The following is a 72,089-nucleotide window of genomic DNA, read 5'->3' as shown; positions in this document are numbered from 1 at the left end:
GTAGCAAGATGAGAGATGTATCAACACAAACTTGACCATTACTTCAAGAGTAGATTTATCAGCAAAAACTATGACCATTAGAAAAACAGTCTTTGAACAATTAAATTTAAAGGAAGAAATCAAAATTACCGGTGATGGAGTAATTGTATTCATGAGAAGCGATAAGGAAGCAATCAAACTAAAGCATTATCTGACAAAAATCCTCAACCACAGGTGGATATTTTCGTCGACTTCCAGATCCTATTCAGCATCAAAACTTAAGCAATCAAACTAAAGAGATTTGTATATAGTGAAGTAAAGGAAATTAAATGTTTCAAGATTTAGGGTTTTCATAAGTGAGATCGTGACTGAGAAATAAAAAAGGAGATATCACTTACAATAAAAACAATGATATTAGCAACCACCAAGAAAAAAGGATCAACCGTGGAGTCTAATCAAGTTTTGTTATGTTGTTGCTCTTTGATCCTCCCTCCCTTTCATTCACAGTCAACATCGTCGTCTTGCTCCGAAGAAATCATCAGGAAAACTTCAACAATAAAATTAAAATTACAGAGCACGATGAATGCAAAACTTTCCATTAACTTTAAAGCTTATTGACCTTTTGCGACACCAATATCGGTTTAGATGACACAAATTTTGCGACACCAATTTCGGTTTAGATAACACAAATTAGAAGCATAAGCTTAGCAAAAAGTAGAAATCAAGAGAAACCCACTACTCGAAATTACCTCAAAAGTAATAGATTCAGCAATTTGATGATGAATTTTGATGTGGGTAATTAAGACGAGATAGTTGTGGATAGCTCGTGAATATTGTTATTTAAAACTCAATCCCTCATTTTTCTAAGGATTCAAAGTTCAAACGTGACTTGATTTCACAGGAATCGGTCGAATAATATTATTTTATTATTGACTAATTGTATAGTCAGCTTAAACATTTGTACGTCTTAAAATTATATTAATATTTTATTAGTTGATGACTAAGATTATATTATTGTTATATTGATGCTTTGTTGTACTCTTAGCTTAAACGGTTGAACGTCTTAAAAAAAAATAATATTATTATATTGAAACTATTTTTAGAAATAGTTAGATTTCCTTTATAATGTATTATATATATATATATATATATATATATATATATATATATATATATATATATATATATATATATATATATATATATATATAGAGGTTTAGGTTCTATAGAAAACAAAAAACCCTAAAAATCAAAAAAATGCCTAAAAAAAATGCTTAGAGATCACAATACTTTTTTTTGAATTTTTTTTATGAAAAAATCGCAACTTTTAGTATAAAATCGCTGAATTTTTTTTTTTTGAAAAAAAAACCAATTTTTTTTATTAAAAAAAATTGATTTTTTTCAGCGATTTTATACTAAAAGCTGCGATTTTTCTATAAAAAAATTAAAAAAAATTTGTATCTAAATATTTTTTTTATGCATTTTTATGATTTTTAGGGTTTTTTTGTTTTCCAAATAACCCTTCCCTATATATATATATATATATATATATATATATATATATATATATATATATATATATATATATATAGGGAAGAGTTATTTCGAAAACAAAAAAACCCTAAAAGTTATTTGGAAAACAAATAACTCTTCCAAATAACTCTTCCCTATATATAGGGAAGCGTTATTTGGAAAACAAAAAAACCCTAAAAGTTCAATAGAGAACCATAATTATTGGTTCATCAAGGAACCAAATATTTTTTTCAATTTCTAGAGCTTATTCTTTATCGAAAAAAATATCTAAATTCATATATTAACATTGTGAATGTGAAAAATATTTTTCAGATTCACCGTGTGAATCCAGATTCACATTGTGAATTTTCAAATATTCACATTGTGAATTTGACGTAAAAAAAAAAAATTCAAATTTGATATCATTGGAAAAAGGATAAAAAGTTATGAATTTCTGTATTTTTAGTTTTTTTTTTATAAAAAGTAAGTTCTAAAAGTTGAAAAAAAGATTGGTTCATTGGTTAATTATGGTTCTCTATTGAACCTCACCCTATATATATATATATATATATATATATATATATATATATATATATATGTTATGAATTAAGCGTAATTTATGTAACTATAAATCAAACCAAACTAGTAAACTTTGATAAGAACTTTAATTGAGAAGAAAGAATACTTAGAGAGAATATGAAAGTTATATCTCTTATAACTTTTGGTGTATCTCATTCTTTACAATGGAGGGGTATTTATACTACAAATTTTACTAACATATAATTGTAACTAGTTAGAAATGTTGACAAATTTACCATGCACCAATTATTATGTCATCCACCAATTATTTACAACACCACCAATTATTTACAACACTCCCCCTTGGATGACATCATTTTAGCGTTCAACTTTGACGTACTGCCTCATTAAAAACCTTGCTAAAGAAAACCCAGTGGGAAAAAACTTTAGCGAAGGGAAAAAGAGTGCAGTGTATAGTTGACTCCCCCTTATTTAGACATCTGTCACATTATATTCTATGCACATGTCGCATTCCGATGTCATGGACATGTTTCCTGAAGATTGCAGTAGGAAGTGCCTTCTTAAAAAGGCCTGCTGCATTGTTACTGGATTGAACATATTTGATTTCAACTTGATGGTTCTTTATAAGCTCTGGAGTGTACTCAAAAAACTTTGGAGGTATATGTTTTGTCCTGTCGCTCTTGATATATCCCTCTTTCATTTGAGTGACAAATGCTGAGTTATCTTCATAAATTAAAGTTGGACATATATCCTTTTCAAGTCCACATGAAGTTAAAACTAGTTGTGTCATCGATCTTAACCATGTACATTCTCTACTAGCTTCATTTAGTGCAATTACTTCAGCATGATTTGAGGATGTGGCAACAAGTGTTTGCTTTTGAGAACGCCAGGAAATTGCAGTACCTCCATTCATGAATACATATCCAGTTTGAGATCTAGCTTTATGAGGATCAGACAAATAACCTGCATGTGCATAACCAATCAAGCCTTGTTTTGAAGTGTTAGGGTAAAATAACCCTAAATCACTAGTTCCTCGAAGGTATCGAAAAATATGTTTGATTCCATTCCAATGTCTTTTTGTTGGGGCTGAACTAAATCTTGCTAGCAAGTTTACAGCGAAAGAAATGTCAGGTCTAGTACAATTGGTAAGATACATAAGAGCTCCAATTGCATTTAGATATGGTACTTCTAAACCAAGGACTTCTTCATTTTCTTCGCATGGACGAAATGGATCCTTGTCAATATTTAATGATCTAACAACCATTGGAGTGCTTAAAGGATTTGCATTTTCCATATTGAAATGTTTCAAGACTCTTTCTGTGTAATTTGATTGATGCACAAGTATTCCGTTAGCCATATGCTCAATCTGTAAACCAAGACAATATTTGGTTTTTCCAAGATCTTTCATTTCAAATTCTTTCTTTAAAAGTTCAATCACTTCAAGGATTTCTTTATTCGTTCCAATGATGTTTAGATCATCAACATAGACTGTTATGATCACATATCCAGATGTTGTTTTCTTAATAAATACACATGGACAAATAGTGTTATTTTTATAACCTTTACTTGTCAAATAATCGCTTAAACGATTGTACCACATGCGCCCAAATTGCTTTAACCCATACAAAGATCTTTGTCATTTTATAGAATACATTTCTTTGGGTTTTGCACTTAACGCTTCAGGCATTTTAAATCCTTCAGGGATTTTCATATAGATATCACTATCAAGTGATCCATACAAGTAAGCTGTAACAACATCCATAAGACGCATCTCTAAATTTTTAGATACTGCCAAGCTGATTAAATATCTGAAAGTGGTTGCATCCATTACCGGTGAATAAGTTTCTTCATAATCAATTCCAGGTCTTTGAGAGAAACCTTGAGCAACAAGCCTGGCCTTGTATCTTACAATTTCGTCTTTCTCATTTCTTTTTCGTACGAAGATCCATCTATATCCTAATGGTTTCACAACTTCAGGTGTGAGGATAATGTTCCCAAAAACCTTTCTCTTGTTAAGAGAATTTAATTCAACTTGCATAGCTTCCTTCCATTTAGCCCAATCATTTCTTCTTTGACATTCAATGACAGATTGTGGTTCGGGATCATCATTCATAATATCACATGCAACTGAATAAGAAAATATTGCACCTATATTGTCAGTTTCATTTTGGTCACATATTCTATTTGTCTGACCATAATTTAATGCATCATCCTCCTTTCCTGGGGGGATTTGAATAATTCGTGTTTCTCCAGGAACACTTTCATCGTGATCTAGTGCATTTTCTGCTCCTCTTCTTTTTCGTGGGTTCTTATCCTTAGAACCAAATGGTCTTCCACGCTTCAAGCGTGTTTTAGACTCTTGAGTGACTTTATCATCAGATTGTCCATGTGGAATGTCAATTCGAGCTGGAACATTGACAGCTGGTATATATATGATTTAGTCACCCTTTTTGTGTCAGTAAATGCATCAGGTAATTGATTTGCCATTTCTTGGAAATGCATTATCTTTTGAACTTCCATGTCACATTGCTTTGTGCGAGGGTCAAGATATGATAAAGTAGGCTCATGCCATGACACATCCTTTTCCAGAATCTTCTTTTCTCCACCTAATGATGGGAAATTTGCCTCATCAAATTGACAATCTGCTAGGCGTGCTGTGAAAACATCACCTGTTAATGGTTCAAGATATCTTATAATAGAGACTGACTCATAACCAACATATATTCCCAACCTTCTTTGAGGACCCATTTTTGTCCGTTGAGGTGGTGCAATAGGGACATATACTGCACACCCAAAAATTCTCAAATGGGCTATATTTGGCTCTTGACCGAAAGCAAGTTGTAGTGGAGAATATACATGATATGAACTTGGTCTCATGCGTATCAATGATCCAGCATGTAAGATTGCATGGCCCCAAACAGAAACAGGAAGTTTGTTCCTCATTATCAATGGTCTAGCTATTAGCTGGAGACGTTTAATCAGTGATTCAGCTAAACCATTTTGTGTGTGTACATGAGCAACTAGATGCTCAACAACAATTCCTACAGACATACAATAGTCATTAAATGCTTGTGAAGTAAATTCACCAGCATTATCAAGTCTCACTCTTTTGATAGTATAATCATGGAAATGTGCCCTTAATTTAATAATTTGGGCAAGAAACTTTGCAAATGCCATATTACGAGTTGATAATAGGCAAACATGAGACCATTTGCTGGACGCATCTATTAAGACCATAAAGTATCTAAATGGTCCAAATGGTGGGTGAATCGGTCCACATATATCACCTTGAATTCTTTCTAGAAATCTAGGTGACTCCCTTTCAACTTTCATTGGAGAGTGTTTTATAATTAACTTTCCAAGGGAACAAGATGTACATGGTTTTATGCTATTGGATTGAGGGAACTTTTGGTCCTTCAATGGATGCCCATGTGTATTCTCAATTATCCTTCGCATCATTGTTAATCCTGGGTGGCCCAACCTATCATGCCATAAACTGAATGTCCCAGGATCACAATGTTTTCCTTCTACTACCATATTTGATTCAATCATATGTATATATGTATAATGCAGACCAGAATCAAGTGTTGGTAGTTTTTCAAGCAGATGGTTTTTGTCTATAATATACATATATTTCTTATTTTCAATGGTCACAGTTTTTGTGTCATAACCTTTGAAATATATGTCATTGAAACTTAATAAGTTTCTATTAGACTTTGGAGAAAATAAGGCATTTTCTATACAAAAGCTTGTACCATTTGGTAATATAAAATGGGCTTTCCCGGTTCCCTCTATCAAGTCTGCAGGACCTGATATTGTATGTATGACTGTTTTTGTTGGTACTAATTCTGAAAAATATTTCTTTGATTTCAGAATAGTATGTGTACTACCACTATCTGCTATACAAAGATCTCCAATCTTTTCTTGGTGTTGTGCTCCAGTTAGACTCATATTAAACTTCACATATAAAAGGAATAATAAGTGAATAAACATAATCATAATTATTATTAAAAAGAAAGCTCATTTATTGTAGGAAAGACATTACATGAAAAACAAACGAAGGAAAAACAGTTTTACTAGAACAATAATAGATTTTTTTTTAGTTTATGTCTTCCATGTCATTACAGAAATCAGCACCATTTAGCGGAGTGAATTCAACATTATAAATGAGGTTTGATTCTTTTCCTTTTCCTTTAATGGACTCTTGATAAAGATGACAAAGATGTGCAGGTGTGCGACAGGTCCTTGACCAATGGCCTGTGCTACCACATCTATAACATGAACCATCAGATTTTTGTGATGTCCTAGTGTCATGCCTTGCCACTTTGGCCTTATCTTGTGTGTGGACATTGTTTCTTTGTGAATATTGGTAATTATTTCTTTTCTGGCCACGACCACGATTATTACCTTGTCCACGGCCATAATTATGGTTCTGATTATGACTTTGGTTTCGATTAAAATAGCCACGGCCTCGCCCTCGACCACGACCTCGCCCTCGTCCCCGTGTATTGTTTCGATTACCATCAATATTTGTAGCATTTGCTTCAGGAAGTGCTACTGATCCCGTTGGACGAGATTCATGGTTTTTCATCAAGAGTTCATTGTTTTGCTCTGCAACGAGCAGACATGCATTCAGTTCAGAATATCTTGTGAACTTTTGCATCCGATATTGTTGCATCAAGGTAATGTTTGTTGCATGAAATGTTGAGTAAGTTTTCTCCAACATATCTTCATCAGTAACCTCTTGTCCATAATACTTGAGTTGTGAACATATTCTGAACAAAGCTGAGTTGTATTCATTTACTTTCTTGAAGTCTTGAAACCTTAGTGTTCTCCATTCATCTCTAGCATTTGGAAGTATAACTTCCTTTTGATGATCAAATCTTTCTTTCAAAAGATTCCAAAGAATACTTGGATCAGTAACATCAAGATATTCAAATCTCAACATTTCATCAATATGCTTACGAAGGAAAACTTGTGCTTTTGCTTTGTCTTGTGCCAAGCAGTTATTAAATTCATATATAGTATTTGAGATTCCCATGGATTCAAGATGCATTTTTACATCTATCATCCATGGCACATAGTTTTTCCCACTAACTTCAAGTGCTGCAAACTCGAGCTTTGCAATGTTGGACATAATGTAACTATAAATTTTAAACAAAATAAAAATTAAAATTAAAATCCATTTATTTCAATAAATATTACACAAAAAAGAAGCGGTAAAGTTAACATTGCATACAAGCCTAAAAGTAGATGAAATTCCATATTATCTTCGATGTTAAGGATTGGGATGAAAAGTAACATGACTATTATAATCATGATTATCACAAAAGGATGAATCATCTTGAAGCTTGATTTCTTGAAATTGATTTATTTGATAGAAGAGAGAAATATTTGTTGTGGGTAAAATAAGCAGGGTAAAGATGTTTATTTATGGTAAAAAAAATATAGCCGTTGTTTTTGCTGTTTATAACCGTTGCATATATATTCCCGTTGTGTATATATGTATATGTATTTTATAAATCATATAATAAGACTTATAACTAATACATAACTTTACTAATTAGAAACATAAATAAATATTAGTAAATGTTTAAATAAAATTATGAAGAGTATCTAAAATATAAATAAACATTGACATGTATAAATAAATATAATTTAAATGTTAGTATGCACAAATAAAAGTTAGTAGCATAATATAAATGTTAGTATGCATAAATAAAAGTTAGTTGCATAATGTAAATGTTAGTTTGCATAAATAAAAATTAGTTGCATAATGTAAACGTTACTATAAAAATTAGAATACATAAAGAAATGTTAGTATAAGAAATAAAAATTGTTAGTAGTCCATAATGTATAAGTTTCATTAATTCATTAGTATTATTATTATTTTAATATGATTGAGGTTTTTATAATTAATAGTGTTTTTAATAAGTAATACATACCTTGATTAAGATAAATGTGATTTTCCACTTGTTTAATAACCTTGATTAGAGCATTCGTGCTGATAACGTGTTATGAATTAAACGTAATTAATGTAACTATAAATCAAACCAAACTAGTAAACTTTGATAAGAAATTTAATTGAGAAGAAAGAATATTTAGAGAGAATATGAAAGTTATATATCTCTTATAACTTTTGGTGTATCTCATTCTTTACAATGGATGGATATTTATACTACAAATTTTACTAACATATAATTGTAACTAGTTAGAAATGTTGACAAATTTACCATGCACCAATTATTATGTCATCCACCAATTATTTACAACACCACCAATTATTTACAACAATATATATATATATATATATATATATATATATATATATATATATATATCTACTTTGTCTACGTGTCATTTTTGATGAATTTGTCCTATGTGGAAAGATAGCTTCTTATTTATTTTTTTAAAATATAATCTTTTATTTATAAATTATATTAATTAATATTATAATTTTCTATCTTATATTTCTATTTCTATTTTATCAAAACTATAAACCAAAATAACAACTTTAAATAAAACAAAATCAACAAATTAATCTGGAAAATCCAAATCACAAGAAAATATAAAACATGAAACATATCAATAAACAAATAAGTGTATGTATGATCTAACGACACAAAAGGACATATAACCATATATAAGTACCGGAAAAATGATTTATTAGGGTAATCATATTTTCGTTTTGTTCACATTTAGATAAAAAAAAATTATATATATTTGATCAGTTAACTTATTACATGTGTTCATATGTTACCATTGTCACTTGATATTTCAGGTGACAAAGGTAAAATGTGAACACATTTAAAAAGTTAAATTGTCAAATATGTACAAAAAAAAATAGAAATTGTCTAAATGTGAACAAAACGAAAAGTTAATTACATTAATAAGTCATTTTCTCCGTTTTTAATAAAGATTTTAGTTTTCATATTTTTTTTATATTATTTTTCCAATTTTTATTTTTAAAACATCCATAATGACTGATTATTTATTTTATTTATAGCATTTTGATTTGACAAATCAGTTTTCTACAAATTTAATTTTTGCAAAAGCTTACTATCATAAATATTAATTAATCACTAATCAACTCTAAACTTTTTTCTAAATATTTTTATAAATATATTTTTATTTTTGTGAAATATTTTATATAGTCTCTTATATTTTTATTCTTTTATCTTTTAAGCAATAAGTATGTATGGTCTATTAAAAATAATTAAAAGAAAATATTACATAGAAAAAAAACATACAAAAAAAAATATATAATACAAATGTTTTAAAATTGTAACATCTGTTCCAGATATTATTTAGTTTATCTAATTTTTAGGGTTTTGTTCATGGACTCGGCGAGTTGGAGAGCTCCAACTCGTCGAGTAGAGGTCATTATGAGGACGCGGATTTTAAATCCTACTCGACGAGTCGGAAGGCCCCGACTCGACGAGTAGGCGTTGTGGAGGGAAACCCTAATTTTCAAGGGTTTGTACCCTATTTAAAACACTTATGGCTCATTTGTAGCCTCTTTCATCGTTATTACAGTCCAGAAAGAAACCCTAGCCGCATTTTGGTGCTTCCTTGAGTGTGTGTGAGCCTTGGAGAGTGGAACTTGGGCTTTTGAGAAGGAAACTTGAAGGTTGAGGAGATTGAAGAGAGGAGAAGGCTTTGGATCCGGCATCTACTTGTTGTTAGCATCCACTTAGAGGTAAAAAGTTGCTAACTTGATCTCTATTTGCTTAGATCTCATTTTATGGAAGAATATGGTCACTTTTGGTGCAAAATGGAGTCATACTCGGATTTGGACTTATCACAAGGATATGGTTCCAGATCTGGACTTCTCTAGGTCCTCAATGACATAAAGTTGCTCACTTTATCCAGCTTAGGCCCTTTCCATGCACTAAAACCTTGTAGGAAGCTTAGTTTTGATGTTATAGCCTTGGGAGGCCTTGCATGCACGTAAAGTTTGCAACTTTATGTGGCATCTGCACTAGGGGAGGTTGGATCTGAAGTTTGGAACCTTAGATTCCACTAGAAAGGACTGAACACCAAAGGACTGAAGGAACTTGTCGAGTCCATTAGTCGACTCGACGAGTTGGGGTAGGGTTTACCCGTTTTTGAGTTTCTGAATGAGCGTAGTGAAGGATTAGAGTGTTGGTCTGAATGAACTTTTGGTTTTCTGGACATTGGATGAACTCGACGAGTCTCTTAGGTGACTCGGCGAGTTGACTCGGGATTCAGTGGAATGGACTCAGGAGGAACTCGACGAGTTGCTGGATGCACTCGACAAGTTGAGGTCAACATGGACTGTTGACCTTGATCGTTGACCTTGACTTTGACCAGGGTTGACTTTGAGGGTATTTATGGTATTTCAGGATTGTGACAAGTTAATCGCATGATAATTATAGGAAGTTGAGTTGGAGTCATGCGTGGGATTTATCCGATCTTAGCTGTCAGTTCAACATTCGAGAGGTGAGTCTTCTCACCATACCAATGTGCCTAAGGCACCAAGGCCGACCCATTTTATGATATGTGGATTGTCGATTGATTATACGTTATGTTAGTATGACATTTGTATGGAAGACCCCGGGGGGTTCCCGTGGCAGTAGGCCAAGACCACGTGGGGGTTCCCGTGGCATTTGGTATAAGACCTTGGAAGGTTTCCATGGCATCCTAGTATATTTGCATGTTTAGTTTGTATGATATTTACTTGGTATAGAAGACCATGTGGGGGTTCCTATGACAGGAAGACCATGTGGGGTTCCCATGGCAGGTATTTAAGACCATGTGGGGGTTCCAGTGGCACTAGGTTGAAGACCCTAGAGGGTTTCCATGGCTTCCTATATGTTGTATGCATGGCTTATGTGATATATGTAGCTTTTATAGCTAATGTGATATGTGTTATGTGGATTGTGTGTGGGGTATGCTCTGGGGGACTCACTAAGCATTAGCTTACAGTTTGTGGATTTGTTTCAGGTACATCTGAGCCCAAGGGGAAAGGCAAGGCTTGATGGTGTGGCGTGCACTCTCTCTTAAGCGTTTTATGGGACACTCTGATGATTTGAAATAAAATTGTATTTGATATGAATTTGGAAAACAATTGTAATTGGGATTTCATGGTTTGTGGAAAGTCTTTTGGTTAATCAAAAATGAAAAATTTTCTTTTAAAAATTTGGGTCGTTACAAAACTTATTACAACTTTTTTATACTTTTTAATTAGAATACAATGTTCTAAACTTGTATTTAACGGAAATAATTTAAAATGTTGTAAAAAATATTAAACTGTTGTACAAAATCTACAAAACGTTTTAAAAATATTGTAAAGAAAGTTTAGAAAAAGTTGATAAAAGTTATAAAAAACTTGTATGAAATTGTATATATATATATATATATATATATATATATATATATATATATATATATAGTAAAAAAAGTTAAAACATTCAATAAATATTTTGTTTAAAAACAATTGTATAAAATTATATGAAAAAATAAAAAATAATTATAAGCGAAATTTAAAACATTGTATTAGAAAAACCTATAAGAAATAAATATTTTAAAAAACATTGTAATAAATTATAAACTTCTTAAAAACATTATAAAACAAATTATTAAATATGAGATAGTAGTTGAGAATAATAATATATGAACACATTTAACAAATTAAATGATCAAATATATAATAAAGAAAAAAAAAGTTAAAACAATCAGAAAATATTTTGTTTAAAAACAATTGTATAAAAATTATATGAAAATATAAAAAAAATTAGAAGCGAAATTTAAAACATTGTATTAAAAAACCTATAAAAAATAAATATTTTAAAAAACATTGTAATAATTTATAAACTTCTTAAAAACATTATAAACAAATTATTAAATCTAAGATACTAGTTGAGAATAGTAATATACAAACATATTTAAAAAGTTAAATGATTAAATGTTGACAAATCATTTTTCCTATAAGTACGGATTAAAACCAAGACACCACAAAACTTTTAATACGGACCTCATTTAATTTTAAACTCAACACAATATATTTTCAACTTTTTGTACTATCTCCTCATCGTGAAGCTGACTATTGGGCAAAATGCTGACACGAGCATGACGAGATAAACTATGCCAACAAAAAAAAAAGTCCCTCACTCACCATTATTCATCTCTAGACATTAAGAAAAATTATGTTAGAAGTGGAATTAAAGCTAGTGCCTATAATGGAAATTGAATCGATTTTTGTTGTAAATTTGGATTTTGAATCAATCGTGTTGGAGCACCTTTGTGGCTTTGTGAATAATAACTTCTTGACCCCAACAATGCGGACAAAAATAAAGTCAAGACTCTTGCAACAAACAAATATATACAAACATTTGTAAATGCAAAAATATATAAAAACCAATGAGGGAAAAAAAACAACACAAGTAACCAAAATGTAATTTTAATACACGGGGTAGTTATTTTGCAATACATATATAGAATGTGATTTAAAATGTCAACAATTCATATATACTACGGTGATGATTATACCATATCAAGTGGACGATAAAAATATTAAAACAAAGTTTCAGTCGAAACAATTATGTATGAAGTAGCCGGATGAAAATAAGGCTTAAAATTGTATCCTTACGAAATTAATAAAACTGAAAACTATGAAATTAATTTATGTAACGGACAAACATGTAACTTTAATGCGTAAAGTAACTCCTTTATAATTTGGATATAGAATTTGATTTACAAATATCAACAGTCCACGTATTACATAGTTGTGATTATACCATATCTAGTAGACTACAAAAGTATCAAAATAAAGTTTCGATCTAAATAATTATGTATGGATGAGACGGACGTAAATAAGACTTGAAAATGTATCTTTAGAAAATTAATAAAAATGAAACGTATTAAAAGAAATTATGTAAGAGACTAAAACATAACTTTAAAATGTAGTACATGATTAAAATTATAACTTATAAAATACCAATAATTTAAATTTAAAATTATAAAGGATAGAGATTATTATATCAAAAAAAAAAAGACAACTTCAAAAATGGTCCTGTGGTTTCACAAAATCTGAAGTTTGGTCTCTAATTTACAAAAGTCTCACGGATGGTCCCTGTGGTTTCAAAACTTTTAATGTTTAGTCCTTCCGCCTAACTCCGCCAGCTTTCAACCGTTAAGTGAGAGGCATTTTCGTCATTTCAATACTCATGGACCAAGTTTTGCCTTTTATATATATATATATATATATATATATATATATATATATATATATATATATATATAATTATTTAATATTAAAAGGTCCTCTCTCTCGTCAATAGCCATCGGTATCTCAAACTCTCACCATCTCAAGAAACTCTATAGCCGACGGCTCTTCTGGTGAAGCACCACCATCTTTTTGGATCTTCAACAAAAAAATCGAAGTACAGGTGGAGGAGCAGGTCAGATCGCCTTGGTCGGAACCTGGATACAAGTAGGATTTCTACACCTCCGTTTTTGTTCATGTTCGTCGGAAAAAACCATGGCAGCAGAGGAATACCCAACTTCATGTGCAGTTGGAAAATAAGAAACCCAATCAGAAGCATGTGTAGGAAGAAGCCCCAAAATTTTCAACTTCAAACACCAAGCAACGTGTTACATACCCCCCCAAATTAAGAGCATTAAACAACAATTTAGGTGCATTTAGAGCAATCCCATCATTAGAAGGTTCTTGAAGGGTGCTTGAGTTACCTCCCACGCTTTTTGTGATTTCCAAATTGCTTCTGTATCTTTCTTTTGGCGACTTAATGTGGAATCATCTTGATCATGGGCGGCTCATGTGAAGCTAGGTGGGTCTATAAAGACACCAAATTTATTGGATGTTTTTTAGGAAATCATTGGAGGTGAAAAGGTGAAGGTGCATATATGGCTCATCTAGAGTTTACCGATGACTTTTGAGTGTAGATTTGCGAGTTTCCGGCGTTGTGGTCCAACTTTTGAGTGCAGATAAAATGGACCGCTGGACCAATTAAATGACTTGGAGAAAGAACATGGAGGTTATTGGATTTACAGTTAGAGAAAGAAGAAGATATCAGGTACAAAGGAAAAAGAAGGTGAGAGTTCGTATGTGTGTGTGTGAGAAGAGAAGAGAAGAGAAGAGAAGAGAGAGAGAGAGAGAGAAAAGAGAAGAAAGACCCTTTAATATTAAATTATTATTATTATTATTTTTTTAGACAAAACTTCAAAAATGTCCCTGGTACAGTGCAAAGACAGAAATGTCCTTCATTTAACGGCCAAAAGCTAACGAAGTTAGCGAAAAAGACTATTTGTTAAAAGTTTTGAAACCACAGGTGAGGTTTTTAAAAATTAGGGACTAAACTTTAGATTTTCGAAAACCACAAGGACCATTTTTGAAGTTTTGTCAAAAAAAATTAAAGAAAAAATCTAAATATAAAATTTTGCTATTATACATACAATTAATTCTCATAACATTGATGAACAGAAATTTTCCACCATATTTTCGAAATTTGCCACTTCTGGTCTTTACTCTTTACTAAATTGGTCTGCTGGCCCCCATATTTTCGAGATTTGCCTCTTCTGGTCCCTACTCTTTATAACTTCCTACTCCGATAGTATCTATGCGAATTTTCATTAAAAAAACTTATAAAATGGTTATGTTGGTAAACATTGTTCCACATATACACTAACCTCCCTTGCCCGCCGCAAAGTGCGGACCTTCTCCTAGCTTTTATCAAAACAGACAACCAAACCGTGAATCTCCCTCACAAACCTTATTTGGTAATATATATATATATATATATATATATATATATATATATATATATATATATATATATATATATATATATATATAGGGTTAGGTTAGTGTGTTCTTTGCATTTATTGTGTGTTAGAATGCACCAATAGAAATTTAGTAAAATTAAATAATTATTTAATTAAATAAATATAGAATTAAATAATTTCTATAATTATAATTCTCCTTTTATGGAATTAATTAAATTTGTCATTAACGTCAGCAATAACGTTCTTTCAGAATGAATTCGTGTTTAGGTTTTTTTGTATGAATTCGTGTTTTGTTTCAGAACACATTCAATTAAAATATAATAAAGTTGCATGGAATATGGAGAACGAGAGTGTATTTTACTAGAATGCACTACCATTCTGCTAGAATACAATCTCATTCTTCTTGATACGAATTCATTCTGAAATAATATTATTGCTGACATTAACCACGAACTTAATTAGTTTCCATAAAAAAAAAGAATTATAATTATAGATATCATTTAATATATATATATATATATATATATATATATATATATATATATATATAATTATGAAAATCATTTAATATCTATCTTTATTTGATTAAATAATAATTTATTTTTTACTAAATTCTTATTGGTGCATTCTAGTATACAATAAATGTGAGAAAAATTTAATACAAAACCATTATTAACCAAAGAACCAATAAACAAATCAAAAGCGTCGAAATTTAAAGCGATCAACGGCAAAATAAATGGTTTTAGACTTTTAAAAGGGGTGCGCATGCAACGAATTATAATAAAATCCACTTCTTTTTTTCTTGTTTATTTTTTTAAACCATGTTTTTTACCGAAAAAAAACCGAATATATCATCGTTCATGATTTTTCGTCCTCTTTCCATAGAGATCTATATTGATATACAAAAAATGAATTTTTTTTTAAAAAAAAACCCACTTCATTTCTTTGTTTTTTGAAAAGTTAAGGTTTATTTTTTATCGAAAAAATTTATTAAATATATCAAAGTTCATATCTTTTGGTACCCTTTAAACATAGATTCATATTGATGTAAAAATAAAAAATTAAATTAAATTAAAAAAATCAGTTCAAATTCACATTATGAATCTGTTTAAATTCACATTGCGAATCTACTCAGATTCACATTGCGAATCTGCTCAGATTCACAGTATAAATTGTAGTAAATCAGATTCACATTGTGAATTTTGAAAACTAAATTATACATAGTTCAGATTCACAATGTGAATAAATTCATTTGTTGATTTTATAAAACTAATTTAGTAGTAATCAAAACGTTAAAATATTATAAAATTATATTAAAATATATTTCGATTCATATGTAAATTTCATTAAATTAATTTGTAAAAGACCAAAGAGTTGAAATAATAAATCAGATTCACATTGTGAATGTTAAAATTGAAATATTACAGTTCAGATTCATAATGTGAATCTAAACTAATCGAGGTTTTTTTTTTAATTGATGTTGATGTTAATTAATAGAGGACAAAAAATTAAGATATTTGGTATAAATAGTTTTTTTTTTGGATAAAAATAAGCTTAAATATTGAAAAAAATAACAACAAAACGAAGTAAGTTTTTTTCGAAAAAAAAAAGTTTGTTTTTTATATATCACAATGGATATTTATGGAAAGATGACGAAAAATCGTGAACAATGGTGTATTCTTTTTTTCGATAAAAAACATGGCCTGAAAAAATTTAAACGAAAAAAATATATGGGTTTTTTGGTATAATCCAGTGTATGTGCATCGAATATACAATTCTAAATCTATTTTCTTGGTCGTTGATCATTATGACTTTCGGCGCTCACGATTGGTTCCTTGTTAATAATGGTTCTCTATATCCTCGGAAAGCTCTCAACGAGATCTACAACTTTCATTTGGACTTCGTCGGCTAATTCTGACTTTATTTTTAAAGCTATATTTTAAACAGGTTTAGACTGTTAAAGTCTGTTTAAAAATTTATAACTTTCTCATACGATATCCGTTCTCGACTGTCTTTATATCGACAGAATCATATGGACGAAATCTTCAACTCTCATTTAGATTGTTTTTCCTAAAAATCAACCGATCTCTACTTCGGTTTCTGAGTCGCATATTGCTGCATTGAAACTTCGAAAATCATAACTTCCTTTCACGAAGTCAGATTTGGACGTTCCCTATATTCATGCTCTCATTTTAGCGACTACTGCGTTTTAGACCTATTAGGCTAAAAAGCAATTTATCAAAAATTTACTTTTTACGATACGAAGAGTCATGTTGGTTTAATCGTGAAACTTCGAAAAAGCATAACTTCTTCACATGAAGTCGGATTTTATTCTTCTCTATATGTGTGGAATCCCTGTCACACATACTCTAACTTTTTTAAGATTATTTACCTAAATAATGTTCTTCCAAAAAGTCATTATTAGGGTTTATAATAACTTATTTTCCTAGCCCGAATTTGCGGGTGTTACATGTATTGTTCACAATCAGTAAAAAAAATATAATGGTTAAAGAGGAACTAAATAACTTTTACTTTACTATACATCAAACAAACGCATGATGAATTGATGTTTATGAACCAATGGGGAAATGCATGTTGATAATTATAATGAACAAAAAAGAATCATCATCGAAGATCAAAACGCCACCATTAAATCGCTAAGAGTTACATTTAGATTCATAATGAGAGTTATCAAATTGAGCTGGAGAAGGACGGATCTTGTGGTTTCTGGCAAAAATGGTGGTTGTGGCGGTGGTTTCCGACAGATCGTGGTGGTTTCCAACAGGTGACGATGGCTTCTGGAAGATGAATGTGCTTTACGGCTATTGGCAGTGGTTTCCAGTGACACAATGAAGTGAGACGGAGATGGGTAGTAACTTAGTGAGAGAGAGAGAGAGAGAGAGAGAGAGAGAGAGATGGGTAGTATGTATGTTAGTAGGGATGGGTATTATTTTTATTTTATTTTTAAATTAGAAAACTAGAAAAATAAATAAGAAAAAGAGAACATCATATTAATAGAGGCAAATCCGTCATTATAAAAAGTTTTCTAAAAGTTTTGGACCAAACTCGCAACAAAATCAAAATTTCTGACCAATGGTGCTTGTCCAAAACTTTTTAGGTCAAAGTGACAATTTTCGATTAACCACAAGGGCCATTTTTGCAATTTTGTCTTTTTAAAAAGAATGATGTGTTTTTACACAATTTGTAAATATGAATGATTTTTCTTATACTTTTAGAAATACAAAATTGCAAATAATGGTCCTTGTGGTTTATCGAAAATTGTCACTTTTGTCCAAAAAGTTTTGGACTGGCACCATCGGTCCAAAACTTTGATTTTGTTGCGAATTTGGTCCAATTTTGTTTTGAATTGAAAAAAAAAAAGACAAGTTTGCCCTTTGTATTTTCATTTTCTATTTTTTTTCTCTTTTTCTTTTTTAATTATGTATTTATAAAAAATCAAAAATAAAAATCTCATCCCACCTTTTTTATATCTATATATATAAGAAAAAATAAATAAAATATTACCCCTACCCCACCCCATCTCTCTCTTACAATGCAAAAGACCACCACCACCGGTCAACATCGTCGCCGCCACCACCAACTGTCACTTATGCTTCCTTTGTAACCTTAATCGCCGAAAACTTCAGTCATCATAAAGTTTACCTAGCTCCGACAAACACGACACGTATACACACAACTCTCTCTCTCTCTCTCTCTCGCTCTCTCTTTCTCTTTCTCTTTTTCTCTCCAGATGAACACACAGACAAAAAAAATTAGAAATCTAACATACAAGAACACACACAAAACCCATAAATCTTATATACAAGAACACAAACATGAACTTGATTTATAGTACACATATACTCTGATGAACCAAGAAATGATTAAACACAGATGAGACCAAACACATACATCTATTCAAGATCTGATATACATAACTAGAAATCTGATAAACAAGACCAAACACATAAATCAGATTTGGTGGTCATCCGACGAGAAGAAGATAGAGAAAGAGGGTGACAACAGATCTAAAAAGGTAGGGTTTCTAAAAATTAGAAGAGCGGCGTCGCTAGTTTTTTTGAAAACGATGGAAACCTCACTGGAGAAGGAGATCTAGTGTGTGCGTATACCCAACAAAGTTCAGACCTAGTTTATGTATACCATATATGTTCGTCACCGGGGAGAAGGGTTTGGCTAGGGTCGTTGCCTCCGTCTATGGCTCAGGTTTCCAAAACCACCAGAGTCCATATCAACTTAATGAACAAAGACGACAAGGCTGCTGAACTCCGACGTTTGTGGCTAGACATCGTCGGAGAATGAGAGATAAACTCGTAACTCGAAGTCGTCACCGCTGCCACCACTCTTCCTAAAATGAGATACGAGCTATAATGGTTTTTATATCTGAGTTCATATTTTTCGACAAGGGGTATTTTCTGATGAAGATATATATATATATATATATATATATATATATATATATATATATATATATATATATATATATATATATATATATATATATATATATAGAGAGAGAGAGAGAGAGAGAGAGATAGAGAAAAGGGGAGCTGGGGAAGGGAGTAAGGGTAGGGTAGGGTTATATATATTTTTTTTTTGTTTTACTTTTAGTCAGAAAAATATTAAATTAATAAAAAAAAATGGGAAAAAAATACCAAGGGCAAATCTGCCATTTTAAATAATTTTAAGACAAAACTGCAAGATTGGTTCTTGTGGTATTCAAAAAACTTTGGATGGGATCCAAAAACTTTCCACTTGAATAAAAAGTCCAAAATCAGATAATTCATGTGATTTTAGTCCTTAAAAGACTTGAAAGGACCATTTTACCCTTTTTAATCTCTTTTTATATTATTTTTATATTTTTTAAGTATTTAAATAATTCTGAATGAATAATCAACCCACCCTTACCTCCATCACAGCCCTACCCCACCAATAAAAAAACATCTGTCTCTCTCTCTCTCCTCCTGGACCTACAACTGAAACTATACATACATAAACACACTTAAATTTGAAACACCCCCTCACCACTTGCATGTAGACAACTCAAAGTTTCTAGCAACATAACTATATTCAGAACCATCACCACAACCTTTCATCTTACCGAAATAAGAAACCCCTATCTGGAAATTTACACCAAATTTCTATCAAACCTTATTGAAATCACCAGTTTAAACATAATGTTACCAATTACAAATTCGTCCAAACCCTTTTCACAGAATCATATGTACCCGAATCTACAGATTAACCTTATATAGCCTGACAAAATTTAATCACATCCTAAAAACCACATGACAGATACACTAATACCTAAGAATACACCAATTTCTAATCAATCTAACCTCTCTAGTGATGTGTCTTCTTGATAAAGTTCAAAGTTTTTGGCTTTCCTTTTTCTTGCCTACGACTGAGTGATGTTGAGAGGGAGTTTGATGGGTTTTTTGTTCATCTGGTAAAGGGAAGAAGATCACAGGTAGCAGTGGGGAATATCACATATCTGTGTTTGTATACCTTCGTCGGACCTGACCAACTTCACCGATGAAGTTCTCCTTCCGCCACCTTCGTTCTACTGACGAACATATCTGAAGCGTTCGTACCCAATTGAGCAAAAGAAATCATCATTCATCACAAAGCTTCCAGTAATCATGGCAACGATCAGAGAAATCGGATATTGAACTGTTGTCGATCGGAGAAATTGTCGATAAGAGATCTATTGGAAGCAAATGGGTGTCTAAGGAATCGGATATTGAGTTGTTGTCGCCGGTGGAGGCTTGGATAGAGGCGGAAGATGGTCTCGTTGGAGAGATTTTTGAAGATGAAGACTGAAGAGGCACCTGGTGGGTTAGGTTGGAGAGAAATAGAGATAAAGAGAGAAGGGATGGTACGGTGGGGGTTGGTTGGTGGGCCTAACTTTTTGTTTTTAATTTTTAGTTAATAAAGTATTAAAATAAATATAAAATAACATAAAAAAGAAATTAAAAGGGAAAAATAGTCTTTCTAATTTTTTTAGACTAAAACACGAAAAATTCTTTATTTTGGACCTTTCATGCAAGTTGAAAATTTTTTAGACCCTATCCAAAGTTTTTGTGAAACCATAGGGACCAATTTTACCGTTTAGTCTAATTTTAAAATATTTTGGACCAAACTCACAACAAAATTAAAATTTTGGATCAGTTGTGTTAGTCCAAAACTTTTTGGACCAAAGTAGCATTTTTGAGTTAAACACAGGGACCAGTTTTGCAATTGAGTCTTTTAGAAATATAACTATTTTTTAGATAAACAATTAATAATGTAATGGTTTTAACTTTAAATGAAGTAAAAAAAAAAACACAATATTAAGTCTCTTAAGGATGTGTTTGATAAAATTAATTGGTGGCTGTAAGTTGTATTTGTCATATTAATGTTTGGCAAAAATAATTTGAAGATTCTGAAATATTTAAATACAATAATGAAAATTGTTTAAAAAAGAAAAATATATAAATATATTTTTAAAGGTAATTCTAGAAATTTATTAAATAAACTCAAACTTTTTTTAAACATGATGTAGTTTTTAGATTTTAAGCTTTTTATTTAAACTCAAAGCTAAAATCTTGTGACAATAGTAATAATTAAAGAAAAAAAGCTAAAATCTCGTCTCCCAAATGAAGTTTTTAAAAAAATAATAATAATTGAGTTTTTTTTGTCAAAAGACAAAAACTAAAAGGTAACAAACGTTTCGCCGTAAAATACGTTTTTAAGTCTTAAGGCTGATCGGTATGGGCCTCTCAATGCTGAGGTGGACAACCCAATGCCGTTGAGGCAATCGGAACGCCCCCAGGCCTAACACCTCGTGGCAACATGTGGAGGGCTTCTGTTTTTCTTCTTTCTTGGCCTCACGGCACGCGGTATGGTTCATGTTCGAACCATTGATGATTTGATGCTGATGTGTGAGCATGACGTGGGTCTCATCTCTCATGCCAAGCAGCTTAAAATATTTAAAAACAAACTAAACCGTTTATATCGTTATGCGTTAAGAATGACTTGACTGTATCGAAAGAGTAGACCACAACGCCGAGTTTAGTGGGCCGACAACTACAAGTAGGGTCCAGACTTCAAATGAACACCGTCAGGCGTCAGGCGTCAGGTGAGACTCATAAATAATAATAACCCGCAAGCCTTCGTCCTCCATAGTAGTCCATATATATATATATATATATATATATATATATATATATATATATATATATATATATATATAACACATTATTCACAAATTAACACTCCTTACTCAGCAGTCAGCACCCCAGCCTCTCGATCACCGTCTTCTTTTTTCTCCCAACTCCCATCGCAGCGATCATGGTTTCCAGGTCCACCTTTTCCTCCACATCTACGGTCTGTTCTCTTTCTCTTTCTCTCTATACAAACAAACACATGATTCTCTCAATACCCATTTGATTACGTGCTCGGAAATGCACCGATCGCTCGTAATTCTATACAATTTTCATCCATCGAAAGAATGTATTTTTGTGTTCCTTGATGATAGCTGACGCATGTTTATTAATGTGCCGTGTGTGTGCGTGTTTTCATTCTAATTAATGATCGGCCTCTATCCGAGTGTCAAACATTTGAGTCTAGGTATATATGAAGGTGCGTGTTGAAGGTGGGAGCTCTAGCTACCAAACTTATAAAATTGGTGTTAAATTTTCGGTTAGATTCTGAAAGTAAAATCTAGTCTCTAATTTCGGAATAGGAGGAATTAATATACGTTTGATGAATTGTTTATTGAAAATTGATTTACAACTGTAATAGGCTAATAGCCTTGGCTGAAGATGTTCCTGCACTAATTTCCATTTTACTGCGGAAACATCTCCCTTCTAATATGTCTTAGCTAGATCGCTCTCATTTTTGTTCTGATCATTGAAATGTGGGCATCGATCATACTTGTATTCTATCATGTGATCGATGCTTAGTTGTTGCGTTCCATGAATTCATTAACATGCCATCCATGTGACTTATCATTCTCTTCTGTTGCAGGGAGAGGGGTTGGTGGATGACGTAACATACAAAATAAATAAACTGAAAAAGCGTATTCAAGCAGAAAGGGTTGGTTTTGTTAAAGTGAGTCGATCCTTGTTCTTAATTTGAAGTACTTTGCTTTGCTGTATGTACGTTGTTCTTCAGTCATCTGAATGTTAGATGTATATATATGCTGTTCTTTTAACTACTTCAACTGCAGGAAGGGGACATGCTATATATATTTATGTATGATAAAATGAGAAATAACTAATATATTATATATTACAAATTTATGGGTGGAATGTGTGAGAGTAAGCATCAGTTACCTGTCCTATATTTACACAGGAAAAAGTCATGAGGAACAAAAGGAGAGTAGAAAGCGATGCGGCGCAGCTTTTGTCATTAGCTACTTCCAGAAGTGCTACTGAAGATGATGATATTGATGGCAATCGCAGCAGCTTAGCTGGCACAATGCTTTCCAAAAGGATTAAAAATCCTCTCTGCTTAGTACCTGGAAAAGGTCAAGGATTAATTATGTGCGACAGAGATAACAACACCAGTACTACTCAAGATGATGTAGCTACTATTCATGTAACTTCCAAGCTTCCGGTGGTCATTCATAAAATACCACCTTACACTACTTGGACATTTTTGACCAGGCATGTACATGTGATCCTTTTAATTACCCATATATGCATATCAATATCATATCATTGCTCTTTTCATTAATCTGTATGCGTGAGCATTGATGATTTTCATTCTATTAGTTATTGTTTATGAATTCTTTTGGCATATATGCCTTACAGAAATGAGAGAATGACTGAAGATCAATCAGTCATAGGGAAGCGATGTAACTACTATGATCAGATTGGGGGTGAGGCTACTATTTACAATGATACTGCAGAAGCGCTTGCTGAACAAGCTGAAGATCAGCCACATGAATTTTCTGAGGCCGAAAAAGAAATTATAAGGTTAAAACCTCTCAACTGTGTAATAGTAGAATCATATTTGATCCAATAACTACACGGATGGCATTTATATAGGTTTAACATTGGTTTTATATATAGTTATCGGTGCAAAAATTAGTCGTTTAATTTGTCCCATAAAATTGCAACCATTCATGATTACATATCAGTACGTATCGATCAAGCAAATCCTTAATTTGTCCCATATATATATATATATATATATATATATATATATATATTTGTCCTTGTGCTGTTGTTTGCTCTACATTTGTTACGTTGCACAAGTTAATTATAAAGTTGGTAACAGTTGGAAAAGAAACTACTAATTGCACGCTTCTAATTACTTACTTGAGTGCTACCTGTTAATTTTTGCAGGATGGTTTGCCAGGAATATGAACTAAGCGAGGAAGTAGTTACAATACTGAAAAATTTCATTGGTGGAACTACTTCTGAAATCAATGTAATTAAGTTGCACCAATATTATCTTTCAATTTCCTTTTTTTCAACTTCTACTTTTTACTACATTTCTTATATAATTTGAACTGAAATATTAATTCTTCATTATTATTGGATGTCTTTGTTTTATATATATGATACAGGAGGTGTATAACATGCTGAAGGAGAAGGATGAAGAAACTCTAAACCAAATTAATGTATCTGCAGCAACGGAGGTTGAGCACACCATGAGTGTGTTTTTGGAGAAAAGTCTAACTACTGCTTTAGATTCTATTGATGCTCTCTTTTGTCGATTTTGTCTGGTACTTGTGCTTGTTAATTAGCTTTTTAATTTGTTTCATATCTGTCTTATTATATATATATATATATATATATATATATATATATATATATATTTGGTTGATGAATTGTATACTCCTCACTCTCTTTACTTAAATTCACAGGTATTTGACTGTAATCTCCACGGCAATTCCCAGCCCATTATCACTCCTGTAAGCATTTTTGCCCTTCCAAAAGTACTGCAACCTTTTTACATCTAGCAGACATATATATATATGCTACAACCTGCATAACTGATGCATGTATTTTCATTTGCTTTAATTATTGCCAGTTGCAACCACAACAGTACACCCCTGATGAGTCTCAGGAAGACGAAGAACCTTGTAGTGATCAGTGTTATCGGCTGGTATGAAATCCTATTTGTATGTTTACTGTTTACTTTTCTTATTTTTATTGTACATAATTGAAGGCAGAATCACCTTCGATCTCTTGATTCCTCTAATTTGTTTGCAATTGCATCAAGCACGTAATCATGCACTGGGGAGAAAATTAAAGATACTATATATAGCAGAATTGATCCACTATTTCAGGATTAATATGGTATTAAGTTGGACCAGGTTTGGCATCTCTGTGATTAATATTGCTACAATAGGTCAGTTAATCTTATTTCATGATTAGGGTTGCTGAAGATGAGTACATTCAGCTTAGAAAGTTAATTAGCAAGTCGATTATATTAATTTGGTCCGTTTGAAGTCAGATTCTACTAATTTTACTTCGAGTTCATTCCAGCATGTCACCATTCCTGCATCTTGCTCTTGTATGCTTTAAATTAGGTCCATCTAAGTCATACAGCTGTAAAGGCATCTTTTTTGTTCCATGCATGCTGCCTCTTCTGATGCAATTTTGTGTCTCCATTCCTTGTTTCTTCACTTGATCAGCCAAGGGACTTGAAGAATACATGATGTGTCAACATTAATTAGTTAATATGTAACATTTTCTATCGATAAAGGTGACATGAAGACCTGTGACAAAATGCATTGCATTTGTGTATTCATATGAAAACAATGCCTAAAAGGTGGTGAGAAATGAGCAACGTTTTGAGCACTTGAATGAATGGGTGGGGCAAGTGATCGAGCTCATTGAAGAATTACTAATGGCAACATATATAATGGAACATAGGGTTGTTGATTGAATCTGTTGAGACCTTTAAGCCTATGGTATGTAGGGGAAGCTAAGTTGAGGGATAAGATGGCTATTATTATGATAGACTAGTTTAAAAATGGTGTCATGAATCAAATACCAGGAATTAGTAGATCGAATCTGTTATGATTTACGGATATCACATGTCCCATTCTTCTCAAATCGTGATCAAGACCAACACCACGGATAAAACTTGAAATGCTCAACCTAAGTAAACTCTATCAACCGATGTACAAATGTCTAAACTAATACACAAGAAACACACAGATATACTGCATGACAAATCAAGAGACCAATTTGATTTAAGGTGGTTCCACTAACAATTTGATGAGTTTGTACCCATCCATAGTCGTTTTAAAATATATTTACCAATTCATAGTAGTTTCTAATTTAATTACTAAAATATAGTGATTTATTTTTTTAGTGCGTAAATAAAATATTTTTTCAATCTTTAACTTCAAAATATTTATATTACAAAATAAAGCTAGCATATAAACTTTTTTATTTTAATACAACATAAAATTTTCTTTCTTTTAGAAATTTATATTACATATGAAATACTGAAAGTAGCATTCTACATAGTGTAAAAAATATATTACATAAAAAAATAGCATACGGACTAATTTAATGATCGAAAAGAACGAGACTAGGTCCATAGGTCACTCTATTTTTTATAAAATTATTTATATTAAATGTCGTATTTCGAAAAGTTATAATTTATTATTTTACAAAAACAACATTTAACATATAACTTTATAATGTTAAAAAATAATAGCATAAATTGACTAACGTAAATACTAACAGCTACAAATAAAATAAAACAAAATAAAACATTAACAGATCTTGCATAATCAAACATCCTTAACATATATCGAGTAAGAGCAGCCTAAAATACATAAAACTTGAACATCATGAATATAAACTAGACAAATTTAAAATATAATACCAAAAACTTAAACAAATCTTATACCATTATGGATCAACACGCATTTGTCTAGGTCTGGATGAACATGTCTTCTAATAATGATCGTGATGTCTACAAATTTCACAAAGATTAGTTTTTTTTCTTCTTTGATATCCATTCCATTTCGTAGTCTTGTCGAGCGAGGACAACATTTTTCGTTTCGTTTTAAATCAATATTTGGAAGCATTTCTCGGATAGTTATCTAAGGCCAATATGCTTCATGACGAACTGAGAAAAACTCATATGCCGATGTAGCTGAATACTTAACATAGAAATAGCATCTTTTCCAACTTACTCAATTAAAAATATACAAAACAATATATATGATACAAGCTCTTAAATCTATGGTACGAGAGAGAGAGAGAGAGGGAGATAGAGGGGGGGGGGAGAGAGAGAGAGAGAGAGAGAGAGAGATGGAGATGAAAGTGGTTCTTCCAACCCACATGAAAGGCCAAAGACTTAACCTGCTCATTCTCGAGGTAATGCTCCTGGAGGTACCGTTAGTACCGCCATCCCAAAAGCTCCTAACCTGAGCTACTCCGGCCACCCTAAGCATTGGCTCGAACTAAGCAAGAAACAATACCTAAAGTTAGTTTTTCAAACTGTCTTTACCTCAAAATCTCCTTTACACATGTTATGGTCTCACCATAGGCTTACGAAACATTTGTCACATGGACATTCTATCTCTTTATCAAATAAAGAGATCATTTTTACTACTCATCTAGTACTTAACTCATTAAGGACTTAATATCTATCTTCATCTCATACACATCATTTCTACAACTCATCTAATACTTAACTCATTGAGTACTTATTCTTTATCTTCATCTCATACACATAGGTATTCTACACAATAACATTAGCATCTACACATACCTACATACTTATTTATATGATTATAATGCATATAGTCATATTATATCTCTTTTTATCATCTCTTAGGTATTTAATAAATATCATTCTCATGCAACCATGGATACTCTAGGTAAACGTACAAGCTCTAATACATGATTTTAAACGTATATCCCATACATACTCTAAATATACGTACATGCTCCGTTACATGATTTTAGACGTATATTCATAATATATCTTCATCTAAAACTATATATATATATATATATATATATATATATATATAATGGCTAGAGAGAGTAAGAGTTGGAACTCATCTCGTTAGTTAGTGAAAACAAACTACCCTTGGATCCATTCTTCGATTGATGTATCTTGATCCATTTTCTTTGCTCAAGGCTTATTTAAACACATATCAAGTTTCATAAAACTTGTCATGGCCTATTAAGAGCTTAATGGCATTTTTGTCATAATGACCACTCAATGGATCATAATTCTATCTTCTAAATTTCTACCTCTTAACATATTTCAATCAATGAATTAAGCATCTCATACTACCTAATTCATTACAATTTAATCCCTAATGCATCAATCATAATCCTCACTAGTTAGGGTTTCAAACCCTAACTCTTAATGGATTGATTTCACCATGGAAATCACTTCCAAAGCCTGATTAAAGCTTGTAGACACTCTCATCAACATCATAATCAATCTATAGGTTGATCAATTCAACCAATCTAATTGGAGAAATCTTACCTTAATGGAAAGAGGATGACAATCCATGTTAGGCTCCGTTTCTAGCTTCTCTTAGCATGATTTTGGCATCAAAATTGCCACCTCTTTGCTCCCAATAGATATCCCAAGAAGAATGATCGGAATGAGCTCTTAACTCTATTAAACTCGTGTTCTGACCTCGAAACCGTGTCGCGGTGAGGTCCCTACAGCGCCATGGTACGCGTAAGTTGGTCATGGTCAACCACTAGCCGACCTCCGGTGTCTATCTCCCATAACAACCTATTTTGGCCACTGCGGCATGGTACCCCATAATACCACGTCGCGGGAAAGTACGTTGCCTTCCACTTAGATCGAGTAGTCTCTTCTGAAACCTCGTCACCCTCACCGTGTTGTGGCAAGGCTTTTTCCGTGTCGTGTGGTTGTAGATCTGTAAACTGCATTACTGATTCTATTCTAACCTTGGGGACAACTTTCTTCCAATCTTCTAACGTGCATATCTTCTTCATCTTAAACCTGTTTCCAATGATATTTATATCCACGCGAAGGTGGGGATGAGTTCTACAACTCAATTAAGTCACTTCTTATAGACTTAATACGGGTCTTAATCTATTAAGTCACAAACTTGGCCCAAAAACATAAAATTTCCCATTTTACCCTTTTGGCCAAAATGCATCTTCTCATGCATTTCTTCTCTTGAACTCACTTATCTAATCTCATCTAAGTGACTTAAACTTATCTTATCCATTTTCATAAAATCATAGCTTTATAAATTTACAAAATTCTCATAAATAACCATTTTTCCCATTTGGTCAATATTTGACTAAAAGTTTAATCTCTCTAAATTTTGGGTTCTGACAATCTCCCCTCCTTTAAGAGATTTCGTCCTCGAAATCTTTTCTTAACTTTCTTAGCCAATTTCTCACTCAATGGTTCTTTTCCAAGGTTATTCTCTTCTTTAACCTCATAACCCAAAATAGCAATCTACTTTCCAATTCTTTGCATTCTCAATGTAATTACCAAACTCTCTTCATCTATCTACTCACAATGGATGTTAAGGGGCATCTACTACTGTATATACTCTTATGCAATCACATTTCATACTTAACAACATTCTTCATCTTTTTGTCCCACTTTACTCAACCATAAGCATAAACTTACATTTTTCTTTCTTTTTCTCACAAGTGTGGTTTCAAACAAACACACATCTTAACCATCTACTCTTAGGTAAGTTGCAAACCACTGTGCATCCATTGCACTACTCTGACTCCACAACAGGTGGCCACACCACCACTTTTCTAGCGTTTTTCTAAGTTCTTAGTAAAGTATTATATCTAATCATTTCAACACTCATTCTAAATTGTCGTATTAAAACACGACCTTTTTATTCACTAATCGTTTTGTGTTCATACACCAAACCTTCATATACACTCTTATGTTATTCACGAGACTCCAAGTCTCACTTCTTACGTGGTAAATTCTTCTCAATTTACCATGTTAGCACTTCTCATCCCAAACCACTTTATCCTCAAGTAACTTCATGACTCCATTGAATCACAATAAGTACCATGTATCTGTAGTGACATACATTTCATACACATCATACTATCTAGTTTGAATATTACCACCTCATTACCCGATTCACAATTATCATATCTATTTTCTCACTACCCAAATTATCAACATGAAAATTCTTGGGTATTCTTCTTCTTTAGCCCTCAACTGCTCATGAGCCAACTGTTATGACTTTCACACTTCTTCTTACCTACTTCATACTTGATACATCTAAAAGATGTGTTTTCATATACTTACTCATTTCTTACATCGGGAAGTCACGCACTCCTAATGTTTCTAACTTCTCATTTCTATATGATACTTGGTTATCTCATCCTCTTCTGGGATTCTCCACCTAGCCTTAGACTCTTCTCACAAGTCCACTATCTTCCCACCATTTTATGCAACCTCTTACTCTCTTTTTAATTGTCCCTTATTACATATAAGGTCCAATCTTTCTTTTCTCTAACAGTTACTTAAATATAAACTGTTACATACACATACATATCTACATAATCTCATGGGTCTATCTCTTCTCACCCTAGGAGCAACATCTCATCTTTTTTCTCTCTTGTAGACACACTACCAAAGTGTCCTCTTACTCTACATACTTCCACAGAAGTTTATATCTTACTTCCACAAAAGTCTAGACATGTCTTCTCATGTTCCTTAGTTCCTAACATGGCAACACTCGAACATTCCCACTAACTTTCTCTTAAGTGTCAATCATGACTCTTGTTGTACCACTTTCTCTCTATCTACACATCTATCTCATTTCTCTTCTAATTATCTTTGGTCAATGCTATCACCCCACCATCGAACAACATGATGCAAGCTCTACCCACACATTTCATACTATTTCCATATAGCAATGGACTTTCTCTTCTATATTGCTACTTGCTCTCAAGCAATGCCAATCTACTCTTGTACTCAGCAGTATACTCTTTGACCCTCAAGTCTTTCTAAGATAGACTTGCTCTGTGCATACCAACCCTCTTACTCTTTCTACTCTTTATGTCCCCTTTCTGGTCACTCTTTCTCCACATCTCTATATTTATCTCTTTATGTCCCCATTCTCTCTAAGTCTCCACTACCTTTTCTTCTTAGGGACACATACTCTATCTATTGTCCATCTACTAGGACACATCATCTATAACATATATTTCTTTCATGATAACCATAGTATCATTCTTTCTACATACACTTGGCATCTCTTTAACTAGAGAGCCCATTTCTTATGTCATTTCGCAAAATTACCATTCTTTCTCTCTTCTTGACATTCTTGACACAAACCAGCGCGGTTGGTCTAGTTACTAACCTCTAACTCATAGGGTATTTATCTACACATATTTATAGCCATGTACCTAAATCTCATAGCATGTTTATCACAAAACCAACTCATACTCTTTGATTCTTTTTCATCTCCCACAGTTTAATTCTAGGTGTAGACATACCAAACCTAATCCACTTAAACTATGGCTCTGGTACCAATTCTAATGACCCTAACTTTAATCATCTAGTTATCTAGGGATTATCAGAGTTATTTTTACAAATTGTGGAATTTTATACTTTCAAAAACAAAACACTTTACATCCCAAGGTATATTCGAGTTTATAATAAAACATAAACATACTTTACAACAACAAGGTAGACTAAAAATAAAACTACTTCTAGACCAGTCCTTGTGCTCATACCTTTTCTCGTATAACGGCTAACACCTGAACTTGTAAACCATGAAAATCTACATACATCAGACCACGGGTCTAGTGAGTTATATTATATTTGTTTTCATGTAATCATACTCTTCTTCTTATCTTTCTTTCTTTACATATTCTAACATTTTTTTTCTCTTCTTCTTCATACTCTATAAATCTAATTTCTTCTTTCTCTTATAGCTTACCCAGCTATTCTTTCTCTTTACATACTTTTTTATTCTAATCTTTCATTCTCATCTCATGCACTTTCTTAGCCTCTTCTCAGGCTCGTCTCATACTTTGCTCATATTTTATCCTCACCACTTATCATCTCATCTCGCATCCTTCTCATGCTCTATTCTTCTTTATCTTTACCTCAAAATCTCCTTTACACATGATATGGTCTCACCATAGCCTTACATAACATTTATCACATGGACATTCTATCTCTTTATCTCATCAAGAGATCATTTCTACTACTCATCTAGTACTTAACTCATTTAGTACTTAATCTTTATCTTCATCTCATCCACATAGGTATTCTACACAATACCATTATCATCTACATATACCTACATACTCATTTATATGATTATAATGCATATAATCATATTTTTATCTCTTTTTACCATCTCTTAAGTATTTAACAAATACCATTCTCATCCAACCATGCATACTCTATGTATATGTGCATATATATATATATATATATATATATATATATATATATATATATATATATATATATATATAAAATATGCAATCATTATCTAAAGAGAGAGTGAGAGCTATAACTCACCTTTTTAGTTAGTGAAAACTAATTATCCTTGGCTCCATTCTTCGATTGATGCATCTTCATCCATCTTCTTTGCTCAAGGCCTATTCATATGCATATCAAGTTTCTTAAAACTTGCCTTAGCCTATTAAGAGCTTAATGACTCTTTTTTTCATAATGACCACTTAATGGATCATAATTCTATCTTCTAAATTTCAACCTCTTAACCTATTCCAACATGAATTAAGCATCCCATACTACCTAATTCATTACAATCTAATCCCTAATGCATCAATCATAATCCTCACTAGCTAGGGTTTCAAACGCTAACTCTCAATGGATTGATTTCACCATAGAAATCACTTCCAAAGCTTGATTAAAGCCTGTAGACACTCTCATCAACATCATAATCAAGTTGTAGGTTGATCAATTCAACCTATCTAACATATCGATTCCACGCGAAGTTGGCGATGAGTTCTATAACTCCATTAAGTCACCTCTTATGGACTTAATACAGGTCTTAATCTATTAACTCACAAACTTGGCCCAAAAATATAAAATTTCCCATTTTACCCTTTTGGCTAAAATGCATCTTCTCATGTATTTCTTCTATTGGACTCACTTATCTAATCTTATCTAAGTCACTTAAACTTATCTTAGCCATTTTCATGAAGTCACAACTTCATAAACATACAAATTTCTCATAAATGACCATTTTGCCCTTTTGGTTCATATTTGACTAAAAGTCAAATCTCTAAATTGTATCTAAATTGTGGGTTCTTAGAATGGGTGTAGATATAGCCTTCTTGTTATCCAAGGAAAACCACCTTAACACTTTCTTAACGTTTTCCATTTTGTGAGCTTGAGATTCTCTAGTTCTTGTCTTGAACTATCTATATACCCAAAAGCTTCCTTGCCAACCCAAAGTCCTTCTATTTCAAACTCAAACTTAATGAATGGTTTAACTTGTTAAACTCCAAAAATATCCTTGAAATATATTAACATGTTTTCAACATACAAGTGTAAAGATATTCATGTGTTCTATGTGATGAGATAATAAACACATGTATCTTTTACACTACTATTAAATCCAATAGTTAATATAACAAAATAAAATATAGTGTAGCATTTCCTTGGTGATAACTTAAATCTATCAAGTGATTTCTTATGTTTATATGTCTAATCAGGTTTTCTAATGGGAAACAAATCTTTCGAGTTGCTTCATACATATCTATTATTCCAAATCACCATGAAGAAACATAGTTTACACATCCAACTAGTACAAATCCATTCTAATTTATGTTTGACTCATAAATGGTGAAAATATATGATCCTATTTGATATTGTTCAGTTGAAAACTCTTCCACCCCCAAACAAGCATTGTACCTTCCATCAAATTCACCCTTAATACAACTTACATCCAATGGTGTGACCCTTTTATATAAAGGATTAAAATTACATGTATGATTCTTAGAAAGAAATATGTATTTCCTCTTGCATTACATCGATCCATTTAAAACTATTGGTTAAATTCATTACATCATTAAGATAACATGGTTCATTTTTCACTACATGAAGTAAACAACCTAATTGGTCTTTATTTAAACATTTTCATTATTTTTTTTGGGTCACTTGATTGCATGTGTGCTAGCACATAAAGTTCTATCACTTGTATCACCCTTAACTCTACTTTGATTCAAAATAACTTATGTTTGAACTACCTACTCTTGTGTGTTTTTTAAATGTTTAGCATCAGTCTTAGTTATCTTACGTGTCATTTTACCTCATCATTTTAACCAAATAATATGTCTTTATTTTCATGGGGCTCCTATTTTTCATGTCATTTATAGACAAATACTAGACGTCCACAACTATGAAAATAACTAAGATTAAGCTTAGTAGTATGGTATGGATAAAAATTATTCATAAGACATGTCAATTTAGTGCATGAATGAGAATATTACATCCTTTTTTTATCACATGCATAAAAATTCATTTTAAGATCTCATTGCAACATATAAGTATGTCAAACATAAGGGTTTTCACACAAGGTTTGTTTTCAAAATATTCCTTCTTCCCATATATTATATGTTAGGTATTTAATGTTTAAACTATGCATGCTTAATAAACTTTATGGAATATGCATAAAACACATGCCAATATCATGAAATATAATAAAATAGAAGGTATTATCTGTATAAATGCAACATCATTTTTTCTAAGGTAAACAAGCCAATAAATCATTTAAATATTTCATGTATGAAACATTTATATAACACATATGTACAAGATTTATATAGATGAAAGGCTAAGAATAACATTTGAAAATTTCATGTTGATGTTGATGATATGAGACTTGTGCAATTCTACTAACAAAAGGCATAGACTTGTTGGAAATTTGAAATTCATTTTTAAAAAGCTTGATCATCATCTATTTGTACCCTTAACCTTATTTACTTTTTTCATTCTCTCCTATAAGGATATATAAATATGAAAACTGCTTAAAAATATGTTAAGCTAGGATTTTCAAAAGCTTACCTTTATTTGCTATTTCCAAGTTCCTCCTTGATGTTTTTGGATGTTCTAACATTTTTTAGAGTGCTTATTGCTTTAGGATGAAGAATAATGATCATGTTTCACTTCTCATTCCAGGGAATTAGATTGCATTACTTACTTGTTATTCATGCTTACTTGGTTTTGGTTTCATGAAAGTTTGACACAACATGCTTTAGTTTGTATTATCGTCATGGAATCTTACTATGATGCTTTCATCCTTAGTTTGTCATCAATAGTCCTACGATCACATGCTTTTATCCTTAGTTTTTCATCAATATTTTTTCCATCACATACTTGTAGCCTTAATAATTCACAACTAGCTTGATTTTTCATGCTTATTGAACTTTAAGGTTTGATTTTTCATGTTTCCTTTAGTATTTTGTAGCTTTTTTAGTATTTCTTAACTTTTGCTTTACTAGTTGTAAATTGTTGTGTATAATAAGCCGCCTTTTGCTACACGAGTGCTTTCTTATAAGATTTTTGTGTTTAAAATCTTTAATATCTCCATGCATTTTTTTTTTATCTTTCATTCCATACTTCTAAGGCTAATGTTCTCTTTAATGCGTATTCTATCATTTTTACTATAATTTATAACGGTTTATTCTTTCATTTTTACTATAATTTAGAATGGTTTGTATAAATGTGAAAGGCTTCTAATGTATTACATTATCCAACTTCATCCAAATACCTTTGTACGTAGCTTTTGAACTAATTTATATTATCACATTTTCTTCTATTGATGATTGCATTATAGTGATTGCCCATTCCTGATTTCTTTTTAGGTTATAAACCACCAAATGAACATGGCCCCCTTATTTAATCTTCCATTATCATTTCTAGAATTCCCTAACTTCGATCTATTTTTTAATTTGAAATGAAGAACTTAAATCAAGATATGATTTTATATGAGTGCATGTACAAGTACCAACATTTAGTGAAACACTTGGCGTACACAACTAAAATATTATTATAAGAAATAAGAAAGTATTTGAATAGAACCACAAAAACAACCCAAATGACTCCCTACCTTTGATACCTTATGTTTTAATAAATGTGCCAATGGCAAAACATGATAAAGACCAACAACAATATAGAAAAGAGAAATTAAATATCCTCCTACATTTTTTTCCTACATATCCTCCTACCCATCTTAAATGATGACATATGTCATATTTAATGAATTTAATAATATTTTAATATACTTGTATGACACATGTCACCATTTAATATGGGTAAGAGGATATGTAGGAAGATATTTAATTTTTCTATAGAAAAAGTCGAAAAATTCCCAAACTAAGTAAACATGACCAACCAACATGCAAATTTGTAACCAATACACAAGATACACACAAATATGAAGTAAAATAAATTGAAGAAAGAAAACTCACGAGAACTCAAAGCTTTAAGGTGTTCAACCATCGACCTAATGGTACATTGATAGAGGTCAATTTGAGATGACCAATCTCCTAAGAAATTGAGATGAAGAAGATTACTTGGGACAATTTTCTACTTTTATTTCCTGCTTCAAACGTAACTTACATGGGATATAAATATTCTAGCTACAACTAACTAAGAAATGGAAACATGCATGCATAATGGAATTGTGTCCTAATAATTACTATTGGACTAATTAAAAGAAAATGTGGCTAAAGAAACATGGCTAATAGGTTTGTATCAGTTACTCCCGCCCTAAAAAATGGACTTGTCCTCAAGGCGGAGATCGTATTATGTGTTGAAGGTCCATGGTGGCTCGGTTTCGGATTGAAGAAGGAGGAATTTTGGTGGGTTGCATTGGTGACCTAGTTGATATTTTGTTGGGCAATTGTAGCAAAGACCTTCGGTCCATCGTTTCTGCATCTCAGTGGGGCTTAATCGTTTGATTGGAAGTGTTGGGGAAGGTGGTGGATGAGTGGGCAATAATGGCGGTTTCGTTGGGGGGGGGGGGGGGGGGGGCTTGAGGGAATCATCGGAAGACGGAAGTTGAGCACGGATTTTATCTTCGATTAGCTTCGCAAGGCCATAAGTTTGGTGGAGAGTTTGGGGACCGTGAAGGGCAAGTTCGGCCATGAATATCGGGGCGAAGCCCGGAGATGAAACAATCACGTAATGTGTGGGGAGGTAAACCAACAACACAATTACTAATCTTCTCGAATTCCGATTGGCAGGCGGCAACCATGGAGACTTGGTGGAGCTTAAAAAGTTTAGCTTGGTGGTTCTCGTAAGTAGAAGGGCCGAAGCGGGTTTCAAGTGCATGGGTAAATTCAGCCCATGTGCCAAGGAGGTTGTTGTTGGACATGTGTTTGTACCAATTGAGGGCATCACTAGTGAAGTAAAACACGGAAAGGGCAAGTCGTTGGTTTAGTGGGATAGCATAATAGGTAAAGTAATTTTCCGCTTGGAACACCCAGTCAAGCGGGTTTGATCCGTCAAAGTTGGGGAGGTATATTTTTGGTGGGCGTGGGTGAGCATTAGGTGGTGGTGGTGGCGGTGGCGGCGGTGCCTGGTTGTTGTTGTTGGCGGTAAGGAGTTTGAGAATGTTATTCATGGTGTCGGATTGTGCAACAAGATGAGTGGTGATGGTGTCTAGGCTGTTGTTGGTGGCGGTTGCGAGGTGGATTAAAACCTGCAATTTATCGTTGAGGGTGACATTAGGGTTTGTCGGGGGTGATCTTGGGGTTGTCGGAGGTGGAGTCGGACTCGATTTTTGGAGGCACTGAGATGATGATGAAAACACCAATTGATAGAGGTCAATTTGAGATGACCAATCTCCTAAGAAATTAAGATGAAGAAGATTACTTGGGACAATTTTCTGCTTTTTTTTCCTGCTTCAAACGTAACTTACATGGGATATAAATATGTTAGCTACAACTAACTAAGAAATGAGAAACATGCATGCATAATAGAATCATAGCCTCCTAATTAAATGCAATTACTATTTGACTAATTAAAAGAAAACGTGGCTAAAGAAAACATGGCTAATAGGTTCGTATCATACATATCCACTTATTGATCATAAATTGAAGATAGGATTACAAAATGTTGTTTACTAAAATACTTTCTAGAGAACAAGAAGTTGAACGTGGTGTTTGTTAACTACAATATCTTATATGAACTTACAATACTTAAGAATCCTACATTCGTCATTTAAATCAAACAATGGTGCAATTTTGAGAGTTTACACTCCAAATGCAACTTTTTGATATTGTATCATCAGATAAGACGTGTCGGTACACATAGGTGACATTCGATTTAAAATGGAAGTCACACGTGAAGAGAAAATGCCAACTTAACATTGTAGTTGGGCAAGTCATATATATAAGGGATGTATGGATGTATGTATCATCATTTTCAACATTATACTATCATCCAAAACAAAATTTAGGGCAATGGATAGCAGTTGAGATATGTGTCACGCTTACGCCAAAGAATCTATCAAAGTCAAATTTAAGAAGGCCTAGAAGAAGTAATCTTAGAGACATGACTCCGACCATCAACATTTAGTAGTAGTGAATACCTTAAACATATAGACTCTGTCCTCTCTACAAGGAGACACTATCTTGGTCCTCTCTAAAATGAGACAAGGTCTTATGTAGATGGAGTATGTAACTATACAACATACCACTCTGGTGATAAACATTTCTATCAATGAATAATGATGGTCTTAGGCAGAGCAAGGGTGTTAAAGACCCTATATTGGTTGGTTGTACATAAATGGAGACAACCAAGTATGTTCAATAGTTGAAACGCTAGCAAGCCTTTCGATAGAAATATTCTTTGTTGGCTTAAGACCCAACATTGCTTACGTGCAAAACATTGTTTATAACTTAGAGCCTATTTTCACCTTTTCTATGATTTGGCTATTGTGTGGAATATTGGCAATATCATTTGGCTTTATCATGTTATCTCTTTTGTTGATCACTTGTGCAGTCGTGATATTTACATGACAATTGTTTGACTCATGGAACATCGTGTCATGATGTGTTTAGCTACAAGATTTGACGTTTGGTTGGTGTTAGATAAGACCATACCGGTAGGGAGTGCGTGTTTACACTGTGATAGTATGCTCCATTAAAGGGTCAATTTATTTGTTATATGTGATTTGCTTTGATAATAATCCTTAAATGATGACTATTTATGTCTTATTGTTCTAATTCCTCAATAGATGATCATCTTTCATTACCATTTATTGTTATATTCCCCTGAGATGATTGATAATATTTTTCAGTTACAAGCTACAACGTTGTATCCAGAAAGAGCTAACTCAAGTAACATTGATGCAAGAACTTCAAATAAATGCCCGGTTGAGGACTCCTCAATAGGTGTTGATCCAGGTCATACTGCAGAACATTAACTTAGTGATATATGTAACAGGTTGTCTTGTATGGTGTATGGGGCATTAACTAGTTCACCTTAACTGTATGGTGATGTTTATGAATTTTAATAAAATGATATGATACTAAAACAAAGAACGTGAATACACAAAAATGCAAGGTCCAAAAGCAAACATCCACGATGCTTGAAAAAAAAACAAAACAGATTACTAATCATATACAAGAAGATTCCCAAAAAAACAGAAAATGTTGTTAATTCCGGTAACAGTTAATAGAGATATGACAATTATATATGACAAAACTAAAGTTTTGGATATTAGCATACCAAACATAATTGAACCATGGATGACAAGCAACAATGAAGCCATTATCTTCGATGATACATTTAGTTTTGCTCTCTGTGTGTTTCAACAGATATTAGTAAGAAAGAAGCCTTTTGGAAACCTCTTGAGAAAGATCTATACTTGAAGGGACTTCAGATATATGGTAGAAACAGGTATGAGGAACTTGGTAGTTGGTATTTAGCAGTGTTTTCTGATCCGGTTCAAGTTTTGATGCCATTCATATATTCTTAATACACGAGTTATTAAATTGTTGTTTTTCTAACTTTTTATAAACCTTTTGATGACTTACAGTTGTCTCATAACAAGAAACCTACTTCCTGGACTGAAAACTTGCACCCAAGTATACAGCTACATGTGTGATGGAGGCAACAATATGAGAACCGGTGTAGATCATAAGGTTTTTTTTTTCTGCATTCTATTGGGTTTTTTTCTTTCTATCCACTATAACTAGATCATAGGAAGCAAAAGGCCTCCAAAGATGGAATGGAATTAGACCAGCAAAGAAAGAAAAGACATACATTGATGAAATATTGTTTAGTTTTCTTTGTTTCACAACATTAACATTTATGTTGTGTTAGGGTCAAGAAATGGCATCAAGATTGCAATTACTTGGTCGTAAGGGTAAAGCAAAGAAAATAAAGTATTCTTTGAAGTCCTCTGGACATCCACCAAAATGGAGACGAATTGCTTATGAAAAGAACCGATCAAACAAACAGTATACTCCATGTGAATGCAAGTCCATTTGTGGAAAGGAATGTCCTTGCAAAAAAAATTCTACTTGTGAAAAGTATTGCGGGTATGCAACTTTAAGCATGTACTTCTTACATTTATTGAATTTGTCAAGTCTAGTAATCCATCAATCACACACACACACACATACACATTTGCATAACTAAACCAAAGTGTGTATATGCACAAATCATCTTACATGTGTTTCTTTTGCTGAGACATCTTTTAGGTGCTCAAAAAACTGCAAAAACCGGTTTAAGGGATGCCACTGTACAAAGAGTCGGTGCAGAAGCCATCAATGCCCATGTTATGCTGCTGCACGTGAATGCGACCCAGATATTTGCCGAAATTGTTGGGTGAGGTAATAATGTAATATCTAATATGCATGCATGGTTTATCTTTTTGTGAATTAGTAATATTTAAAAAATAGTTGAGTGTAATTAATTATTGATATTGCAGTTGTGGTAGTGGGTCATTAGGTGAGCCCTCGGCCCCTAGAAGAGGACAAGGCCGATGTGGTAACATGAGGATCCTTCTAAGGCAGCAGCAAAGGGTGACAGCTCTATGCTTTTTCTTTTATAAATAATAATATTAATGCCTAAACTTATTCTTATTGTGTTCAGATCCTTTTGGGTAAATCTGATGTTGCTGGTTGGGGTGTATTTCTAAAGGTAAGGATGAATATAAGCATCCATGTTGCCTATATTAATAACAAATTTAATGACTTGTTTGAAATTTTCATATCCCTAGAACTCTGTCTGCAAAGATGAGTATCTTGGAGAGTATACGGGTGAACTGATCTCGCATCAAGAAGCAGATGTCCGAGGGAGTTTATATGATCGTATAAACTCATCCTTCCTTTTCAATTTGAATGCTGAGGCAAGCAGTTCCTTTTCATATGACTTTGTGTGTGTAATATATATATATATATATATATATATATATATATATATATATTATTAATTAGCTTTTGAAACTTGTTTATACACATGCAGTATGTGATTGATGCTATGAGAAAAGGAAACAAACTGAAATTTGCCAACCACTCATCAAAGCCTAACTGTTATGCAAAGGTATATATGTTTTGTTTTGGTCTTAATTCTTTTGGTCCAATTAATGAACCTAAGCATTCACATTGACATTGACATTGACATTGACATGCAGATAATAAAGGTGGGAGGCGATCATCGTGTTGGCATATTTGCCAAAGAGCATATTGAAGCTGGAACAGAGCTCTACTATGATTACTGTTATGAGCCTCAGCATTCACCACCATGGGCTCTCAAACCTCCTCGACCAAAGAAGCACCAATCTCATCTATAAAAAGAGTCTTTTTTTTTCTAGTTGTTGGATTGAGAAGTTTTTTGAGGTCATCTTTTGGTTGAACTAGACATGGTTTGAGCAAGTGTAATGTTTCTTGTTAGTCATAAAAGTAGGAATGTGTTGCATAACATTGATTAGAACAACAACTATATACTTGGATTGGAAGAGGAAACTGGCTGGCTATACAAATTGCACCATTTAATTATGTTACAAAAGGTATCTGAATCACTGCACATAACTAGTGTTTCTAACCTTATTAGACTGCAGATGAAGATACAAGAGCTGATTCCAGATATCTGGAACTCCTGGCAGACACCAATGGCTGCAATCTTCCCCTTTCAAACCATTACTGCTCCCCTTTCTTCTTCCATAAATAGATGGGTGACCATCAGTTCTGTAATCTGACAAACGGGTTATGTTCAAGAAATTGACAGGGGTTTTCATCTGCTGTATCACCTCTTCTACAATCACATTCTTTTCAGGATAATTGATGGTTGCAGTTTGGTTGAGGGGCTGAGAAGCTTCCTTACAATGACCACCAGCATTCCAATTGCCTCCCCTGAAATGGGAAGGAGCAGAAGTCCGAAAGAAAACTTGTGTTTTTCTTGGATTGATGTATTTATCAAGCCATGATGCCCAAGTTACCATGGATTTCCTGAAAGCTGTTGACACCTCAAGATGAGGCACAACATTATCTCCTTCCTGATAGTAATTCACCCTGTCACAGTAACACAGTTGTTGTAATTTTACAGCAAGGTCAACAGATGTAGGCAAATGTGATGAAAAGAAAAAGTTACCCTGACTTAGTTTTGTAATGGCTCCACCAATGAGCGGTGTTAAATATGAGAAAGTCAGCTCCTTTCCATCTGGATGAGCTCCTATCAACAGTATCAATTCGCAGGGTCTGCAACCGTTTCCTTCCAACTCTTGCCTTCCCCTCATGAACCAAGAAATGGGACACATAATATTCAACTGTGCACTTGTAATCCTGTCACAAGAAGAGAATTAAATGGGAATATATATATATATATATATATATATATATATATATATATATATATATATATATATATATATATATATATATACTCCAGATCACATAACTCTAAAACATCGACAAAAATCTTCATTACCACAAATCTGAAACAGTAGTTTCCTTTCTCTTTGGTGATACGCCTGCCATGTGTCTCATAGACCTTCTTTGGATCTTTAACCACACTCATTAACAAACATAGCATGGACTCCCATTGATTCCTATTGATGGAATCACCCACAAACACTAGCCTTTTTCCTCGGATCAGTTCCAGCATGTTTGTTGCGTTGAACCTATATACAGCATAATTCATTCAAAATCAGAACCCAACGCTCAGGTTTCTTTTAGGGGTATCAATGTTTGCAACTCTATGCATATTTAGATTCAAGGTAATCGGAGAATAACTCTCTATGTGAAAAGTGCTTGCAAGACTAAGCATTAAAAAAAGAAAAATTACCTTGGAATGTAGCAATCTTGAGGCTTCCACCTCCATTTCATATAGTCTTTGTCCAATCTTCCATTGGCCTCACAATTGAAACCTTCATCTATAAAAGGGCAAGTAAAAGTAGAGTACAGAGGATAACTCTCATCATAAACCCATTTCCCCTTTGTAACATCACACACCGTTTCACCCTTTTCTTCCTGAAAATCACTTGTGTGAACTCTTTCACTTATCGACTTCAAAAACAATCCTTCAGAGACCAAATCCTCGGATTTATTTTGAGGAATCGTGTGATTCGTAGCTATCGAAGTATGGACATGAAAATCTGAAAGTTTAGTAGCATTTACAGCATCAATCTTGTGTGGTTCCGGATTTGGCAGTTCACTCTCACTTGATTTTCTCTGAAATTCATGAAAGCTGAAGGAAATGTTGGCACTTTCTGATGTATTCAACGGTTTACCGAAATGGGTTTGATTAAGATTTGCCAGACTTCCCACTAAACGTATTGGAAAGTTGGAAGTGAAGGGTTGGGACTTGGAGTGGACTTGAGAGGGGGGTTGAATCTCACTGAATTGAAAACGGGTTTCTCGATTGATGAGAAAGGGATCACTTTTGAAAACCCAAATAGAGAAAAATGTAAGAAAGATGATGGAGAAGGAGATAGTTAAAGAAAGTACAAAGAATCTTGTGCGTTTGAAGGAGAAACTTCTTTGTTTCTCGATGGCCATTTTGGGAGTGTAAGTGTGAGGATGAGAGGTTCAAGAAAAAGGTGCACATGGAGATGGAGTATGAAGATGACAGAAGAGAACCGACAGTGACAGTGAAGGGAAGCAGAAAATTAAGGCGGAGTGGTTCGTATGTTGCTCATATTATAATAATTTTGAAATGTTTATGCTTATGCTTACGCTTACTGTGGTGGCAAGCACATGCGTCTTCTCCTCGATCACAAAGTCATCCCTTCCTTATCGTTTCTTTTGTTTTCTTTGTTTTTTTTTTTTTTTTGATTTTTGGTAAATACACCCCACCTGGAACTTGTGTAGTTACCATGGGCATCACATGATCACAACCTAAAATAATATGACCTTGAGCCTTTGTATATTATATGGCAATCATCATAATCTACCTCATTCAGAATTCAGAAAGAAAGGCTGGAAAATAATACTAATATTTGTAACCAACCATTATATTCATTTTGTAGGGATTTGGTAAATTCATGATATTTGACATCACCATCACAGATCCTTATTACTCTGCCATAATTGAATTTTAGTCCAGACTATTCTGTTTATATAAACATACAATACAAGAAAATAGTTTATTGTCAAAATTGCAACTTCGCTTATAAAAAGTTACATGACATGTTTAAAATCTGGATCCGATTGTCACTTTGATATTTGGAAATAGGGTACGGAAATTAGCCCATAAAAATTAAAATCCATTTAATTATTTCATCAATAAATCTGGTCCCACACAGGAAATGCCAATCTCCTGACCTTCAATTGAATTATCCATAGTTTTTTCCAATAGTTTTCATTTTTCTTTTTTTTTTAATATTTAATTAAACTATATATCATATCACCAACAAATTTAATAGCTAGGGGTCCCACAAATCTAACTGAAAATCCGTACACAAAAAGTGTATATTCTTAGGTATATGAAATATAACTTATTAAGGTAATTAACTTTTCGGTTTGTTTGTATATGGGTAACTATCTTTTTTTTTTGTATACATCTAGGTTGGAAGTGTTCACATATGACCATTATGACATGTTGTACCAGGTTACATCCTAGATGTGAACACTTTTAATAAGTTCGTTACCTAAATGTGTACAAAAAAAATAGTTACCCAAATATGAACAAAACGAAAAGTAAGAGTAAATTACACGAATGGTCCCTGTGGTTTGGGGGAATTTATGTTTTTGGTCCCTAACTTATTTTTTTAACTCGGATGGTCCCTACTGTTTATTTTTGTTGCGTGTTTGGTCCATGTCTTACCTAAAAAGACTATTGTGTCATTATTAGTTTATTTTTTTTAATTAGTTTTCTTATTTATGTATTTATTTTTTATATATTTAAAAAAAATTAATAGACACCACATATATGTATCTCCTCACCATCCCATCTCTCACCTCAACTTCTATTTATTTTTCATCTTTAGTGATATCGACATCTTCACCATCCCTTCTTTTTTCGGTCCTTCAACTCCGTTAAATCAACACCACAACCCACTAAAGATGAAGAGACAGTGGGTTATGGTGTTGGCTCGCCAGAGTTGAAGGACCAAAAAAAGAAGGATGGTGAAGACGTCGATGTCACTAAAGATGGAAAAGAAATAGAAGTTGAGGACGATGAGAGATGGGATGGTGACTGATGAGACCCAAATTAAATTTCTCAAACGTGGTTTCAGGTTTACGGTGAGGAGATATATATATATGGGGTCTATTAATTTTTTTAAATATATAAATAAGAAAATTAATTAAAAAATAAATTAATAAGGGCACAATAGTCTTTTTAGGTAAGACAGGGACCAAACGCGCAAAAAAATAAACAGTAGGGACCATCCGAATTAAAAAAAATAAGTTATGGACCAAAAACACAAATTCCCCCAAACCACAGGGACCATTCGTGTAATTTACTCTTACTTTTCGTTTTGTTCATATTTGGGTAACTATTTTTTTTGTACACATCTAGGTAACGAACTTGTTAAAAGTGTTCACATCTAGGATGTAACCTGCTACAGCAGGTCATAATGGTCATATGTGAACACTTCCAACAAGTTTGTTACCTAGATGTGTACAAAAAAAAAGATAATTACCTAGATATGAACAAACCGAAAAGTTAATTACCTTAATAAGTGATATTCCCCTTAGGTATATCAATCGAATATATTCTGTGTAATCAGCAAATAAAAGATAAAACCAAAAATTTTCATTGAAAATTGTCATTTTGGTCTAAAATGTTTTGGACTTAAACCACTTATGGATAACCGTGGGACGGAACCGGTACCGACCAGTACCGTTCCTGATTTTCCGAATACCGAATTTGATCGAAAGTCAATCCCGAGTACCGTACCGAATTAATGTTATCGGTATCGGTACCGGTACCGGGAATGGTACCGATTTTCAGTACTAGTATTGGTACCGATGGTACCGAAACCCGGATTTCGTGATTTTGGAATACCGAGTACCGTCACATATTTTTAAATTCGGTACCCGTTCCGCTACGGTACCGGTACGGGATTGGGATTTGATACAAACCGTTCATCCCTAACACCACTTGTCCAAAACTTTAATTTTGTTGTGAGTATTTTTTCCTCTTTATTTATTTGTTTACTTTCTTTTTATTAACTGAACTATTTTTTAAATTAAAAATAAAAAAAATGCAAACCACCTCTCTCTCTCTCTCTCTCTCTCTATATATATATATATATATATATATATATATATATATATATACTAGGTTAAAACCCTTGGAACCCACGGGTGTTGATTTTGAATTGAATTTAAAAATTAATTATTTAATAAAATAATATTTCATTAATTTTGATAACTTATGAATTGTAATATTGCATTTTTCAATAAATTTTTTATTTGTAAGTATTTAATTACAAACTAAATGGGAAGTATTTAACTAGAAATGGAGATTTTTGAAAACTCTTATTTTTGGTGCATGATTTTTGTTGGACATATGTAGATGATGCATTACCAATGTGTGTAATGAAATTAACATAAAAAAACGTAATTATAAATAAATAAAGTAATATGATGGATTAAGTGTGATTTGCTAAAAACGTATAAAATATGCTATAAAAAAGTTGACTACAAATTTCGAAAAACTTCCTTATAAACAACATTGGAAGTTTTATTTGTGAGTTTGCCATCTTTATCTAAAATTAATAATTTTAATCCCTCTCTGCTTTGAACTCTAGATAAGGCAACATACAATTGTCCATGTGAAAAAATTGGATCTTTGAGAAACAAACCAACCTTTGATAACGATTGTCCTTGACTTTTATTAATAGTCATTGCAAAACATACCGCCAAAGGAAACTGTCTTCTTTTGAATTTGAAGGGAATCTTTTTTTCTGATGGAGTTAAAGACATTCTTGGAATAAAAGTCTGGTTTCCAATATTAGTTCCAGTTATTATACGTGCCTCAATAACACGTTTGCCCAATGATAACACATGTAGTCTTGTGCCATTACATAAGCCGTTTTTCTGATCAATATTTCTCAGTAACATTACTGGAACACCAATTTTTAAAACTAACTTATGATTTGGTAAACCGGATACTTTGAGACCATTTAATACATCAGGAGAGTATAAATTTGCATCAAACTGATCATGGACAAATTCGGATTCACATATGATGTCTGAACTTAAATATTCAACTTCATCTCCTGGAAACTTCTTAAGCAAACGGTAGTTTATTTTTTGAATAACTTCATTTTTTGGAGCAAGTATCGCTCTTTCTTGGAAATAATTAGTATCGCTATAGTTCTCTAAAATTGAAGGATATACAAACTCAATTAAGGAACCTGTAGGATCATGTGAATCATTAATGAGAATATCATCCGGAATATCGATAATCGTTTCACCGTCGTTCGGACCACCAAGTTTGCCTTCTCCTATATCCAATAGCCAATTTGCAAAATCTCTTATTTTTCCTATATCAGATTGATCCCTTCCAACAGTTAGCCTCATGTTTTTTGTTAATCTATGGACTTTGCAATGTTGCCATAAAATATGAAGAACTCAAAGAAGCATTTACAATGTTCTGTCTACTGCCACCTGGAACAACAGGTAGAATCTGTCTAAAATCTCCTCCAAAGACAATAACTTTCCCTCCAAATGGAATATTTGAGATGGTTGAATTTCCGCACCTTAATAAATCCTTCAAAGTTCGATCTAAAGCTTCAAATGCATGCTTATGGACCATAGGTGCTTCATCCCAAATTATTAAAGAGGTTTTTCTTATTAAGCTAGCCAACTCACCATCTGGATTTATTTTACAAAAAGAATCCTCTGTAAGTTCAAATGGAATTATAAATCGAGAGTGTGCTGTTCTACCACCGGGCAATAATAAGGAAGCAATACCGCTTGAAGCAACATTTAAGACAATATTACCATTAGATCTAATTGCTGCAGATATTGTTTTCCATAAAAAAGTTTTACCCGTTCCACCATAACCGTAAACAAAGAAGACACCTCCTTTATTTTCTTGAATAGCACTCATGATGTTTAGGAAAATGTTACATTGCTCATTTGTTAATGCAAGAAACATACGATCATAGTCATTCTTTATAACGGGAATGTCGTAAATCTAACTCCTCGGTGATAAGTCGATTGTTTGAAGAAGAAACGGATTCAACATCTGGGTATGGCATCTTTTTGAAGTTTTTGAGAGTAGAGTTGTTTCGAAGTAAAATTTGTTCTATTTCGAACAAAGTTAAGTTCTTAAGTTCATCTACTCCGAGTGACAGTTCTGCACGAAAAGATTAAATAATTAATAAAATATTTGGTCGATACTTAATAATTTTATTACTAATTATTTAATGGGTGTTGAATAATAAAAAGAAATTAATTTAAATAAAAAATAAGAAAAAAATGTAATACCTGCAGACTTAAATCTTTGTCGTTGGTTATATAGAATTCCATCTGCCAAATATTCCCATGTATTTTCCCAAACAACCTCTGGTTTAGACATACTATTACACATCAACAATGTAGCAAATAAGAAGCGTAGATAAAAACCAGATCCAGAATGACTTGCTTCTTTAATTGCATCAATGTATTCCTTGTCATCATCTAATAGCCCGAGTGCATAACAAGCATCTTTAAAAGAAGAATGTGTTTCACCATTTACCGTGAGAATTTCATCAAATGATGTTGTACCTTTTACTTTATTTAAAAGAATCCGTAAGAAATATGCTTCACCTAGTTTAGGTGAAACCGAATGAATTCGACCGATGGCTTTTCCTACTTTCCTTCGCTTCCAAAACCGACCATTTAATTGCCAAACAAACTTTGTAGGAAATTCAACATATGTAAGTTTTCGTGCTTCACTGTCGATTGCATTACACTCCATCCAAGATGTGAACTTTGAAGCCGCAACAAAAGGTTTGTCAAGAACATCATCAATATCATCGTCTTCGCCATATACAATTTGTTGTTGATTAGGAAGATGAAAAGGTAGTCTGACAACAGAAGGATATCTGCAATGAACATCATATTTAAAAATTCGCCATGATGCTTCACATGCTGATAAATATCTACAATCGTAATATTCAGCTATTTCATCGACCACATCATTATTTTCACATTCATTGTTGGTTGGTACAACAGTAATTGTAGCTCTATCAGGACCCTTATTTATGTATTTGAACAAATACTTTATAGAAGATCCCTGATTGCACCATTCAATATTAATATGTGTTTGGTATCTGTTCAAAGATATTTGTTGTATGGAACAACATTTCTATTATCCAACCTTACACCTGATTTTTCTACAAAATGACTATCGTTTCTTCGCCTATATAACGGAAAACCATTTTGATCAACAGACGAATGATTACAGAATTGTTTTGGAAAGTTTTTAGAGCACTTTTTATCCACCATGCATGGACAATTCATATTTTCAGCTCCACATGGACCGTGAATCATAAACTCATTGACAAGTGAATACAATTCAGGATCTTCAATTCTGTCTGGTATCTCGGCTGAAATTATCGGATCCATAAGTTCAACAGTTGGTAGCTTGTTGTCAGAATGCATGAATAGACATATATGACTGTGCGACAAACCTCTTTTTTGAAATTCAATGGTATAAACATCTGTAAAAGAATTTGCCAAAAAAATAAAATGTGATTAGATTTTAAAAACATATTAAAAATATAATAATAAGAGCAATGTTTTATAAATAATTAAAAAATATATTTTTAATTACATGCTTGAACTTTGTCGGAAATTTGTTTCTCCCTTAAGTCTTTAATGAATGCATCAAGCTTGATCTTGAACAACCTACATAGTATATCAGGTCATTTGGGATTACACATAAAGGTTATGAAGAAATCAGGATATCCAAACCATTTACAAAGTGACATGGCATCCAAATAGTTTTGCAGCATATAGCATGCTCCACCGGTAAAGGACGAAGGTAATATGATACGTTGGCCGACATTGGAGATATCAGTCGTTCCTTGAGCTTTTTAGTTACGTAAATTTTCATAAGAATAACATCTAAGAACATGTTGTTGCCTACGTATGTAGTACAATCTCTCCGTTTCCATCATAGTATAGGCATCAACCAGAAACTGTTGAAACAACCTTTTTGAATTAAGTATGAGAGAGAACGAATGATCTCTGTCTTGAATCCTATAAGCGAAATATTCCCTCATTGTACATTTTGCACGCTTGCTGTCGGTCGTAAATGACACACCTATATGAAGAATGTCAACACTGTAACCATCATCCCCATATGGAAATAGCAATGGATATTGGAGAGGAATATACGAAGGATGCAGTTCACTGATACGTTGTAGAGAACCATTTTTTGTTTGAACGACGATATCCCTCTTTTCGATTGAATCAGAAATGTCACCAATAATTAAAGCAGCAACCTCGGAAGCAGTTGGTAGGTTATATGTTCTTCCATCTTGCTCCCTTCTCCCGATAAGTCGTAATTTCATATCAACTTCTGGATTTTGCAGAAAAGTATCTCTTACCATCCTATAAGATCTAACCAAAACATTATTTGAATCCAACATCACCTTAATATCTTCAATAATATCACTATCAATTGATGTTGATTGATCCTTTTCCCCACTAAAATAAATAAATTTATACATAATATTAGTAATATATATATATATATATATATTAATAATAATAATAAATTATGAATAAGAAGTTTGAAAAAATACCGAAAACATCTTTGTCTATTTGAAATTTCGTTGTCAGTGTCATAAATGTATAACTAAGAGAATTTTGGTTCTGATCCTTTTGTTGGTAAAAGACTTCCAATACTATGATAATTTTGACCACCCAATCTGAAAATGTATGGAGCGTTTCCTCTATTGATTGAAGAATCAATTTTACCACCCATCGACGTAAAAGAAAACATTGAATTGTAACGTCGAATGTTTTTCATGAAGTGTTTGCTTTTAGAATCCATATTTCGGAACATTCTTTCATAAGTCGGGGGTGCTTTCTTTAAATCTGGAAGTTGAACTTTCCCGTAACCACAACATAATGAATAATCTGTGTTCCCCTTTTCTTTACCTCTAATGGATTCATTTCTCCATAACTTTGCATGACATGTTTGACATACAACATCTTGATCACCATGATCCAAATATTCTGTAAAATAAAAGCGTTGAATAAATATAAATGAATTTTATAAGTATATACAACATAGTATTTGAAATGTAAAGTGGATATTATTTTTTGATTACCATTTGAGATACCAACTCTAAGATTTTCATTGTTCACTTGATGTATATTTTCTACATCTTCTGTCAAATCAATCAATGGGATAGGGGATAAATGTCTCGTATTCGTTTTTAATTTATGACATCTTGGATTTAACTTGATTGATGATGAAGAAGTGGGTACTGTAGATGCATTTTTTGATGTCATTTCATTTGAAAGTACATAGTACTGTCTTCTGTTTGTTAACTTGGAAGTGGCATATTTATCGAAACTGATGTTATCTGACCAAAAAAAAGTATAATAAGTATATATATAATTACCGTTTCTAATGTTAGATAACGGATTTTTAACATTTGTAATGTTAGATAACGGAGTTCTAACATCTGTAAAAGAATGAGAGTTTTGTATGGTTGTATTATGCATTCCAGGTGAAGTAAATGAATTGACATTTTGAGTTTGACCAACAATGTTGGTTGATCGATCTGCAAATAGCAACAACTTATAAAACTTGTAAAGATATGTATAAAACAAAGTAACAGTAAAACATAGAATATAAAATAATAATAGGGTTACAGTTTAATATATTTTTTAAGAAATGCGGTATTGATGTACTTGGAACGTTCGATGTTGTTTTCATTTTCTTCGATATTTTATTTTCCAAATATATTTTTCTTTGTCTTCTTTTCTCTCTGGCTTGCATGTGGTACATGTTATTGTTGTTTTCTGCATAAGAACACATATGATAGGATATGAAATGTGAAATACGGTAAATAATATGATTATATAATACAATTGAATAAATAAGCGTACCTTTGTAAGCATCGGTTACCAATTTCGAAGAATATTGATTTGCAGCGGACGAAGAACTTGACAATTTATCTATTTTTTTTATGTTAATACATGTGTATTTTAATTAATTAAATTTTATGTTAGTTAAAAAATAAGAAATAACAATAATATTGTAAATTACAACATTTAAAAAGTTACCTTTGTTCATTGAAGTATTAACCGTTATAGTTGTTGAAGTATTTAATTTTGTAGTCTTTTTAGAAGAAAGGGAATGCATTGTATGTCTGCAACCTTAAGAGATAAATGAGATTACTTTAAAAATTAAAATATTTAAGAAATAGCAAATCAGTAGTTTATATAATATTTATATAGCGAACAAATATGTATAATGTAAATTTGTAGTATTTTTAAGTATTTTTGTTAAGTATCGGCAAAAACGGTACAATAAGATTATATAATTTTTTTTAATTTGTTTAACCATTGTAAATCTGAAAATATTAATTTAGTCATGTATTATTTATTTTTATAATCGAATTTTTATATTTGTTTATATTGTGTAAAAGTGAATTTAATTAAAGATATTAAAGTTAACATGAGTCGGGTAAGATCCAAAGCTAAAAATGGGTCGGAGTCGGATCCAAATAAGAGTCGATACCCACACGCACTGTAACTCGTAACGTGTGTTGTATATGCAGAAAGAAATCGGGTGAAGAAAGCAATACTCTCCCAACAACTCTCTTTCTACAAACGTCTTCTTCATCACTCACTCTCTCTATCTTTCTCTTTCTGTGTGTGTCTTCCTATCAGTGAGCCTAAAAGCCAGTTGGTTTCACAGATATTCTGTATTTGGACGGTCGTCGCCGGTTAACCCTCAATGACTATCCTCGATTAACACACCATCGATTGCGTTCAACAACGCATGAAACAGAACCTCGAAGATTTCATCTACAATGCCTTATCCTCCTCCGAATTAGTCTCCGTCAGGATGAGGTTAGACGATCCTAACCCCGACTCTCCTTCTTCCACTGCAACCCTAAATTCATTACCTGATGTGAATCACGTGTCATCATCCTCATTTCCAACCTAGGGCTTATTCCATTTCTATTTGTTCTTTCCCCAATTTGAACCAATTTTGAGTACGCCGTGCACGTGCTCCTGTAGTCGAGAAGAAGAAGAGAGAAGGTAGGCCCAATAAGCGATCAGAGCATTTGGTGGTTAATCACGTTAAAACTTGAGCGGCTGCAGCTAGGGAAGCAGCGGCGGTTGGTGTTGAGCCGAAGCAACAAAAGAAGTCGCGGTTGCCGACTAAGAAGAAAAAAGAGGGTTTAGCAAAAAAGCCGGTGGTTGTCATTTCTGAAGCAGAGGAGGATAAAAGGCGAACAGAGGAAACAGGAGAAGAGACATTCAAAGTAGCAATGGCGGATGGAAGCGGTGGCTTGAGCGCTAACAAGGTTACAGGCCAGGAAGAAGAAGGGAATACCTCCCCTTTTCCTGGAAGGGTATGTTGTCTATTGCTCCTTCGATTTTTGTAATGCTTCTTTACTTATAAAACACATTGATTTTCAGGTTCAAGTAGGTGGATCACCTCAATATAAGGTCGAAAGAAAATCAGGGAAAGGTGGATTTGGTCAGGTATTTGTTGGTCGTCGTGTATCTGGTGGAACTGATCGCATATCAGGTCCTGGTGCTACAGAGGTAATGTTCTTGCATCAAACAATCAAGCTTACATTTTATATAAAATCTGATTTCTGCAATTCATTTTCTTATATTTTGGTTGTGACTTGTGATAGGTAACTCTTAAGTTTGAGCATAGAAACAGCAAAGGCTGCAGTTATGGTCCTCCATACGAGTGGCAAGTTTACAAGTATGTGCACATTATGTTTTTGTGATTAGTAAACAGATTAACATTGTTCTTTTTTGAATTTAAATAAGTGGATTTGTTTTTTCTTGGTGAAACAGTACTCTGGGTGGGAGTCATGGAGTGCCTAAAGTTCATTATAAAGAAAAAAACAAGGAGATTACTATGTTATGGTATATGCTAATACTTGATGAGTTTTTAGTTTATTTAAATGAATAACTATATAACATTTCTTTTTCTCTATTTACATTATAGGTCATGGACATGTTGGTGCCTAGTTTGTGGGATGTTTGGAATTCTTCTGGACAAACGTGAGTTCTCCATAAACTTATGAACATCAAATGATTCTTTCCTCTATTTTTTCTTGTGGTTTACTGCATTTTGATTTAACATTCCAAAAGTGGTAACTTGTTTTTTATTATTGCATTTTGTTTTTCAGGATGTCATCAGAAATGGTGGCTTGTATAGCTGTGGAATCTTTATCAATTTTGGAAAAGATTTCTACAAGAGGGTATATAAAATATATATAATATATATACATTCCAAATATTCTTATTCTTTTTTCATTTCACTATATAAGATGTTTCCCCTTTCCCCTATATTCATTGCAAGAGTTATGTTTGTATTTATAGTTATGTGCATGGAGATGTAAAGCCAGAGAATTTTTTTACTTGGTCAACCATCAACAGCTCAAGAGAAGAAACTATTTCTTGTTTACTTAGGGCTAGGTAAGTCATTTCATCCAATTCCTTTCATGGGTTTTCTATTACATCTCATTTTCCATTAACACATTCATTGATATGATGATATCTATCAAATGCACCAACAAAGTGGAGAGAAAGTACAAATGGTCAACATGTTGACTATGATCAATGGCCTGACATGTTTAGGTGAAATCTCATTCTCCTAACTAATTAAACCAAACCCTTCATTTCATATTATATTGTTTTTTTAATAAAATTTTTGGTATGTTGTAACAGGGGAACAATTAGATATGCTAGTGTGCATGCACATTTAGGAAGAACAGCAAGTAGAAGAGATGATTTAGAATCTCTTGCATATACACTTGTATTTCTACATCGTGGTAGACTTCCTTGGCAAGGGTATCAGGTATATTCCTTAATTACACCAAAATCTCATACTTATTGCACAAAATAACAACATACTTTACTCCTTTTCAACATTATATTTACATTTCTTCACCCCTTATAGCAACATACTTAAATTTATTTACCAATAATATGAATATGTAACTCATAACAGCAATGTAGAAACAGTTCTTTAATCAGGTATTTCTGTTTCACAAGAGATAACACTTTTTTTCTTACAGTATTTGCTGATATCAAACAGATGAAGAGATTCAAAAACCTTGTTTCAAAAGTTTAGAGCTTTAAGAACTTGATGGAACTTTACAAGGTACATAATATTTTCTTATTCAATATGCCTTTTGATCGATGTTTTTCTTTAGTTTGGTTGGAATTGGAATTCAATTCCATTACAACATTTAGTTGCAAATGAGTATGGAATAGTGATGCACTAAATCGATTGACTTTCAATGTTCAACAATAAATCCATACAGAAACCAATCTAATATTAACTAAAAAGACTAACCTGGTATATGAATATGGAGATCTTGCAGGAAGTAAGAGCGCGTATAAATGAAAAGCAGTTGACGTGTGAACTGAAATGAGGAATACAACTTCTATGAAGCAGATTGATGTACATTTGACGAAAGAATATCCGCAGATGCAATTGAAAGAAAAAGAAGACGAATGAGGATTTTCAAAACGATTGATTTCACGTTCTGAGGTATATTTATATATAAAAACTTATTCACATAATATCATATCTTCACAATATACTCCGAGATTTTTTGAAAGTATTGTTATTGAATTTTTATTGGATAAATTTTTGTTCCAGATTTTATGGGATTTAATAGATTACAAATCAATTTAATTTGAATATAGGATATGCATTTAATAAGGGATTACCGAAAATTATGAAACAATATTTGAAATCGATCTTAACTAATTACAAAAAACCTAAAAAACAGAATATATTAATAAAGAATTATATAAATTACAATTATATATATTATAAATTACAATTATATATATTCAACAAATATTATTTATTATTGATATGTATTTTGATATTCAACAAACTTTATACATGTTTTGATATTATTTATACCATAATCAAAATGAATTTAATAAACGCTAAAATTAAAAATTTTATTAAACGAATGATAAAAGGATGTGTATTATGCAAGACTTGCAATATGATAATACTTGTTAACCGAAAAGGACGATATTCAGTTGTCCAAATCTGATAGAATGATGCAAGACTTAAAAGTTGTCGTTGACTTCATATATGCCCTTGAATTGGAATGAAAAATACTATTGCTAATTTCATAATGTAATAACCAATCACTTGGCATTTTTACGTTCACTTAAAATTCACCGTATAATGTTTTACTATCATCAATATTCATCAGCATCATCATTAAATAAAAATATTTATACAAAAACATAGACAATAATAACTCATACGAAATTCCTTTTAAGAGAATAAAAATATTTATACCAAAATATGGACAATAATAACTCATACGCTCTTAACATAGATGAGCAATGGCCAAAATATTATGAAATACTAAAATAAAATAAGGAGAAAAACTGCAACCCATATTTTTTTGGGACCAAAATCGACAATTCAACTAAAATCAGGAAACAAAAATGTAAATTAGTCTAAAACTTACTAATTTTAGAACTGTATACATAAACTAAAGACTTGTATTTTCACTAAATAAGATAAAATGTAGTGAAACACAACATTTATACCGAAGTTGCCCCTTCAACTTACAATTAGATAACATAACAATTATTAATGGTAATTTTGATATCATGAATTTGTACTGCAAAATTATGTATTTTGATAATACATTAATACGTCAATAAACTAATAATTTTTTACATCCTAAATATCCAAAAATAAAAATAATACGAAAAAGACAAAATATCTTTAAAAGCAAATGAACATCAAAATATATTAAATTTGTGTTAAAACCAAAACCAAATCAATTGTCTACTTTAAAAGAATAAAAATATTCAAACATATCCAAAACCAATAGTAATTGACATCCTAAATATCCAAAAATAGAAATCATACCAAACAATCAAAATATCTTTAAAACCAAATAAAGTTCCCAAAATATATTAAATGTGTGTAATAACCAAAACCAACTCACTTCTCCAATTTTGGAATTAAGAGTGGAGTTTCCTCTCCGAATGATTTTCTTTTAGCCTTAGTTGAACTTAAATCATCTCCAGAATCAACGTCATAAATTTCTTGAAGGTTGCGCTTCAAATCAGTTGATATTTTGCTAGGACTTGTTGCAATTGATTTATCAACTGTTGAGGGTGTAAAACTTTCATCTGTTTGTGAGATCACATCCTAATTTTTTTTTTAAAAATAAATATTTAGTTGGAACAATTTAATATAAATAAAAGTTAATAAAAGGAATTAGAAAACCTTTTGAACAGTCTGTACAACATCATTTGATTCCAAAGGCACTTGATTTAAGGAGACAGATTGAACACTCTAGAAAATAAAATGGAAATATGTTAATCGTTATGTATTTAAATAGTATAAAAATATAAATGTTTAACAGTAAAAGGTTATGAGGTTATGTACCATAAGTTCTATTTTACTTTCCAATTCAGAAACAATGGACATATCTTCTGTAACTTTGAGAACGGTGTAGATATTATTATAGTTGTTGACATTGTATTCTGTAATATCTACAAGAAAACAAAACTTGCGGTTTTTCAACACGTTAAGTTGCATTGGAAATAGTCCATCACTATCTCTGGCCTGTAAGATGAATTTTAATAAATTAAAAAAAAATTAATGTTTTCTGATTATAAGTTATGAATAATATACCGCTTCATGCATCTTTTTCAACTCGTATGCACTTGTATTTAACAGCCTCTTTGCTTCCCTATCAAAAAGAGTCAATCCGATGGTGCCAATACAATCTTGTACGTTGATTGGAATTATATACCTAAAATAAAAAAATTAGGTCATTGTTAATTTTGTTGAAAGATTGAATCAATTAATATAAATAAATATGTGTTTACTTTATAACTGTATGAAAATCCGATTTTTTGCAACTTGGATTTGTACACTCAACAACAACGGTTTCTGAAATTTTTTCAGGGTCGGTATACGAATGATTGGCTTTTGGAACAGGGGTTATTTTTTTCCACATTTGTTGCATGCTTCATAATACCATGGTAGATTCTGCCTTATATTAACAATGGAAGCAACTAATAAAAACTTCATTTCCTGTATCAAATAAAATGTAAAAGTTATTAAAATAAATTCTGCAAAAATAAATTTTAAAACATATCAAATAATGCAACATACCTTAAGTGGTTCGGTGATCTCACAAACTGGTTTTAATGGAAAATTGCCTTTAAAGTCATCTGTATATGAAGAAGAATAGCTTTGAAGTGTAGTTATGCTTTTTTCAGAAATACCGACATTGTCATCTTTCAATCTGTAATGTTTAAATTAATTTCAAAAATATTAGCATTTGTGTTAGTTTAAGTTAAAATACATTATAACAAAATAAAACACAAATGGAAACTAACTTTTTATTAAATTCATTTCGAAAATGTCAGAATTTATGAACAATTTCGTTACTTCAAAATGACTTTTAACTTCACCAATTCCTGTAAAAATAGTATAGGAAATTAATAAAAATGATAGAAAAACAATAACTATAAACATGTATATATAAAGAGTGAATACAAACCATTCCAAATGTTAAGCTTCAAAAACTGCATCACTATAACAACACAATTAACCGTGGGGTTATTTTTTAGGTATTCTGAAATCTGATATGCTTGAGCTCCAAAAATAGTAACCTTCAGATGTACAGAACTAAATAAACAATAAAATTAATTATTAATATTAAATTGTGATTAATTAAAGATAATAAAGAAATTAAAAAATATAAACTCACTCTAGGTTGCTAAGAGTGAGTTTTATATAATGCTTGGATGCTAAAGGATTTGAAGTTTCAAGAGGCCTAAATGACACAATCTGTCCAATAACATCTACACAAGAAATAACACAAGATAAAGTATTGCATTGATATTAAAATATTTAAATACTAAAATGTATAACCAAGAACACAAGTGATAAAAAATGATTAAAACAAAATTAATTAACTTACCAAAAAATGTGTCTCTTGGACATGTTTGTTCTATGATAGAATTAAAATCAACAAACTTAAATTCATTTACCGGACCCGAGAAATCATCACATTTTTTTATGATGCTTTTCCAATCTAAAGTTAAAGTTTGTTTATGACCTGTATAACTAAAACCATTAATAACAGCAGCCATATTGGGTTTTAGAATGATATAAGTTTCATCTTCCTTTAAAAGATGACGAAATCTGGAGAAATTCTGATTGAAGACACGACCATGGTATTGTGTACCCTGTTAAATAAAATAAATACAAATTATTTTTTTGTTGTAGCGTATGTAATATTAAATGAAGTATAAAAAATATACAAAATAAAACAAACCTCCTCGTCCATCAGCATCATTTCAATTGAACAAACTTTATTATTTTTGAAAAAGTTCCAAATTTTAAGCACCCGAACCTTGATATGTGATTTTTCATCTATCTGTTCAATGTTTTTTAGGTAAACTTTATTCCCTATATTCATTTTGCTGTAAGAAAATTTAAACCATATAGAATTGTAAGCAAATAGCATTTTTGTAAAATAATATATGCAGTTATAATTTAGCACATGCGAATAACCAATTATTCATTTAATTGTTTTTTCAAAACAAATCTTATATGTTCACAATGTTTTTTAAGTAATCTGTATATTAATGTATTATGTTAAAAACGTTATATTTGAGCAAAGTACAAATATATCAAATAATATGATATAACTTTTCAGATTCAATAAAACTTTTTATAAGCAAAGTTCAAATATATCAAATAATATGATATAACTTTTCAGATTCAATAAAACTTTTTTTATAATCAAATGGAATACAAATAAACAGGAAAATAAATGATAAATATGAATACCGAATGTCCGGCCTACTGGAGTATCTTTATACAAAATTAAAGATTATAGCAATGTAAATTGTAAGTACAATGCTATAATTAGGTCCACAGTAACAGCAAAACAAAGAAAACTTAACAGCCAAAAAAACAAAACATACTGGAATTGTTAAAGCTTTGGATTTGAATCCGACTATTTTTTTTTTTTACAAACATATCACTTATTGTTGCCATCGTTATTATAGCAATGTATATTAAAAGTACAATGATATAATTAGGTTCACAGTAACAACAAAACAATGAAAACGTTTAGCCAAAAAATATAAAGTCACTCGAATTGTTAAAGCTTTGGATCTGAATCCGACTCTTTTTTTTTTTTACAAAGATATCACTTATTGTTGCCGTCGTGTTTTTAACTGAAGAGGTAGAAGAAGAAGATGATTAAGAAGAATAAGAAAAAGACGAAGAAGAAGATTACTCATAATGTTAAATAAATACTACAAATAAATTTGAAAACACTAACCTGATTTGTGTTTATGGAAGCGTTGCAGAATTAAAAGGGCGGAAAAGGATTATGCAGTAAACCTGGTACCGACAGGAAGGATTGAAGAAAAACTCAAGAAGAATAACGTTTTCAAAGAATTCTATGGAGCAGAATCCTGAAAACAAAATAAGCGTATAAATGGTATAATTGTATATATTTCGGAATTTGATAAATCGGTGCAGATTTTTTGGGATTTAATCACTGCAATTTATTTAATTTCTAATCACATTAAACAGACTGCCATATTAAATCGGGTTTTTCTCATTTCAAATTTGAAGAACCGATTTTTTCATATTATTTTCAAATCTTTTATTCATTTAAATTGATTGGTTGCATATTTTGAGTGCAGGTTTTTCCGGATTTTTGTGGATTTATTGCAACTGGATCATTTGATTTGAAGTAAAGGGCATTTACGTAAATAGGGCTTAATAAAAAAAGCGGGAAAACTAAATTGTTGGGGTCTAAGAGACTGACACGTGGCATGATTGTACTTATTTATTAGAGTAGGGGATATATATATATATATATATATATATATATATATATATATATCTTCCTCTTTCCTCCCCCAAACTCAAATACCTAAAATCATAGGATCAACTTGGGGAAAAGTGGTCTAGGTTTTATTATTTCAATATCTAGGGGGGAGAAAATTTTGTGGGAACATTTATCTTGATATTTACAACAACAATAGGACTGACGGTCAAAAAAATATGCATGATCGGAGACACTAATCGGGAATGCAACATGTGCAGGGCTGGCGGTGATGATAATAATTTTATCCACCAGTCATATCTCAAGAGCACATCTAAAACCACTTTCATCATCGCATTAGCAGCACTTTGTCGCTTCCCGTAGGCACAAGTTTCAGCATACATCCTAGCACAAGTACTAGCTTCCATCTATGTTTCTTTTATTCTCAAAGGTGTCTTCCATCCCTTCATATCTAGTGGCGTCACCGATCCCTCTGTGTAACACCCTGTTCGGGATCATTCTGTGATTCAGGGTTGTGGGCCGGAATTCGATTGTGTAAAGGCTTTGGTCCTTAAGGAGATGATGTTTAGACCTTTTGGAATGAGGTAATGATGGTTATGAGATCTAAACATTTGAATTGTGTTTTGGATTCAAAGGGTAAAACGAGAAAAGTCATAGGTCGGGTTCTTGCATGAAATATGGATTTTTGTTCGAGAAGTTTTTAGTCCAAGATATTTAGATAATATTATATATCTCTTCAATACCTTTCTGTGGATATAAAGATCGTCGAAAACGGAGTTGGAACAAAGAAGTTATGATCGTTTGAAGTTAAGGCGGTTTTGGGCTGAGTCGTGTATGTTGGGCATACTCAACGTGTACGATGGGCGTACTAGGGCATCCCTACTACGCTAGGCATAAATTAAGTATGTTGGGCGTACGCGATCAGTGACCATACCCTATTTACATGGTTTGAACCCTATTTAAGCTCCTTAACACCCCCCAAACCCATTCCATTCTCAGCCTCCACCTCTCCAACACTCTCTCTTGTAACCCTAACCCTAGATTGAGCCTTGTGAGCAAAAAGAAGGTGTTTTAAGTGCTTTGTAGTGTTCTTGGTGCACCTTGGAGAACAAGGAACTCCTTGAAGAAGTGTTGGTTGCATTGGAGCTTGTAGATCCAGACTTTGTTCACCTTGATCTTTCTTCTAGAGGTATAAAGTTTGAATCTTGATGATGAAATTTTTAGATCTAGCTAGTTTTGGATGTTATGAGCTTTTGATCACTTTAAGTGCATAAAGTTTAGATCTTGAAAGGTTGTGACCTTGTTATGGATAAAGTTGGAAACTTTATCCATCTAAACATCATTTTGATTCAGATCTAAAGGTTAGAGACTTGTACTTAATGGATTAAGTTGAAAAAGATGCCCTTTTGGGTCCCCTTGAAACTTAAAGACTAGATCTTGTTTGTTGGGGCCATTCTAATGGATAAAGTTGGAAACTTTATCCGTTATTGAGCTATTATGAACCATAAAAATGTGATCTTGGCTCTTCTATCTCTTCCATACAAGAGTTGTATTGTCTTATTGGGTTAAGAACTTAGAGTTTTGGACATTAAGCACTTTATAGCCATGCAAAGTCATAAAGTTGGAAACTTTATGACTTAGGACATCATTTTAGGCTTGGATCTGAGTTTTGGACGTAAGGGCTTAATGGAATAAGCTCTTAATGGAGTTTTGGGATTGGGTTGTGAACGTTGGGCGTACCTGGTGGTACGTTGCGCATACGCGGTTAGCGCCCCTTTTTGGTCAACATCAGAGTCACACTTCGTTTTCCAGTCAAGTTTTAGAGCCATGCTCTAGTTACTATACATCATATCTTGAAGCTTATTTTATACTAAGTAGGTTTATAACACCCCATGAAATGTGGGGTAATAATGTTTCCTTACTCTAGCACATTTGGAGTTGGTAGTTGTTAACGTATCCCTCAGGGAGAACGTCAAAAAAGGAGAAGTCAAACTAACGCCAAGCTTGGCATGGTTAGAACCTGGTCATATCCAATCTGAGGCCAAGGCCGGGCCTTCGCCAACGCGGAGTCACTGGTATGGCGGTTAAGGGGCAGAACTGTGCCTTGCTCTCTTCTCCTAGAAATAACACCCCGTCAAACGTGGGACCAATCAGAGAGTTCCACTTGACCATCTGACGACAGCCACGATCATCATAATATCAAAGACTCCCCTCTAGCCAATGAGGCGACGAGGCAAAAAGGCGTGACGGGGGATCCTTCAATATGGATCCTCCACGTCACGTCTCACGAGGGAAGACTCAACAGAATCAGTTAGGAGGCATGCGCCTCTCAATCAGGTATAAAAGGATCCTTCTTCCTCATGAAGAGGGGACGAAACTCTTTTTCCTCATATTTACCCTTTCTTCTCTCAGAATCCATTCTAACTTGATCGTCAGAGCTTCGTCCCGGTAATCCCTCCCGGACGTCGACTAACGATCATCTTTCTCTTTTGTATTGTGATATCAGGAGAAGGAACCAGGACGACTCTCACCCTCGATCTCAATTCAACCATCTCTGACATATCACAACAGTAGTTGTGATGTTTTGGTTAAAACAAAGGATAAACTAAGACCAATTCATGAAGTGTTTCGTGTCAGGAATCCATACTAACTTTTAAATATTTGTTTTGGCTCGTCAAGGAATGTTCCTTGAGAGAGAAACTTATATGTCAGGAAGTCAGTGGGTGTCTTAATGATCTTGAAGAGTTTCATGAATCAAACAAGAATAAAGCTTTTAGTTATCACTAGCACACGACCTGAGGTTGATAACCAATCGTGTTAAGTTGACACATTCTTGTTTCTGTGCACCTTCCAGTTGGGTTAGCAATGCTCATGAGTTATATGGTTCTCATTTGACTGCCAAGGAAAAGCACGTTGATCAGTGAAAGTATAATGATCAATATGGGTGAACTGCTTAACAACATGGAAGCACCGGTAGGCCCTTTGTGCTACCAGAGGGCAAGAAATCAAGAATAAGCAAAGTTCAGTCCATGAAAGGAAAACTAAATTTGAGTTTAGTTTTGTCATAAACCTTATCTTATGATTGTAGGTTGGAAATGATAGATTCACATGGATGGGAACATGTACACCATAAAAATCTAGGTGGCAAAATGTTTCGCTCTAATTTATGAGAATGATTATGAGGAAACACTTTGGCTTGTAGATTTAAAGATCTGATAAGTATGATTATCGTTAGTAGTTGTGTTAATTGCGTTCTCAAATTCGTAATATGATTACGACATCCATTTTCATAGTTCAAATTGTGAGAAATGGTAAGGAATTGTTTGAACTTTCAGGACATATAGCTATAAGTTCTGAAAGGTTTTAAACACACACACATACATACATACATATACTATCTAATGAAAGGTGTAAAAGCTTGAGAAGTCTAGTTGAAGATTTATCGAAGCGTCACGTATCAGAAATCTGCACTTTAGTAAGAAAGTCAAGAGTATTGATTTCTAGAAGTCCAGTTGATTTCTGGATACATGTCAAAGCTAGTGGGAGCATAATTGTTATACTAGTGGGAACATAATTATTATGCTAAGTGTTGCAAGTTGGCAATACTATTTGTAGGAAACAAAGTTTACAAATTTGCAAGTTGCAAAGTTTGGAAATTGTTTCACTATAAATAAGGCTTAAGGGAGAGGGCACTCATACTTCGTTTCAAATCTAAAAGTTTGGATTGCATAGAATTTTGTCATGGACATATATGAATATTGTGTTGAAATTATTCAACATAGGAAATTTGATAATGGAAAATACTATAACGAGAAATTGATCAGATATCAGGTCTTTATGTAAGACATAATGAATCGAGTCTCATATGCTTCGTATATAGGATCGATCACATATGCTATAATATTCACTTGTTCTGATTTTTCCAAAATGCCTAGGGCATTGAGAGGGAAAAAGGACTAGGACTTCGTGTGACTAAAGTTGTTAAAAAACTGTCAAGAACATTCTATGGTTATACCTTGTAACACCTCAAATACCAAAGCAAAATTTTCATTTTTAATTCACCAAACATTATTCATAAATCCAAGTCATCACAAAATTATGCATTTTTATTAAATCAATATCAGAGTATCCCAAAATCCACAAGACATCGTAAGGCGGCGAATGTGTACAATCATGCCTCCGCCTTCCCGGAATCTACAAAGTACCTGGAACACATTTAAATCAACACGGTAAGCACGAAGCTTAGTGAGTTCCCCAAAATACCACATACACAAATAATTAGCCTCTCATGGCTAAATCTCGATAAGGACCCTCCGGTCATGTGTCTCAGTGAAGACCCACTGGTCTCACGTCTCGGTATGGACCCTCAATTCATAACTCAATATATATATATATATACAGAATCATATGACATCATAAGTCACAAAGACAGGATTTATACCAATACATATCTCAGTATAAGCAAATAAGACCCTCTGGTCAATAATGTAATATGACCCTCCGTCAATAATGTAATTAAGACCCTCCGGTCAATAATGTAAATAAGACCCTCCGGTCAATAATGTAAATAAGACCCTCCGGTCAATAACGCGAAATAAGACCCTCCGGTCACACATAAATTACCACACATGTAAGTATAGTGAGAAGACTCTCCGGTCACACATAAATTGTTTATAATCTTCATCAAATGCTTTCCATCCTCCACTAATGTAAATAATGTAAATAAGACCCTCCGGTCACACATAAATTGTGGGCTTTATGACTTGGAAAACTAATGAATCACCATCAACTAGTTTATAATCTTCATCAAATGCTTTCCATCCTCCACTAAGTCTTATTTTTCTAGGGAGGTACTTTGTTGGTTACTCATCTCCATGGGAAGACCCTAATTACAAATCATAATAACATGTTACATGGGAATTTGAAGACCTAAACATATTTCATGTTCTTGAAATTCTTTATTGAACATAGGACCTCATGAATATATCTATAATGGGTATGATAATCTCTTTTGAACTTACCAGCCAAAACCACCCGAAACATGGGATATAAGCATTGGTTTTAAGAAGCTATGAAAATCAGGCTGCAATTTGGAGTGTAGTTCTTCTACTCTTTCTGAAGCATACTCTATATCTTCATCAGATGCGTAGATTCTATTTGATAAATCCCTTTCTTTAACGCCATAACTGATGAATACATAAATCAAATAGTCAAGAACATGAATCAAGATTACAAGGTTATTTATATTTAGAAAAACCAGACAGGCAAAAAAGTTCACCTCCCGTGCATTCCCAAGGGTTCAACAAGGATCTGTCATAGCATTTCAAGAAATATCACTTAATAATTGGTATATAACACAACAGATTAAACAGATTAGAGTTGGAAACTTGAACTGAAAACAGATTAGATTCAAAAAATGCTTAAACAAATTCTATAAATTGGTAGACGAGGAACAGAAGACGGAGACTAACCTGAAATAATTTATAGAAAATGCTTAAACAGATTCTAGAAAATGCTTAAACCCGTTTTCTTCCCCAAATAATTTCTTGAAATTTCAATTCGTACAATCAGTGGAAGAATGAGAAGTGTAGACCAGAGACTAACCTGAAGGAGAAGTCGGAGGATGAACAGAAGATGCCAGACGAGGAATGGAAGGCGTCGGAGCCTCACAAAGAAGCTTCAGCAGAAGACAAAGAACTTCAGACGATACCAGTCTACTTTAGAGAACTTCAGATGAGGAAGATGGCGGCGTCGTGAACGGAGAAGAAGATGACGACGTCGTGAATGGAGAAGAACATGGTGGCGTTCGTTCCTTCCTTCCTTGAGTCTGACAGAGAGAATTTCAATATGAAAAAAATTGAATACGATGGAATGGGGTAATCGGACGAAACCCTACCATCAATATTTACAATTTGACAAGTTAGCCCGTGAAAGTTTTTAAGTTTCGTTGACTTGCGTTGATTAGAGCGCCTAGACCCGCCTAGCTCCGATAATCTCTGACTTTGACCGATTTTGACCACGTCCGATTAGAGATACCGATTAGCTATAATCGTCATCAGTCGAGGACCGCCAAGCGCCTAGGCGCCGATTAATCGGCCGCCTAGGCCGATATTTGCAACACTGCATATAACAGATAATCATATAACAGTCTACATCCAGTCATACAGATCTATATATCACTAAGCATAGCAAGATCATATCTACTAGGATACCGATCTAACAGATCATAACAATACAATAGCATGCATAGCAGGATATCAATCCAATGAGCTGATATTGGTGCCTTCGACCCGCAAGTACACTGAGGACAACTCACCTCACAAGTAGTGTAGAACTGATAAGGCCTGACTCCAAATCTCAGCTCCTGAATCAATGCCTACAACCATCATGACCAAAACCCATCAAAATTTTGAAGTACCCAAAATGCCCTCAAAAGTACAACTTGGTCAACCATGGTCAAATTCTAAGTCAACGGTCAAGGTCAACAGTCCATGTTGACCCAACTCGTCGAGTGCACCTCTTGTACTCGTCGAGTTCTACAGTACTCAGAAAGTCGGGGAAAACCCTAGCCAACTCACCAAGTTTTCCCCAGCTTAACACATACAACTGATTCTTCGATTCCGAAGGCTCAAAGGCTCAGATCTAAACTCCAAATGTGTCTAAAAGGATAAAGTTTCCAACTTTATCCTTTGGGGCTACTCCAAATGCTCAAAAACCCTTCCACAAGGCTTGAAAACTCAAAGGCTTAACCATTAAGCACAAAATCCTTGAATTTGGAACCCAACTTTTCCAGAAGAGATTCTAGCCTCAAAAACGTCCCAAAGGTGGGTGCTTTATAGACATGCATGTCCAATGCATGTCTTGAACCAAAAATGGGTCAAAAGGGGGAAATATGACCTAAACTCCATGCATGACATCAAAGCTTGGCTAAGGACCAGATCTAACCCACTCTAAGGTCACCTTGACCTGGAGATTCATAAAGTTGCAAACTTTATGAAGTCCATCCATTACAACATCCAAGAATAAGGAGAAAAAGGGACAAAACTCAAGATATAGCTACATAGATAGATAAAAATCGGATGTTGGATACTTAAAATGGTCCAGAAGAGTGCCAAACTGAAGATGGGAGCTTAGTTTTCTAGATCCCCGCTTCATTTTCTCAATCTTCTCTTTCTTTTGCTCCAAAATGCCACACTAACTCACAATATGAGATGGAATGAAGATTAGGGTTCACAAGGTCGATAATAGGGTCTGGATGCTGATAAAAGATCAGCCTCAAGGAATTAAGGAGGTTATATAGGGTGCAAACCCTAAAATTTAGGGTTTCATAAACTGCCGCCAACTCGTCGAGTTTTCCTCTCCAACTCGTCGAGTTGGTCCAAAAAGATGCGCGACCCAAAGCCTTTCAACACGTCGAGTTGAGGCCATAAACTCGTCGAGTTCCAAGGGAAACTTGCCTTTTTGAATAATAAATCTCATTCCTGGAAATCGGGATGTTACATCATGTCTATACGATATCTTGTAGAACAAAGGAATATTTGATCACTTATCTTAGGACACATAACTGACTGTGTTAGAGTTCGACAACGGCTTTTGAGAGCTACAATTTGCTAATCAGTTTTTGAAGTTCTACTAGCAACTATAGTTATTAGAATTATCCAAGTGGGAGACTGTTAGATTATGTGTCTAAGCCCATAACTATAATTGATATATACTTAAATTGATAGTAGCACGATCCTTTTGGGTTGCCCTCAAGATTAGCAACTAGACAAGATGATTTTGGAGAAAGAGGTTGATTAATTATTTGATTGATAAATTGAAATAAATGATTTATTAATAAATTATAAGAATAATATATTAATTAAAAATAGTAATATTTAATTAATATTTATTCAGAAATTAATTAGAATTAATTTTGGGATTAAAGGAATTAATTATAAGCGCAGGGACTGAAGTGTAATTGTTCAATAGTTGAGCAAGAGACAATCTAGAACCCTCCATAAAGACTTGGACGGTTTTCTTAAGGTCTAAGGATTTCTAGAATAGTCTTTGGTGGATAAACAGGAAAGTGGATAACTGTCCGGTTTAAGATAATCTTGGATTAGGGCTTATCTAGGGTTTCCTGACTGCAATATAAATAGGGCATAACCCTATGATTTTCGGCCAACCTCTTCCTTGGAAGTACCAGCCGAAATTTTGAGCTCCTCACATTCTTCTCAATCATCTTCTATTGCTAGTGTTGGGTGTGAACCATTAGAGACGTGACATTTGTGACGCTTGCTCTCAAGGCTTCAACAACATAATGATTTCTTATTGCTATTACTATATAACAATCAAGGTATGATTCTTATAATCCTAATTGTGTATTTTTGATTATATACTAGTGTTATAGGGTTTCTATTTTTGTTTTTCAATTTGTATGTTCAATTAGAGAAAACATAGATCATTTTTTTAGGATTGCATGCACACATAGGATTTATATGTTTTGCACAATTCTCATCAAGACCACGAGGGTAGCCCATGACACTTGTATGTTTTGGTATGTTGTATTTTGGAGAACTCATTAAACTTTGTGCTTACGGTTTCATATATATGGTTTAAGGTACTTTCGGTTCGAAAAGGGAAGGGCCCGACGTGACTGCACAACATCCCATAAAGTTTTCCGTATTGGCAACTAATGATATTACTCTGATGTTTAAATGATATATTCACTTTGATCGGTTTTGGAACAACTCGTTTGTATGGTTTATTGTTTTAAAAATGAAAAAAAATTACCTTGGATTTCGGGGACGTTACACTCTGTCAGCATCGACCAAGCTTTCGCCACAGAGTTCCTTATCACCTTTAATCTCCTTTTCCCCGTCACAGTAGTTGCCACAGATACACATGGCTTACCACTTACCGCAGTTAAAAGGGCTTTATGGTATCTTAGCAAATATTCTAAGAAAAAGACTCAAATAATAAATTAAAAGGGCTTTTATACCCATTTCATGTTTTAATCTTGCACTAATTAAATGGATTTCTCCAAAAATGCAAAAAATGGAAAAGAGAAGATGAGTAATTTGAGTGGCGTCTAAGTGGTTAGCGATACCATCATTCATACGACACTAGGGGGTTATCTAGTTGGAGATGGGTTTCAAGGTAAGTGTAATGGGTTTTAGTTTTGGGTTTAAAGGATTATGGAAGAAAATTCGGGGGTAAGATTGAATTAATGGTGTTCACGAGGAAGGAAGGGAGGGATATATCCCCTGACTAGGTGAAAACTTATGGAACCCACGGGTGTTAATGTTAAATAAAATTTTAAATTTAAATATGTAATAAATAATATATCATTAAATTAGAAGACTAGTATTGTATTTTTTATAAGGATTTTATTTGTAGGTATGTAGTTACACAAGAATTGTTAAGTATTTAACTACAAATGGAGATTTTTAAAACCTTTATTTTTTACTTTTTTCCTTATCTTTCATGTCGATTGTGCGTTAGGTTAATAGAATTTTTGCTGTTTTCGTCTGTTTTTTCTTAGGATATGTTTTCTATTTAGAATAAATTTGTAAACTTTAAGTATTTAATTACAAATGTAAATCCACATATTTTATAAAATTAAATACTGTATATAATGCAACATACGTTTAAGTAATGACAAAAAAAACATCACAATTGATTTCATTCAAAACAAAAAAACGATGTCTGTCATGAAATTAACATAAAAAAAACAATACGTAATTATAAAGTATTTACTTATTACGATGGATGAAATGTGCTCTGCTAAAAATAACTAAAAGATGCTACAAAAAAGTTGGTTATAGATTGCGAAAAACTTCCTTATAAACAACATTGGAAGTTTTGTTTGTTAGTCTACCATCTTTATCTAAAATTAATAATTTCAATCCCTCTCTGCTTTGAACTCTAGATAACGCAACATACAATTGTCCATGTGAAAAAACCGGATCTTTGAGAAACAAACCACCATTCGATAATGATTGTCCTTGACTCTTATTAATAGTCATTGCAAAACATACCGCCAAAGGAAACTGTCTTCTTGTGAATTTGAATGGAGTTTTTTTTTCTGATGGAGTTAAAGACATTCTTGGAATAAAAGTTCGGTTTCCAATATTAGTTCCAGTTATTATACGCGCCCCGATAACACGTTTGCCCAATGATATCACCTGTAGTCTTGTGTCATTACATAAGCCGTTTTTCTGATCAATATTTCTCAGTAACATTACTGGAACACCAATTTTTAAAACTAACTTATGATTTGGTAGACCGGATACTTTGAGACCATTTAATACATCAGGAGAGTATAAATTTGCATCAAACTGATCATGGACAAATTCGGACTCACATATGCTATCTGAACTTAAATATTCAACCTCATCTCCTGGAAACTTCTTAAGCAAACGGTCGTTTATTTCTTGAACAACTCTATTCTTTGGAGCAAGTATCACTCTTTCTTGGAAATAATTTGTACTGCTATACTTCTCCAAAATTGAAGGATATACAAACTCAATTAATGAACCTATAGGATCATCTGGATCATTAATGAGAATATCATCCGGAATATCGATAATCGTTTCGCCGTCGTTCGGACCACCGAGTTTGCCTTCTCCTATATCCAATAACCAACTTGCAAAATCTTTTATTTTTTCTATATTAGCTTGATCCTTTCCAACACCGAGTCTCATATTTTTTGTTAATCTATACACTTTGCAATGTTGCCATAAATATGAGGAACTCAAAGAAGCGTTAACAATGTTTTGTCTGCTGCCACCCGGAACTACAGATAGAATCAGTCTGAAATCTCCTCCAAAGACAATAACTTTCCCTCCAAAAGGAA

The 72,089-nt window shown here is 32.8% G+C and overlaps 4 protein-coding genes and 1 long non-coding RNA gene across 5 annotated transcripts; 2 read left to right on the top strand and 3 right to left on the bottom strand.

The window, feature by feature from the left end:
* The first annotated feature begins 22,083 nt into the window (after positions 1-22,083).
* On the top strand, positions 22,084-41,214 carry LOC145137053 (histone-lysine N-methyltransferase EZA1-like). The gene is made up of 17 exons (XM_079071199.1): positions 22,084-22,182; positions 22,825-22,908; positions 23,152-23,465; positions 23,613-23,777; positions 24,150-24,234; positions 24,374-24,532; positions 24,674-24,721; positions 24,841-24,915; positions 39,062-39,167; positions 39,582-39,663; positions 39,803-39,908; positions 40,090-40,307; positions 40,470-40,601; positions 40,700-40,793; positions 40,864-40,911; positions 40,991-41,148; positions 41,208-41,214. Exons 1-17 carry the CDS (start codon positions 22,147-22,149, stop codon positions 41,212-41,214), a joined length of 1,917 nt encoding a protein of 638 aa, XP_078927325.1. The 5' UTR covers positions 22,084-22,146.
* Positions 41,215-41,697: 483 nt separating this feature from the next.
* Positions 41,698-43,939, bottom strand: TBL6 (TRICHOME BIREFRINGENCE-LIKE 6). The gene is made up of 4 exons (XM_079071299.1): positions 43,054-43,939; positions 42,697-42,889; positions 42,361-42,551; positions 41,698-42,281 (listed from the first exon to the last, which is right to left on the bottom strand). The coding sequence occupies exons 1-4, from the start codon at positions 43,764-43,766 to the stop codon at positions 41,789-41,791; spliced, it is 1,590 nt and encodes a 529-aa protein (XP_078927425.1). The 5' UTR covers positions 43,767-43,939; the 3' UTR covers positions 41,698-41,788.
* A 2,917-nt stretch (positions 43,940-46,856) lies between these two features.
* Positions 46,857-47,741, bottom strand: LOC145137052 (uncharacterized). Its single transcript, XM_079071198.1, has one exon. It carries the CDS (start codon positions 47,739-47,741, stop codon positions 46,857-46,859), a length of 885 nt encoding a protein of 294 aa, XP_078927324.1.
* Positions 47,742-48,331: 590 nt separating this feature from the next.
* LOC145137050 (uncharacterized) lies at positions 48,332-52,533 on the bottom strand. Its single transcript, XM_079071196.1, has 10 exons — positions 52,455-52,533; positions 52,278-52,346; positions 51,788-51,949; positions 51,491-51,649; positions 51,158-51,395; positions 50,310-50,861; positions 49,984-50,057; positions 49,533-49,870; positions 48,654-49,443; positions 48,332-48,522 (listed from the first exon to the last, which is right to left on the bottom strand). The coding sequence occupies exons 1-10, from the start codon at positions 52,531-52,533 to the stop codon at positions 48,332-48,334; spliced, it is 2,652 nt and encodes an 883-aa protein (XP_078927322.1).
* A 1,730-nt stretch (positions 52,534-54,263) lies between these two features.
* On the top strand, positions 54,264-54,613 carry LOC145136626 (uncharacterized). Its single transcript, XR_013720626.1, has 3 exons — positions 54,264-54,287; positions 54,370-54,425; positions 54,554-54,613. It is a non-coding gene; the product is annotated as an uncharacterized LOC145136626 (long non-coding RNA).
* Positions 54,614-72,089: the final 17,476 nt, after the last annotated feature.

This window comes from Lactuca virosa, chromosome 9, assembly GCF_052849685.1.
Source record: "Lactuca virosa cultivar CGN04683 chromosome 9, Lactuca_virosa_CGN04683_v6, whole genome shotgun sequence".
Classification (NCBI taxonomy): domain Eukaryota; kingdom Viridiplantae; phylum Streptophyta; class Magnoliopsida; order Asterales; family Asteraceae; genus Lactuca; species Lactuca virosa.
The sequence above is the reverse complement of the archived record's forward strand: the minus strand, read 5'-3'. Positions and strand labels throughout refer to the sequence as shown.

Coding starts and splice junctions, on each gene's coding strand:
- LOC145137052 (XM_079071198.1), bottom strand. CDS start 47,741: ATGAGGCTAACTGTTGGAAGGGATCAATCTGATATAGGAAAAATAAGA.
- TBL6 (XM_079071299.1), bottom strand. CDS start 43,766: ATGGCCATCGAGAAACAAAGAAGTTTCTCCTTCAAACGCACAAGATTC. Junction 42,552..42,696: donor ACTACTGTTTCAGATTTGTG/GTAATGAAGATT, acceptor TTCTTGTGACAG/GATTACAAGTGCACAGTTGA. Junction 42,282..42,360: donor CATTACAAAACTAAGTCAGG/GTAACTTTTTCT, acceptor TTACTGTGACAG/GGTGAATTACTATCAGGAAG.
- LOC145137053 (XM_079071199.1), top strand. CDS start 22,147: ATGGTTTCCAGGTCCACCTTTTCCTCCACATCTACG. Junction 39,168..39,581: donor CTCAATAGGTGTTGATCCAG/GTCATACTGCAG, acceptor GTGTTTCAACAG/ATATTAGTAAGAAAGAAGCC. Junction 40,912..40,990: donor GTTGGGGTGTATTTCTAAAG/GTAAGGATGAAT, acceptor TCATATCCCTAG/AACTCTGTCTGCAAAGATGA.
- LOC145137050 (XM_079071196.1), bottom strand. CDS start 52,533: ATGCATTCCCTTTCTTCTAAAAAGACTACAAAATTAAATACTTCAACA. Junction 49,871..49,983: donor TTCCGACAAAGTTCAAGCAT/GTAATTAAAAAT, acceptor ATTCTTTTACAG/ATGTTTATACCATTGAATTT. Junction 49,444..49,532: donor ATTTTGTAGAAAAATCAGGT/GTAAGGTTGGAT, acceptor TGGTGCAATCAG/GGATCTTCTATAAAGTATTT.